We start from the raw sequence: 72,089 nt of genomic DNA on the forward strand, positions 1-72,089 counted from the left end.
TGACACGGTAAGATTACCACAATGTATGGGAGACAAGGAGATTTATACCTTCCCACGTCGGACAATGTTATAAACAAACTGCGGTTTGCATGACACGGTAAGATTACCACAATGTATGGGAGACAAGGAGATTTATACTTTCAACGTCTGACAATGTTATTAACATACCGCACTTAGCATGACACGGTAAGATTACCACAATGCATGGGAGACAAGGAGATTTATACCTTCCCACGTCGGACAATGTTATAAACAAACTGCGGTTTGCATGACACGGTAAGATTACCACAATGTATGGGAGACAAGGAGATTTATACTTTCAACGTCTGACAATGTTATTAACATACCGCACTTAGCATGACACGGTAAGATTACCACAATGCATGGGAGACAAGGAGATTTATACCTTCCCACGTCGGACAATGTTATAAACAAACTGCGGTTTGCATGACACGGTAAGATTACCACAATGTATGGGAGACAAGGAGATTTATACTTTCAACGTCTGACAATGTTATTAACATACCGCACTTAGCATGACACGGTAAGATTACCACAATGCATGGGAGACAAGGAGATTTATACCTTCCCACGTCGGACAATGTTATAAACAAACTGCGGTTTGCATGACACGGTAAGATTACCACAATGTATGGGAGACAAGGAGATTTATACTTTCAACGTCTGACAATGTTATTAACATACCGCACTTAGCATGACACGGTAAGATTACCACAATGCATGGGAGACAAGGAGATTTATACCTTCCCACGTCTGACAATGTTATAAACATACCGTGATCAGCATGACACGGTAAGATTACCACAATGTATGGGAGACAAGGCGATTCATACCCTCCCCATGTCTGACATTGTTACTAACATACAGAGGTTAGCATGTCAATATAATGTACGTTTCACACTTACAATTATTGCTCTGTATTTTGTAATCCCCCTGTTTTCCTGACTCTCCACATCGGGTATACAACCGTCTAGGTACTCACCTTAGACTCAGGCTAAATGCAAATCTGAAAATGAAACCCAGGATCGGTAAGAACCGGAGTGAAATCAATATATTAGTTTCATGCGACACAGCTCGAATTACGGCTGACCTTTTGGCTACAGGACGTCATCTACAGCGTTTTACAATACACTTCGATATTCAGCTCATAAATAGTACAATGATATCATATACTTGTAAATGATATGTGTATGAACAGAAGAAAGGTTTATGAACCGGCGTGTATTAAAACATTGCTGTAAAGATCCTTGGTACACTTTTGTGGATATGTGCATTTAAAAATCGATTTGAGGAATGTGTGACAAAGTGTCTGTCTCCTGTAATTAATAATTTAGTGGCAGAAATTTCATGTATCAGTGGAGATTTCGAAAGATAACCATATACAGATACACATTCAGTAAAAGTCTGTGAATGGTGGATTTCTGATTAGATACGAGCCCTAAGACCAGGGCCCCGTTCTGCGCAGCGACCTTAATGGTACGACGCTCATTAATCTATGATAAAGTATGGGAGCTACGACAGTCATAAAACTTGGATTGCATTGTGGAATGGTCAGGAAGTTCTATTCAGCTTGTTTCGAGGATTCGCAAACCTCACTCAACTAAATATTGAAATAATATCTTTTGCCTTCTCCTTCCGTCAGTATTACTAGTTTAATTACTGAAAACAATAGTCAAATTAGCTTTAATTTTGTATAAACCGCCCGAAAATACGATAAACTTTACTTTACATATTCTTTTTGTGCTTTTATTTCGGCCACGGACTGAAAGAAAAATTAGGTAAACTAAGTAACGGAACAGCAGGCTTTCTTTCCTATTTTAATAAACGCGGTCTCAAACGCATTTTAACAATCCGGATAACAACAGTGTGTTATGTTGTAAGATGAGAGGCGAGGTGAAATTGGGTTTAACGTCGGGTCCAAGATCATTGCACTTATATAGCGACGTGCATGTACGTGTGTGTGTTTGTGTGGCTGCTTGTGCTAGTCCGGACTGATGCCGAGTTATAGTGCCAGCTCACTGTGATACCATGCCGCAGTTAAACATGTATACCACACGCAGACACAGTTTACTGACTCCGATCCGACCAGTCCTTGTTGTAGCCCCAAAAGGCCGAGCGCAAGACAGGGTAACAATAAGTGCCATCTTTTAACGTCTTTTGGTATGAAGCGGTCGGGGATCGAACAATGGACCTTCCGTTTTCCGGGCGGACGCTCTACCACTAGACCACGGGGGCGGTCGGTAACATGTTAATGGTTGATCAGAATGTGTACTGTATTGTTAGAATATGTTGATCACAAGGGTTGATTAAAATGTGTCATCTCGTCATATTAGAAACAGCTGATTACAATGTGTAATCTCGTCATATTAGAAACGGTTGATTACAATGTGTCATCTCGTCATATAAGAAAGGGTTGATTAAAATGTGTCATCTCGTCATATTAGAAACGGTTGATTACAATGTGTAATCTCGTCATATTAGAAACGGTTGATTACAATGTGTAATCTCGTCATAGTAGAAACGGTTTATTACAATGTGTGATCTTGTAAAATGAGAATTTGTTTATCACAATGTGTAATCTTGTAATCTGATAATTGGTTGACCGCAATGTGTAATATTACCGTAATGTGAGAATTGGTTGATCACATTGTGTACACATCTTGTAATGTGGGAATTGGTTGACCGCAATGTGTAATATTACTATAATGTGAGAATTGGTTTATCACATTGTGTACACGTCTTGTAATGTGGGAATTGGTTGACCGCAATGTGTAATATTACTGTAATGTGAGAATTGGTTGATCACATTGTGTACACATTATATAATGTGAGAATTGGTTGATCACATTGTGTAATCTCGTAATATGATAATTGGTTGGTCACAATGTGTAATCTCGTAATATGATAATTGGTTGACCGCAATGTGTAATATTACTGTAATGTGAGAATTGGTTGATCACATTTTGTACACGACTTGTAATGTGGGAATTTGTTGACCGCAATGTGTAATATTACTATAATGTGAGAATTGGTTTATCACATTGTGTACACGTCTTGTAATGTGGGAATTGGTTGACCGCAATGTGTAATATTACTGTAATGTGAGAATTGGTTGATCACATTGTGTACACATTATATAATGTGAGAATTGGTTGATCACATTGTGTAATCTCGTAATATGATAATTGGTTGGTCACAATGTGTAATCTCGTAATATGATAATTGGTTGACCGCAATGTGTAATATTACTGTAATGTGAGAATTGGTTGATCACATTGTGTACACGTCTTGTAATGTGGGAATTGGTTGACCACAATGTGTAATATTACTGTAATATGAGATATTGGTTGACCGCAATGTGAACACTTTTAGTAATGTGAGAATTAGTTGATCACAACGTGTAATGTATTGTTAAAAGAAGTTGATCACAATGTGTATTCTCGTCATATTAGAAACGGTTGATTACAAAGTGTAATCTTGTAATGAGACTTGGTTGATCATAATGTGCAATCTTGCCAGGCCATGTGGATCAATGCTCATCCTACATAACCCACTGGTATGCCTGGCCAAAACCCAACATTTTACAGGCTGTAATGGTGCAGTTGAAGTCACTGAAACAACATTCAGTCACTTTATTTGATCAACATCTCACTCATTCCTCACGACCCATGAGGATCCGGGGTAGAATTGGTTTTCAGGAACCCATGCTTGCAATAAATGGCGACTATGCTTGCCGTAAATGGTGACTAACGGGATCGGGTGGTCAGGCTCGCCAACTTGGTTGATGCATGTCATTGTATCCCAATTGCGTGGATCAATGCTCATGATATCAATCACTGGACTGTCTGTCCAGACCCAATTATTTACAGACCGCCTTCATAAAGCTGGAATATTGCTTAGTGCGACGTTAAACAACACACAAACATTCCTTACTCAATTCTCTGCACTTGTACACAACAGACATAATTCTCAATTATCAAATGTTTATCATGTCACTAGATATTATGGTTCGTCGCTTGATCATCTGGTTTGTTTACAGGATGCTGTCGCATTGCAGGAGTACAGCTTCGTGCCCTCAGGCAACAAACACCTTTTCGTGCAAATTGTGCAAATGGTGGATGCTTCCGTTGAGCTCGACATGCTTACACTTTTTGTGAACACCTGGTGTCATCACTTTTCGGTGGTCCATTGGTGTAATTTACACTACTATTTCGCGTTTTATGCCCAGATGAATCTGTTTCGGAAGACAATCGAGACTGTTCTCTTGCGTCGATGTTTTGTATTTACCTCACCTCTTACATTATTATACTAAGTATAAAATCAAAAATGAAGGAAATTTGAAATATTCCTGTTTATTCAATACATACATTCATGGCACAAATATTGAAACACAAGATATCACAAGCAATAAAATCCATAATGACCAGGGTGAAAAACTAGTCATATGTACTACTCAAAAGAAGTTAAAGAACACCTGATTTTTTTCAGACAAAATAAAATCTGTCACGGCAGGTGGCTATGCCAACACACAGCTTTCCAATCATGGGTGTTCTTTAACTTGTATTACGTAGTACATAAAACCTTCTACAACAGAACTCAGTATTATTACACATTGGTAACTTAACACCTGTGTTCTCCTTGCACCAGTTCTGTAAATGACCAACCCCTCAACATTTAGAAGGGGGGCCTGGGATATTTATTGGAGACAATATTTTTTCAGTGCGTGCTTAAAGACATAGTCCTTTTTTTATGAAAGGAGGAGCCATACAATCTTTTTGTACCCACAACACATTAAATTGACCACGTGATCATGATAGTCGCCTTTTATGACAAGCACGATTTGCTGAAGACCAATTCTAACCTGGATCTTCACGGGTTTTTGTTTGTAAAACTGAGGGCACATTTTTCATGCATTTTCAGGAACAGACTTCATTTCAAACCAATCCCAGAACCTACCAGAATATCATATGGTGAGGCCTAAACTTCACCTAAAGCTCACTTTTTGCAAACACCTGGTATCATCACTATTTGATAGTGATTCATAAACACATGCTTCCCTATTATACTTGTAATACATGTCCCCAATGTGTTTTTAGGTGATCACTTGACTTGCCGCTGCATGTGTTTGGGATGGGTGCCACTGGCGGGGCACCTGGTATCATCACTATTTGATAGTGATTCATAAACACATGCTTCCCTATCATACTTGTATTACATGTTCCCGTGTCTTTTTAGGTGAACACTTGACTTGCCTCTGCATGTGTTTGGGATAGGTGCCACTGCCTCTACTGTTAGTAGAGATTTCTTATGATTATGCAAATGCTTTTGTCAGTTTTCAAAGTGAAAATAGTGAACATTGCTTGAACTCTTCTTGTCAGAATACCAAACTGTATTCAATGAAACCATTGGTTTCACTCAGTTTTTACAAGTTGGTTCAGCAGTAGTATGGACATGATGTAGGTGGGATTTCATGAGGTAACGCATTTAGGGATTAAACATTGACACTATACACATAATATCCTAATGGATGGAAAATATCATTTTGAAAAATATTTTGGCATATTTTCTCTAAAAGTATTAAAAGCCTGAGCATATTGTACATTGACCACTCTTCCGAGACTTTGCATTTAAGGATGTGGTGCAATACAGTGCATTATGTGTTTTCCTTGAGTGAGTGAGTTGGTTTTAACGCCACTTTAACAGTATTCCAGTTATATCAAACACGGTGTGTCAGCTTAATGTGAGAGGAAAGTGATGCAGGTCTCAGACGTTTACCACTTTGGTGAAACCCATGAGCACGGGCAGGGTGCTGACAAACCTGAAAACGTAATCTGGATGAACCGGAATTCAACCTACAATCAAACTTTTCTGGCGTGCCAAAAAGATGCAATTATGCACAGCGAATTGTGGCGCCATAGAGACATGGACACCTGTAACCCGTTTTCTTTAAAACAAACATTGAAACATCAAAGAAATATTTGATATAAACTTGAACTCCAAATCTTCCCTACTAATATTCATCTTCAGCAAAAATATACAGCATTGGTTTCTCGGGAATTAATCTAAATATCAAACAAGGGACAGAGAGCCCTTTCTGCATGTTGCATTAATGGGTATATGGTGTCACAATCATAACTTATGGGTCAAAAATAGAGAAAATCACTCTCAAGTTAGTTATTCTCAACTGATGAAGCAACATCCATAAAACTTAAAGTAAATATTACAAAAACACTTCAGTTTTTATGTTTAAAACTGAATATTTGATTAAGTTTGATTCCAAATATTTGAATACACTTAAGTTTGCAAGGTAATCTGGCATTGTTATTGCATGTTTGCTAACATCCATAAGCTAACACGACAACATATAGGTCTAAATACAAGGATTTCTTGTGATCTGTCATAATCCTATTACACATTATTGGAGTGAGTGAGTGAGTTGGGTTTAACGCCGCTTTTAACAGTATTCCAGTTATATCATGGCGTGTCAGCTTAATGTGGGAGGAAAGCCCGAAGTGGTGCAGGTCTCTGATGTTTACCACTTCGGTGAAACCCACGAGCCAGGTATGGTGCTGACAAACCTAGAAACACAATTGGGGCGAACCAGGACTCGAAACCACAATCATAGGTTTCTGGCTAGCCCAAGGGACGCAACTCTGCACAGCAAATCGCGGTGCCTTAGACGACTGGGCCACCTGTGACCCCACACATTATTGGAGAATGGCACAAGATGGATCATATCAAACAGTAGTTTAAATGACTCTTTCAGATCATTATAAACAACATGGAATAAAAATAAACGTACATATAAAAAGTGCAATCTATAGTGGAGCATCTTACATAACAATACTGATATCCTATAGTGATAACCTTATCTACCTGAAAATTCTTTAGGCCATATGGATCATGAGATTTTCATTCACATGTCTACTGTCCGATTTCAAGATCCATGCCTCAACTTATTTATGCAACAATTACAATCACTTATTATAACTTTTGGTCACTGCAAGATGGTAGTCTTGCAATTATAATTAAAAACATGATCATATTTCATTTCCAAGTCATTTTGGGAGTTCATTAGGATAAAAGTCTTGGCCTCATGTCTTCTAGAGTGAGTATGGTTTTACGCCGCTTTTAGCAATATTCCAGCACTACCACGGCGGGGGACACCAGAAATGGGCTCCACACATTGTACCCATGTCGGGAATCGAACCCGGGTCTTTGGTCTTGTAGAACATACATGAGTATAATAACATCCAAATATGTATTAAACAATAACAGGTACTGATATTACATTTCTGAAAACAGTTTTACTCAATGACTAAATTGTTTCCATATAAATGCTGAATTGGTCTTGCAGATTTCATTTATTTAAACAAAGAACCGTTTAATCAGATCTGATGACCAATAAGTTCAATAATTGCACAACTGTAAGGCTAAAAAAAATAATAGTCTTGGTTCTCAGGCACTGACCACATCATCATAAAGATCATTGCATGGTTCTTTTCATTTCCTTTTTCAAATTTTTTGGCATTGTCTTTAAGTATCAGGATTTTTTGATTTTTTTGAAAATGGAAATAAAACAAAACTTGCGGCAGACTTTTTCATGATAATGCGGGTGGTGCCTGTGAACCAAGACTATTATTTTTTTTAGCCTAAGCAAACAATGATTCATAAAACAGTGCAATATCATACTGGGAGAGATACTATTGCTTTAATATCAGGACAAGGGTTCCATGGCGTCCCTGCCAGCATGGGTCTAAACCCATGACCAGAACATTCTGTAAGCAACGCCATGCAATCAAAACGCACACTTTCAAACTGTGAAAATGACAACAAAAGGGTTGTCATCATCGAATCTAACATCTTCCTGAGGCAAGTGAGTTAACTGACTATAAACGTCCAGTTTCCACCCTTGCCAAACTAGGCTGGTATTATGGAGTTACAATTTGGCTGGATTAACTAGTCTATGCATAGTCCAATCAAAATCGTGCAACTTAATTGAAATCCGGTTCGTAAACTGTCATGCAGATTTCGGTCAATTGCAGGATTTGCAAAGCATGTGCACTGCCATCTCGTTGTCAACAGATATTTTCAAAATCTTTTCATGTTTTTAATCAAGGTGCTCACGTGATTTGATGCATTTCATGATGTAAGACCCGTTTTATCACAATGTAGATCTTGATTATCGATCAGATCGTCCTTACTTGGCGCCACCATTTTGTTTGAAGCAAATGCGAGTGACACGAGAGGTGGAATCTGATTGGTCCATAGGAGAGGCTTAGAAGGGACATAACTGGTAATTGCCACTGGTGGCGCTACAATCGAGCTAGGAATTCGAGCCAAGTTCGGCAAGGGTGGAAACTGGACTTTTAAAGTCAGTTAACTCTCTTGCCTCGGGAAGATGCGAATCTAAATGCTTAAGAAATTGTCCCCTTTCTTTGATTCAAACATGGTCTTCTGATTAGCAATGAACATTTTAAGTTATCTTACTTCACATCACATCACTGTGCCTGGTAAGTTTCAAACAACATCAACTGGGTGTATAATTTTAACTGCAGCAGCTTCCTAGGGTGAGTGTGATCACAAGATTACTTCAAGGGTCCAACACAGACACAAGACAGGTGACGAACTGTGTCATGGACTCAAGGATATTAACAAAACAGGTCCTTTAATCAAGTCAGAAATCTCTTGTCATCCTTCAAAAGGATTTTAGATGGATGTCATATGGATGCATCTGGATTCATCTGCTATATGGCTCAGCGATATGATGGTGGTCTGTATTTAACCGAGTCTGGACCAGACAATCCAGAGTCACTGACATCATGATTCATATGGATTCATCTGCTATATGGCTCATAAGATTCTGATACTAAAATTTGTTGTTTAATACCGGACTCAGTAATATTTCAGCTATATGATGGTGGTCTGTATTTAATGGAGTCTGGACCAGACAATTCAGTCATTGACATCATGAGCATCGATCTGTCCTCTAATGACAGGCATCAACCATGTCAGCTAGCCTGACCACGTGATCATGATAGTCGCCTTTTATGACAAGCACGGCTTGCTGAAGACCAATTCTAACCTGGATCTTCACGCGTTATTGTTTGTAAAACTGAGGGCACATTTTTCATGCTATTTCAGAACAGACTTTGTTTAAAAATCGATACCGTTAGTCCCCTCTTACGAGTATAATTGCCTCTTATTAGTTGCTAATCATTAAGACGTCTTCCTTTTTATCAGCCCATTTAAGAGCGAAAAACATTTCATCTCCAAAACGCCATAACATTAGTCAAAATAATAATAACATGAACCGTGAAAATATTCATTCCAATTTGGGAATTTTTACTGACTTTGGATTCAGATTGGGGACGAATATGGATCTCTGAGCAGGCATATATATATATATATTCCTGAAAACTGCTTGTCCAGCATAAATCAACACGTTTCTGTATCATCAGAGCACTGTAATATAATACCAGGCATGTCCTAACAATATATTATAAATTTTCTGTCAATCAACAAGAAATGTATGAATAAGCCATCCGATTCCCCAAGGACATCTGAAATAACATGGGTCAATAAATTCTCGCAAAGCAGCCTGAGAAAAATCACCAGCTGAAATAAAGACATACCTTAAAAGCAGCCTTATTTTTTGGACTGCTACAAAGAGGTGTAGTGAACCATGCTCCAGCGTATCATCCTCACATCCCAGATCTGAGACTTATCCACATCAGCAACCATGCATCTCCATCTCTCAACTCACCACACAAACTATTTACATCTACCGTACACAATCTCACATCCCACTCTCAAACAGAAAATAATTTCAAACTCCCTTCCGTCAAATCCGTTCATAAAACAGCATATAAGCCTCCGAACCCAACACCTGTTCCCTCGATGCCCTCTGGACATTTGCGTCGGATGTATATAACCATTTATCACTGCTTTTGCCCGCCTGTCCTGACAACGGACTGCGTCTATATGTGACAAAATGTCCTGACACCTCGTCTCCGAGATGTGCGACAACACTGGAGAGTCTGTAGGTGAACTCGGTCTGTTTGGGTAGGTCTGGTCCGTTGTGGTTGACGTCTCCGTGGGTGTTAGGTAGACTTAATGGACACGGTGGTTGCAGGAACAGCCCGTTCTTTGTCGTGTGACTGTCGTAGTTGAGAGCACGTAATAAATTGACGGGAGCTGATTGCGAAACGAAACGTCCATTATTGCTACCAAACCTGAAAGGAACAAGAACATTGATATTATTAAGCATTAAGTACGTCAACATTTGTTCCTCATGACTTATTAGATTAAACCTTAAAAGATAATACATGCTCCACAACGAAGCCTGGAACATGCGCTCGCAACTTAATGACTTTGTAAATTGGACAACGTTATTATTGAGTGGGAAGTGTCTTGTGAGTGAGTGAGTGAGTTGGGTTTAACGCCGCTTTTAACATTATTCCAGTTATATCGCAGCGTGTCAGCTTAATGTTGGAGGAAAAACCGAAGTGATGCAGGTCTCAGACGTTTACCACTTCGGTGAAACCCACGAGCACGGGTATGGTGCTGACAAACCTAGAAACATAATCTGGGTGAACCGGTATTCGAACCCACAATCATAGGTTTCTGGCGTGTCCAGGGGACGCAACTCTGCACAGCGAATCGCGGCGCCTTAGACGACTCGTGCCCCCAAGTGTCTTGTGAGTTGTTCCCCATAGATATAGCTGGACACCGCAGATTAATGCAAAGGCCACACAATCACACCCAAATGTGGGAGCAATACGACAATCGGTATTGGGAGAAAACATGCATATAATCGATGTGAAAATTGTGAGAATTCCAATCTTAACCCCCTTGTACCCAATATGGAGTTGTCCGACATTCCCGAGGTCGGATTGTACTCGGGGAGTCACGATTATTTAAATACAAGTAAATATTTCTAAAGCGTGTACAATTTACTGACATCCGCAAAGAGGCTGTACAATGTAGATATCTCATATAAGAAATAACGGCTTGTGATCGTTGTTTATCGTACAATAAAACACTGCAGAAGAATAAACCACTCGGGGCTGCGTTCCTCATGGTTTATTCTCCCTGTGTTTTATTGTACGATAAACAATGCCCACTCGTCATTTATTTCTTAAATAAAGCACATTTTAGTTAAACTCTCAGACACAATATGGCAAAAATTAATTAAGTGGAGTAAAATTGAACACAGTTTTAAGTGACTAGTGCGTTCAACTCGTACCACGTATGAGTCTCATCAGCCCGGGGATCAATCAGCTATGGCCTGATGATTCTCGTAGGGGGTACCGATTAAAACTGTGTTCAATTTTACTCCACTTATTAATTTTGTCTATTTTTACTAGTCCAGACTTATGCCAGTTTCATTGTACTAGCTAACTGAGGTGAAATGGGGTTTTACGACTTTCAAGATCATAGCACTTGTGTGTATAGTGTCTGCCTGTACTAGTCCAAAGTAATGCCGATTTTATAGTTCTAGCCAACAGAGCCAGGATACATCAAAGTCCAGTTTCCACCCTTGCAGAACCAGGCTGGGATTATAGAGTTATATTTTTGCTGGAATAACGAGTCTATGCATAGTCCAATCAAAATCGCGATACAAAATCGACATCCGGTCCGTAAACAACCTGGATTTCAACGTGCAGATTTCGGTCGACTGCAGGATTTGCAAAGGATGTGTACCGTCAACTGGGCATCGACAAATATTTTCCAAATCTTTTCATGTGTTTGATCAAGGTGCTCACATGATTTGATGCACTTTGTGAGGTAAGGCACGTTTTTATTACAATATAGATCTTGATCATCGATCAGATCATCTTGACTGGGCGCTGCCATTTTGTTTGAAGAAAATGCAACTGATTTGAGAGATGGAATCTCATTGGTCAATAGTAGGGGCATAACAGGGACATAACTCATAATCGCCACTGTTTACGCTACGACCGAGCCCAGAAATTCCAGCCTAATTCGGCAAGGTTGGAAACTGGACTTTAATAGTCAGTTAACTCCTTTGCCTTGGGACGATGTCCCAAGGCAGACGCTCTACCCACTAGACCACAGAGGCCTCCACAGAATATCTGAACATCAAAATACCTTAGGAGGTCAAGGGTTGCGTCCTTTCCACCGAATAGTCCATTCTTATTGTCACTGTCCTTCCTGTTGCCCTTCATGTAGACATAGCTGTCCATGTGAAGAACTTCCGGGAAGGAGATGAAGTCGTAGCGCTTGACCGGCAGGCTGTTGTTGAGCCACTGTGTGCGCTGGATGTGGATACACAGACATTGGGGCACCTGAAACATCACGCAGGAATAGGAAGGCCAGGCTTCAAAATTGCCAGGTGAGGTGAGGTGAAATGGGGTTTAACGTCGCGTCCAAGATTATTGCACTTATATAGCGACGTGCATGTACGTGTGTGTGTGTGTGTGTGGCTGCTTGTACTAGTCCGGAGTGATGCTGATTTATAGTGCTAGCACACTGAGATACCATGCCGCAGTTTAACATGAATACCCCACTCAGACACAGTATACTGACTCCGAGCCGACCAGACCTTGTTTTAGCTCCTTAATGCCGAGCGCCAGACAGGGTAACAACATGTACCATCTTTTAACGTCTTTTGGTAAAACGCGGCCGGGGATTGAACCCCGGACCTTCCGCTCTCTGGGCGGACGCTCTACCACTAGACCACGGAGGCAGTCTCAAAATTGCGACCTAAATTTCAATTTGTCTACTGTCAATTGCGTGGATCAATGCTCATGATATTAATCACTGGATTGTCTGGTCAAGACTCAATTATTTTACAGACCGCCGTCAAATAGCTGGAATATTGCTGAGTGCAGCGTTAACCAACAAACAAACAACAAACAAACAAACCTATTTTATCCCAAATTTGAATTCTGGAAAATTCTTAGTTTTCTATATACTGTACCTTGGTATACCATTATGACAATGATATGAATAACAAATTTAAACTAAGTACATTATTAAAACAGACGTCTCAAACAGAGTTTCAAAAACTTGTATGTTCTAGTCTTTAGAGCAGACTGGAATATAATGTGCACCCGCATTTCTTGTGTACAAGTTTCAGGAAAAATTGCTATCTTGTATAGATCTAGTATGTCATCAACAACTTCATCGTATCGCTTGTTATAACTACGGAAAAAAACCAGGCGATGTTACGAAAGCGCGATTATGAAATGAATGACCGCCGTGTTGTGACAGCAACTACATGTGTGTGACAGTGTCGCCTCAAATTGGATTGCCCACTAATTAAGAATATAAACTTCGCTTGTGGTTCTCTTTTATTGCATGCATGCGCTTCTAAGATCAAAGGATGTATAGTGTGAAAAGTTAACTAGTTGAACAATCGTATTTCCGGGACTTGCCGCGGATGTTTTCAAACAGATTATTAGAACTCCATTCAGCGATAAACGGTTGATTATGCAATGAGAAGCGTTATGTGCAAATGAACAACATACAACAATACAATTATGTCTGTGTAAAACTCTCAGTAATAAAAGTGTACATAAATTTTGGGAGCCATGCGTTACCGCGCGTAGTAACCGAGGTAGCGCTTTATCGAAGAGCACAATAGCGAGGGATCACTGTAGGAGATAACAAACTTGGTCAATGAAAAAGTGAACTTTGCACCAAAACATCACCAGACAAGATGATTTACAATTTCAGTTGTATTTACTGTAATTCCAATTCAGGGATTGAACAGCTGTTTATGCAACCCTGGTGCCCAATATCAACCTCTGAGAAAATTAATGTCTCAAAGTCCACTGAAAGTTGAAAAATGAATAGATGCAAGTAAAATTCTCATCTCTTCGTACCCCTCTCCTCCCAGCAACAAAAGTGAGCAAGTGTGGTTTTTCGCCATTTTTAGCAATATTCCAGCAATGTCACAGCGGGGGGCACCAGAAATGGGCTTCACATGTTGTGCCCATGTAGGGAATCAAACCTGGGTCTTCAGCGTGACGAGCAAACGCTTTAGCCATTAGGCTACCCGACCGCCCCCATGTCAACAAACTCATGGCAGCCATGTTAAATTCTACAACATTTTTACCTTTCCTATAGTCAATTTCTTCTTAAAACATGATTTCGGGGACATGGAAGGATCTTTGGTGCCGGCTAGTTTGGCACATCCTGGACACTGGACGTCCTTGACCATCTCGGGACAGATGTAATGATGAAGTAGCATGTCCAGACTAAGTGGGCCCTGTAAGACAAACAGACAAAGTACCTACAGTAGAGTGAGTGAGTGAGTGAGTGAGTTGTGTTTAACGCCGCTTTTAACAGTATTCCAGTTATATCACGGTGTGTCAACTTAATGTGGGAGGAAAGCCCGAAGTGATGCTGGTCTCAGACGTTTACCACTTCAGTGAAACCCACGAGCACGGTATGGTGCTGACAAAAATAGAAACATAATTGGGGCGATTGTTTCAAATGACATAGTCAGTTGCCGCCAGATTCCAACATTAATTCTCTGAGAACGGAAGGCACAGTTGAAAAAATGATAGTTAGAAATGAACCCTAAGACATGAAAGTTGTGGAACCGAGGCGAGCGCGAAAAAACAGTCGAGGGAGCCTGCACGTTTGCTGTTTCATTCCTTCTCGGCCTTCGGTCCCAAAGAGTTGTTTGGACAATGAATATGCCCGAATTTCGCTAAATGTCCTGTGCATGACGATATATACAAGTGAGCAGAGAGGGAATTCCCTCGACTGTAATTTAGGATTCCCCGACATTCAGTAGTAATAAAAGTAGTCCGCTTCTGCATCTCAACTCACCCAGAAGTTGGCTGGTATGCTGAGAGACAGACTATTGAAGAGGTCATACTTGACGGGGCATCGATGGCCACAATCTCTGCACTGCAGCTGACTGGCCAGGAGCCCGCGGAAGGGATGTTCCATTTTCTGGTGAGGGAGAACAGGTAGGAGGCCCCGGCTACGGGTCATGGCAAGTCCCTGGGGTTGGTATTTATTGCAAGGGTTCTGAAAAAGATATTTTGACAACACATTTTAGACAAGAAAACAGTGTTATCACTATCCCAGATTCCCTTGCAATGGGAAACATTAGAATTTGGTTGGTTCACACAGTAGTGAATAACATGGAAGTTAATGTTAACTATTAAAAAATGAGGAGTCCTTCAAAGCTTTACTGCGGCTTATGTCAGGAAAACTTCTCTCAGGTAGGTATGCAAAGTTTCATTCCTGTAACCATGGTAACTTGGGTAGTTTCTTAGTTACCTTGTCCCTATTGCAGCCACAATACATTAAGTAAAGTAACAGTATGCACAAAATCCTTAACATGATGCAAGGGGAGTAACTCTGGAAAATAATTTGCTCACTCAGTCTTGACAGGTATCTTTGAGAAAAGCATGCAAACTTTCATTTATGTAACTTAAGTAGTTTCTGAAATAACTTGTCCCCATATCACGTAGTAAACACCAAGTTGACAAGCATGGTGCAAAAAGCCATGACTCTGTAGAAATGAATTTATGATTTTTTGAGATCCTGACAAGTGAGATTGGTGTAAAATTTCATTTCTCTTCTGGAAATGAGTCCACATTGAGAAGTGGACAGATGGACGCAGAACTCTGTCTTCTGACCTGAATGGCCTGTACATCAAAGAGAGACACAACCCTGACCTGAGTGGCCTGTACATCAAAGAGAGACACAGCCCTGACCTGAATGGCCTGTACATCAAAGAGAGACACAACCCTGACCTGAATGGCCTGTACATCAAAGAGAGACACAACCCTGACCTGAGTGGCCTGTACATCAAAGAGAGACACAGCCCTGACCTGAATGGCCTGTACATCAAAGAGAGACACAACCCTGACCTGAATGGCCTGTACATCAAAGAGAGACACAACCCTGACCTGAATGGCCTGTACATCAAAGAGAGACACAACCCTGACCTGAATGGCCTGTACATCAAAGAGAGACACAGCCCTGACCTGAATGGCCTGTACATCAAAGAGAGACACAGCCCTGACCTGAATGGCCTGTACATCAAAGAGAGACACAACCCTGATCTGAATGGCCTGTACATCAGAGAAAGACACAACCCTGACCTGAATGGCCTGTACATCAAAGAGAGACACAACCCTGATCTGAATGGCCTGTACATCGGAGAGTGACACTACACTGACCTGAATGGCCTGTACATCAAAGAGAGACACAACTCTGGGGTACTGGGATGTCTCTTCATCCAGCGTCTCCGTCAACACCTGGAACAGCTCGTGGGCATCCTGGTGAAGAAGACAGGCATGTAAAATGCATTATCGTATCATGTTACTGTAATCTTTGTTCGTTTGTTCATTTGTTGTTTAAGGCCGCACTCAGCCAAATTCCAGCTATATGACAGCTGTCTGTAAATAATCGGGTCTGAACCAGACAATCCAGAGATTGACATCTTGAGCACCGATCCAGGCATCAACCAAATCAGCGAGCCTGACCACCCGATCCCGTTAGTCGCCTCTTATGACAGGCATAGTTGCCTTTTTCAGCAAAAATGGGGTGATGAAGACCTATTGTATCCCGGATCTTCACGGGTCATTACTGTAATCACTGACAACAAATCGAAACATATTAACCATATCGGTGACAATGTGGGTGAGTGAAGGAATGTTGTTTAAGACTGCAGCAATAGCATCGTCGCCTGTACTCTGTGCTTGACAAACCAGTGACTGATAGCATGAGTGATGACCCATGGCCCCAGTTCATGATACAACACAATCAGCCATCTGCCCAATATGCCAGTTGTTCGACAAACACTGCGGCACGACCATGGAGCTCTATCTTATCTTCCTAAAATTACTTCTTACAGGTGTCATCATGGAAGAGACAACTTAATTTTTTGCTTTGATTGTGATAATACAGCAGTATCACGACAACTCCCCACCCCCTCCCCCGCGGGCAACTACCCCTGGAAACTTTCCATCATGATAATATAAAACAACTCCAGATAAGATGCATTTGTGTAAAATACGGCATGAGTGAGTTGGGTTTACTCAGCTTTTAACAGTATTCCAGTTCTATCACGGCGTGTCAGCTTAATGTGGGTGGAAAGCCCGAAGTGATGCAGGTCTCAGACGTTTACCACTTCGATGAAACCCACGAGCACGGGTATGGTGCTGACAAACCTAGAAACATAATCGGGGCAAACCGGGATTCGAAGCCACAATCATAGGTTTCTGGCGTGCCCAAGGGATACAACTCTGCACAGCGAATCGTGGCGCCTTAGACGACTGGGCCACCCGTGCCCCTCTTGTAAAATACAGAAAATAAATCATGATTGCCCAATTAATTTTGAGCTGCTTGCTTACAAAGGCATTAATAAACAAAGCAAATGTATATCGACACTGTGTAATTACTCAGTGAATCCTTTTCAATCTGTGTACTTGTATGCATGGTATTTCTTTCCTGGGACCAGATGATGTAGAGTGTTGGTCTTACGCTGGAGTTTCAGAGATCTCTAAATCTAAGTTTGTTTGTTTGCTGTTTAACATGTTTAAGGCCGCACTCTGCAATATTCCAGCCATTTGACGTCTGTAAATAATTGAGTATGGACCAGGCAGTCCAGTGATTGACACAGAGCTCCAGATAAGCTGCGTATCTGCCTAAAATACGCATCAGCAATTGAGAAATACCCGGTAAAATAAAATCCATGCGTATCAAATACACAACAAACATTACAGATACACTACAAAAATAAAACTTGTGCATATCATCAAAATATTGTGAAGTAACCCTGCATATTCGATAAGCAAATCAGCAACTTATTTTGAAATTCCGTCAACCTTGCCAAACTCCACGATGACAGTTACATCATGATCATTTGCCATCACACTTTCTTGTGGAAGTATCGTGGTATTTTTGAGTCCTATAAAGCTCTCAAAACCCACACGACACCAGTTTGCAGGGACTAGATAAATAGTGTTTTTAAATATTTAACTTAAATACCCACATGTGTAAAACTAGTGAGTAACAGAAATTTGAATACCCAGATAGAATTACTGATACCCAATGATTTTAAAATGCATGGGTAAAATACCCACAACACCAAAAGCTTATCTAGAGCTCTGTGACATCATGTGCATTGATCTAAACAATTGGGATCTGATAACATGCATCAATGAAGACATCGTGCCTGACCACCCAATCCCATTAGTCGCCTCTTACAACAAGAAAGCGTTGCTGAAGACCTACTCCAACCCAGATCTTCACTGGGGTTGCAAATACAAAGCAAAATTATCATGAATTTGAGTAAAATATCAATCCATCTCGAGATACATAGTCTACAAAATGAATCACACTTGAAAATCATTCACCTGTTCCTCTGGAGATATAACCCATCTTCTGAGTCGCAGAGCCGTAATTACCTCCCCTGGGCTGTAGGGATCAGTGCCATCTAGTGTGTTGTCATTGACAACTGAGAAAGAAGAAACATTGTTACCATGGTTACAATATTTGGATTCATAAACAGACAAATGTTAAAGTACGCTGGTATGCATCAAATACCGACTGCTTCATGTTTCATTCACGACCTTCAAGGCGTTCAAACGAGTTCATGATGTTGTGGCTTTGCGATGTTTTGGGGTTTGGTTTGTTGTTTAACGCCGCACTCAGCAATATATGACGGCGGTCTGTAAATAATCGAGTCTAGACCAGACAATACAGTGATTGACATCATGACCATCAATCAACGCAGTTGGGATCGATGACATGCATCAACCAAGTTAGCGAGCCTGACCACCCGATCCCGTTAGTCACCTCATACAACAAGCATTGTCGCCTTTTACGGCAAGAATGGGTAGCTGATGACCTATTCTACCAGGATCTTCACAGGTCGACTTTGTGATGTATTATTATCAACCAAGTAAACAAGAATGAGAACATCCTCGTTTATCCAGTGTATCATAGCTCCATTCCATTATCATGATTATGGATCCATTCACCCCCTCGTTTGGTTTGAAGTTTGTTTGAATGACAGAACCAACAAAGTAGACATACAGTTATGATGGCAACAAGCGGTAAAATCACCAGTACTTGGCCTTTGCGTGCTAGCTTAAACAATTCCTAAATACTTAGGGTGTGCGGTATTACCACACTGGTGTATTGTGGCGCAAATCTTCAGCCATATGTATTGCGATACGTTTGTAAATGTAGCAATATATTGGGAATTATTAATAAGTATATTTGTGTGTTCCTAATACCGTATTTTCTTGAGTATAGTGCGCACTTTTTTTCGAAAAAACACAGCTGTGTAGAAGGGGGTGCGCATTATACACGAATTATGAGTTTGGATGTTTTTTCCCCCATGGAAAGACATTACCATGAACACGAAACACCAGGAATACCATGTCAACAAATCCATACTGAAGTACGCAAAATAATTATGTAATTACACTGTCTGGCTATAAAAAGTGTTCTTTGTATATCTGGACTTATGTTTGTAACTTATTTCATTGATTTTATTCAAAATTCCTTATAATCTGATAATATTGTTTTTATTAATTTCGGCGAAATTGTGTGTGAAGCGATCGGAAGATCGCACAACTCACCGTTATAAACAGCAACCACGGTCAGAATACCGCTTTTGACGCCTTGAAACAAACTTTAGTTGACAGAGAATGGATACATATATCATAAATGACATACTTTGACTCGTTAAAAGTCATATTTGTTTTTGTTTGACGATTCTATGTCAACATGAAATTATCGCTATCACGTGATCATGTGCGCGTGAGCCTTGACGGTGACTGGTCAGACATGTTCCATGTAAAAAATAATACCCGGTAGATATGGAGATGGAAAATAGTATCTTTCTGATACAACTTGTCTCTGACGATCTTTTTATTAATTAGCGTGTACATATCGCTACTATCAAGCTCCTCACAGCGATAGCCCATTCTCAGAGTTCTCTATACCGAGAGTATAACAAATGTGTCACGCGCTGATAAGGAGCTTGCTACCATGTGACTGTATTATCTCCCTTGATCGTTGCTGGGATACAGAAATGGCAGATCATTTCGACATCATCCCAAATAAAGGACACTGACTGATGGTATCTGACTTTAATACAGAGTATAACTCTATTTAACTCATGAAAATATAAATTGGCAATATATGGCAATACGTATCTCATTACAGGTTAGAGTATGGCAATATATTGCAATACAAAATCCAGGTCAATACACAGCCCTACTAAATACTACCAGCAAACTTCTGGTAGCATGCTAAGGACAGCCCTCCCCTGTCTTAGTTTGTTTGTTCGTTTGTTGTTTAACGCCGCACTCAGCAATATTCCAGCTATATGATGGCGGTCTGTAAATAATCGAGTCTGGACCAGACAATACAGTGATTGACATCATGAGCATCGATCCACGCAATAGGGATCGATGACATGTATCAACCAAGTCAGCGAGCCTGACCACCTGATCCCATTAGTCGCCTTTTACGACAAGCGTAGTCACCTTTTACGACAAGTATGGGTTGCTAAAGATCTATTTCTACCCTGGAATCTTCACGGGTCCCTGTCTTAGTACTATGAATAGTCAGGAAAGGAAAAGATCCCACTAAAAGTTCAATTATGACACTGAAACTATTCACTGATTATATTGAGAGATCGCTTCGATGTGTCCTTGATTTTGAATGTAGATCTAAGTCATTTGTTTGTTTTGTTTAACACACACTCAGCAACATTCCAGCTGTATGATGGCAATCCGTAAAACGTCAAGTCAGGACCAGATAATCCAGTTTGATCTACACAATTAGGATACGATGACATGCAATTAACCAAGACAGTAAGCCTGACCACCTGATCACGTTAGTTGCTTCTTACGACTTTCATGGTTTTGCTGAAGACCTATTCCAACCCAGATCTTCACGGGGCAGCTCTATGCTAAACTCGAGTTCAGAAGTTTCCTTCTGATTGGCTGTTCAAGAGCAAGTGGAATTCAATGCTAACAAATGGAACTGATGACATCACTTCCAAAGCGATCGCTGTGCAGAGTTGCGTCCCTTGGGCACGCCAGAAACCTATGATTGTGGGTTCGAATCCCGGTTCGCCCCGATTATGTTTCTAGGTTTGTCAGCACCATACCCGTGCTTGTGGGTTTCTCCGAAGTAACTGGATTACTGTTAAAGCGACGTTAAACCCAACTCACTCACTCACTCACTCACTCACTCACTCCAAAGCGAAGCAATGGTGTAGAATGGGTATTTATTAGGGCTGTTACGATTCCAAAAATAAACTGAAATCGTTATTCGTGGTCACTAGAATCGAATATTTACGAATAAGCAGTCATGAGGATCTACATACCCTGTACCTAAAAATATCCATAAGAACATATTATATGCAGAGATTTCTTTAAAGACAACACTCATATATATAATTTGACAGTATCTGGGTCACCGGTCATTGTGGTATTTGAGCAGATACTAGTACCTGGATAAATGCAGTACATATAAATGTGTAATATATTAATAATTATCCAACCAGGTCAAATGATTTATGTTGTACGTACTTTTACACCGAATATAATAAATTATACATCAACTGCTGACTTGTTATTGTATTCGTGAATAGATATTCGCATTTGTTACCCTACATAGTGATATGAATCATATTCGCCTCATAGTGTATTCCTTGCAGCCCTAGTATTTATTATATTGAAAATTAACACACAGGATAAACGAGGTGGTATGAGAATGATAGGGATCTGTGAAGTATAATATCTTAGGACTTAGTACAGTCAAGTCTCGTTAATCCAACACTCGTTAATCCAACACTTAGCTTTATCCGACACAAATGATGGGAACGGATTGATTCAGTGCTATTTAGTCCCATATATCCGACATTCTTGCACTCCGACTCCGACACACCTAATTTGCAACGAATTACCAAAATCACTCATTAATCAGTCTCGTTAATCCGACACAGTGGTCAGCGTACTCCGTGGTCATCTGCCCGCGAGTACACAACCCCGTGTTTTGACACGCACTGGCTGCAGAGATTAACTTAACAGTTAACAGGAAAAGCTATTCAAACCTGTATGTACAAAGCTATACAAATGTAGTTTACAAATTGAAGCCAGATAAATGTGCATGAACCCAGTTTTAAATACGAACAGGTATATAAAACATGGTCGACTCACCATGGTCGACTGGTATGTAAACAAGAAAGCATGGATGACTTCATTAATATTCAAAGCCTGGCTACTGATCTTGGATCGGCAAATGCGATTGGAGCACACCACGGGGTATTGCTGTTGGACAACGCCCCATCCCATGCTACTGTCGACACAACTAATGTGAAATGAACTGGAAAACCAATGAAGTACCATTTAAGACTTTCAGTATTGATGCAGCAAGTAAGTCTCGGACGCTGCCAGCTTCCGAGTTCCGGGACAGGAAGTTGTGCAGCCAGCAAAGCACTGTGGGACATGCCCCCCAGGACTGAAGAACGGCATTGAGGAAGCAGGTGTTGCCAAGGTTCTCGAGACCACGACAGTAATCTGAAACAGAGTGTGATGGTTGGTTTAACGCTGCTTTGATCGTTAACACATGTCGATGTGGGAGGATAGTCTGAATTGATGCAGCTCTAAGACATCTACCGATTTGAAGCTCACAAGCCCAGGTATTGGGATGACAAATGAAGAATCATCCTCGCGGCGTGTCAGCTTTATGTGGGAGGAAAGCCTGAAGTGATGCAGGTCTCAGACGTTTATCATTTCGGTGAAACCCACGAGCACGGGTATGGTGCTGACAAACCTAGAAACATAATCGGGGCGAACCGGGTCGGGTGGGTACTGATTAGGACCCGGGTACCCACAGGACTAACCGGACCTGTGGTGAGTCACGTGATATATTGTTTAATGATAAAAAATATCTGGAACTCTATGGTTACACTACAAGTTAATCATGTTCGCATTTCCTTCTGACTATGGACCCATTCCTTCTGATTTTTCATATGGTTGAATAAAGATATAACTTAATTCAACTTCAGTGTATGTATGACCAGATTGTTTAATACATGTATCTAAATATGTTTTGAAAGGGCTATGTTAAAAATGTTCCCAATCGGACATTTTGATTACCTACAGTGGGTACCCGGGTAGTAAATTTGGACCCAGCCCTACTTTGGGGTTACACATGTGCACTTTAAGACATCAATCGGTGGGTATGTTACCCAATTTCTTTGCGCCATGTTCATCCTCTGGATCAAAGTTATCTTGAATATGACAATATATTTCTGACGCAACAACATGTTAGCTGCACGTACGCCCAGAACTGATTACTGAAATAGACATGACAAATAGATTTCAAGGACAGTATCGTCATGACGAATAACGTTTCATCGAATATTCGCCGTTGACATATAAAATGAACCATACAGCTATCACATCAACAATGTGACGTTAATTTCATCAATCTAATACAAACAAAACATGTTTCTGTCACCTGGTAGCCTGGATCTAGGAACAAAACATATTTTCAAGAAAATTCACCTTTCCTCTTGGGTTTCCTTCTCTCTCCTGGACCCCAGAAAATGTAAACACTCGCTAAAACAGCGGCAGCCGCTCCGCCTATTATTGCAACTTGTTTAGAAAACATAACACAGTCAACAGTAAAGATTTACGCCTAGCAAACGGCAAAATTGAAACGTAAACAACAATCAGCCATCACACCATCGTTCCACCATTTTGGACTAGTCCAAATCGGGGTTGGCTAGGTTGCAAAATATTACATCATATCTTGTAAATCTTCAGAAAATCCGTGTTATTTAAATAAAATATCCTTTTTCACATTAATTTCACTACCCAGCGTACTTTAAACATTCCATTAACGCTTTTTCATTTGTACAACATAATAATTAGTAATCATGCGACCCCTATTCCCTGTTTGTAGTGGTAATTTCCTCTTCCAGGAAGTGCTTGTTATAAATATTGCCGATAGGGGGCGTTATTTACAGTATGGCTGTCAAAAATGACAACCGAAGAAGCTACACTCAGTCCTAAGGTAAATCGTGGTCATTCCGATGTGCCTTTACAGTAAACTTTGATCGAGATATGTTTAGTTCATGTCAACTGGGATGCCAGCCCTGGAATTAGTAGGCAGTCATTCTCTAAAGTCGACAAGAGATGAATTTCAAACGGAAAAAGGCAACTGTCAAAATCCACGAGCAGCTTAGTATTTTATAGTGTGTAATGATAATTGCCAATGAATGTGTGTTGCCGAAGTCATATAATTATTGCTGCCACGCCATGGTCTGTCTTAGTATAATCAGTGATTACATGAGTACCTATTATCTAGTATCTTCTGACTTTCAGAGTGTTACGCGTTTATGATTTCTAAGCAGTTTTTTTATGCTGACAAAACGTTATCAAGCAGAGTAAGAACTATTTTTAGATACTTTGCTTTCGTCTACATAAATTCTTACTAAATATTTATGAACAAAGAAAACAGATTGTGTATAAATGTTGGTTTCAGTCCTTATAAGTCTATTATACAGTTTTCAAAATTAAGCATGACAGTCTGGCTTGAGTCCTTGTCATAATTCTTATGTTAAAAATTTAAGATATAAGTTTAAATACTTTAAAATATAAGATTCAAATAATATCACAACATCCCCAAGGACCATATTTAACACTTGCTCTGCACCCACTCTCAGTATTTAAAATTGACATTATGACAACTTTATTATGGTTAATGGTTAAGCCTTGAAATGTGCTCAGAAGAGGTTAGTGTATACATTTTGTTAATAATCCAGTTTTCATAATACAGACAACGGCAATATCAGATGACTATGATGTCAACTGGCATGACAAACTCGGAACTGGAATAAATGGCCCTGTCAGGTGAGAAAACATGTTTTTTGATAAAATAACATTCAAACAAAGAAGTTATACTTGAATGTTGTAGAACACATCAATAACCAGTTGAAAACCTTAATTTTGTACACACATTACTTTTTCTTTATCAATTTTAAAGCGGAACTGGACAATCTGTAGCAATGCAGATCCGCACAAAGTATATTTTGGTGGACTTGTACACAAATATCGGATAATCCGTTAGATGTTATCGATGACACAATTTTCATATAGATAATCATTAATATTTCATCACATCAATGATAATTCCGATGTTTTTAGATGGCCCAGCTGTTTACAGATGGAATATTGCTAATTGCATTTGTGTTCACTCACTTTATTTGTACTACTGAACTGATATTTTTGTATCTTTTCATAATTTGCAGGTCTTGTAGGCACAAGGTATCTGGTGTGAAATATGCTCTGAAAAGTATCTTGGATTCATCAAAAGCCCGTCGTGAAGTTCACATCCATTCATTGTGTAGAAGTCATCCCAACATTGTCGGACTGCAGGATGTATATGCAAACAAAGTTCGTTTTTCTGGGGACAAAGAGTCTAAGTAAGTCAGTCAGTTCATTTTCAGCATCTGGAGGCATTTGATCTTTGTACAGCGCAAAAGTCACGCTTTGGGCTAAGTTAAGCATGTTGGCTGCAGAGAGTTGGTGGATGGGTGATCATGTGTAGGAGCTTGACTCCTGGGAGTTTCTAGTGTTTTGGTCCTAAACACATGTTACATCTATTGTGTCCTTTGGCAATTTTTTGTGTAAAATATTCCTCTGTCATGAGCAGTGACTGGGTACCAGGTAGGATAAGATGCAGTAGCTACTTCTGTTGAATCTTTTGAGGTTAATGGCTCAGCCTCTTTGTATTGACTAGCCACATCCACTACGGTTAAAGCGTATTTATACGTTTTGCGTCTTACGTTATCATTGGGAAGAAACAAGAGGTCAGCCTAATGAACTTCATTCGTTGTGAAAATATCAAACTTCTTCCTCGGGATATAACGCGGTGCTGGTAAGTATATTTGCCACATCGCTTGTTTCTTTAACCAATGCTTGGCCACATCTTAAGATACCTTAACCGCGGTGGCTAATTTTTGTATTGCTCCTATACCTTTCCAATATCCTCGTGTGCTATAGTAAATTATATCCATTATTAATTAATATGGATGTTTCTTTTAATACGTATCATGACGATCGTTGAATCGCATCAGCGTTTACACATAAAAAATTCAATCTGTAGTAGCATTATAGGTACATAAATCTGGCTCCAGTGGGGTTACAGCAGAATCACCATTACCTCCAATTGTGTCCTCTGGCAATTTGTTGTTCAAAATATTCCCCTGTCATGCAGCAGTGACTGGGTACCCAGTAGGATAAGATGCTGTTGTGTCCTTTGGCAATTTGTTGTTCAAAATATTCCTCTGTCATGAGCAGTGACTGGGTACCCGGTAGGATAAGATGCAGTTGTGTCCTTTGGCAATTTGTTGTTCAAAATATTCCTCTGTCATGAGCAGTGACTGGATACCCGGTAGGATAAGATGCTGTTGTGTCCTTTGGCAATTTGTTGTTCAAAATATTTCTCTGTCATGAGCAGTGACTGGGTACCCAGTAGGATAAGATGCTGTTGTGACAGTAAACCTTCTAGAGGCTCATAAGGTGGATTTAGCTGCGAAAGAAATCGTGTGTACACTGATCCAGTGGATAAAAATAAATGTAGTGCTGTGAGCATGCAAATTATTAATAATAATAATAATAATAATAATAGTATTATTATTATTATTATTATTATGATTGGAAATTAATGTCTACTGGTGAACACAGATGTGTAGAATTTGAAGAATTTGAGAGGCTTTTATGAAAAGTGGGAACCATGCATGTTAGAGACCATTGCAAGTAGTGTAGACAATCATCAGTGGCATGCTCCTTATTTTCAGGGCCCAGTTGCTGCTGGTGCTGGAGCTGATGGATGGAGGGGAGCTGTTTGATCGCATCATCGAGGAGCAGTGTCTCACTGAGCGAGAATGTGCTGGCTATCTCAAACAGGTAGTTACTGTCACAAAGCCAGTATTCTGCTGTCAGTCATTGCCTTATTAAACTGACTTTTTTGGGGGGTGTTCAGGACCAAAATTCAGGTTGGTAGGTCAAAATAGAATTTGTTTTTAATTTCTAATTTCCAATATTTATTTTTATTTTCTCAAAATGTTAAGCATAAAGGGAAAAACAACAGGCATTTTGAATAAATTGTTATATTGATTGCGACCGTAAATGAGTTTTTTAACATTTAACTTATTTCTGGTCGGTGGACTAAAACACCCATTGCTTTTCATTTTTCAATTCGTCCCCGAATTTATAAACCATGTTTTCATCTTACACAGTAGAATTTATTAATGATCATTTACATGTTCGGTCTTTAAACTGAGAGAAACAAATTAGAATATATGTTTCAGTGTCCTGTACATTTTGTTTAAATATTGAAAGCAGTTTTCTGATGTGTTCTGAGGTCTCTGTTACCTTCTAATGATGTTGTTATTAATAATAAAACTTAACATGCTAAGCTGTTTAAATAAATGTTTAAATAATTAATAGGAAGTTGTCATACCATCAGTGTCACACTAGCAATGTTTCCCTGTATTTTCTACAGATAGCCGAGGCTGTCTATCATTGCCATAGCCTGAACATAGCACACAGAGACCTGAAGCCAGAGAATCTACTTCTAACCAATGCTACAAAGGTTTGAGAATCTCACATCCAGAGCTCCAGATAAGCTTTTGGTTTTGTGGGTATTTTACCCATGCATTTTAAAATCATTGGGTATCAGTAATTCTATCTGGGTATTCAAATTTCTGTTACCCACTAGTTTTTACACATGTGGGTATTTAAGTTAAATATTTAAAAACTCTTCATCTAGTCCCTGCAAACTGTTGTCGTGTGGGTTCGAGAGCTTTATAGGACTCAAAAATACCGCGATACTTCCACAAGAAAGTGTGATGGCAAATGATCATGATGTAACTGTCATCGTGGAGTTTGGCAAGGTTGACGGAATGTCCATATATAATTTCAAAATAAGTTTGATTTGCTAATCGAATACGAAGGGTTACTTCACAATATTTTGATGATACGCACTAGTTTTATTTTTGTAGTGTATCTGTAATGTTCGTTGTGTATTTGATACGCTTGAATTTTATTTCACTGCATATTTCTGCATTTCTGATGCGTATTTTATGCAGATACGCAGCTTATCTGGAGCTCTGCACATCAGTCATTCAGTGTGAAACATTATCATTAATCTACTATAGCCTATGAGTGAGTGAGTATGGTTTTACCCTGCTTTTAGCAATATTTCAGCAATATCACGGCGGGGGACACCAGAAATGGGCTTCACCCATTTACCCATTTGGGGAATCGAACCCAGGCCTTCATTGTGACAGGCCAAAGCTTTATCCACAAGGCTACCCCACCTCCCCCTTTAGCCTATGAAAACTGGGAGTCATACGAATTGCTGCTTTATTATTTAGTGCACAGTTTAGAAACTCATGCACTGACTGATAGAATATTGTTGTGTCCAGCTTGACGTTCCAGTAGTATGGTTTAGGGTATGTTGGTTGAAACTGGGTCCAATAGCAACGATCAGTGCATTATTTGAAACCATGAACAATGAAAACATTTCCGTGTCAGGAAACTGTTTTAACAGTATGAGGTCTCACTGAAGATGAATTATCTCCCTTTGTCCAAGTTTTCATGGAGTTGCATTGATTGAGTGTGATTAGAATCACTGATCCAGAGTAAGTGATCTTAGAAAAGTCAAGTGTAGGTTGATGGATGATTTTAGGGAACTTCTTTTTTCGAGTACTATTTCTATGTTGATGGCCACTTTTTTATGATGTTTGGATTGATATTCAATTTTAAGATTTTGTCATATTAAACCATACAAATGCAAGCGGAGAAACATTTTTCTGCTCATTTTGAGTGCATAGTATTCGCATATTGTGTCTCCTTTCAGGAAGCCACTGTGAAGCTCTCTGACTTTGGTTTTGCCAAGTTTGATGATGGTGATCTCAAGACCCCGCACTTCACACCCTACTATGTCGCACCCCAGGTGAGGACCCCATTGATCTGAGCCTTCTCAGCAAAACAACCGCCCAGGGCTTTGTCACAGAGACTTCATCTTCCTGAGGCAAGGGAGTTAACTGTCTTTAAAAGTCCAGTTTCCACCCTTGCCGAACTAGGCTGGAATTCCTGGGCTCGATCGTAGCGCCACCAGTGGTTATTACAAGTTATGTCCCTTCTAAACCTCTACTATGAACCAATCAGATTCCACCTCTCGTATCACTGCATTTGATTTAAACAAAATGGCGGCTCCTAGTTAAGACGATCTGATCGATAATCAAGATCTCTGTTGTGATAAAACAGGTCTTACATTGCAAAGTGCATTAAATCACGGGAGCACCTTGATTAAAAACATGAAAAGGTCTGGAAAATATCTGTTTACAACAAGTTGGCGGTGCACATTCTTTGCAAATCCTGCAATCGGCCGAAATCTGCACAAGTTACAACCGGATTTCGATTTTGTTGCGCGATTTTGATTGGACTGTGCATAGACTCGTTAGTCCAGCCAAAATGTAACTCCATAATACCAGTCTAGTTTGGCAAGGGTGGAAACTGGATTTTTATAGTCAGTTAACTCTCTTGCCTTGGGAAGATGTAGAGATCTGTGTCCAGTCAGATAGTTACAATTAACAGAGAGAGGTTGGTTGGTTGTTTTACGCCGCACTCAGCAATATCCCAGCTAGAGGACGGCGGTCTGTAAATAATCGAGTCTGGGCCAGACAATCCAGTGATTGATATCATGAGCATCGATCCACGCAATTGGGATCAATGACATGCATCAAACCAAGTCAGGGAGCCTTACCACCCGATCCCGTTAGTAGCCTCTTACAAGCATAGTGGCAAGCATGGGTTGCTTAAGACCTATTCTACCCCGGATCTTCACGGGTGTAACAGAGAGGAGATACAGAGAACAGATGGAACAGGGTAGTGTAAGATAGCAGGAATTGGAAGATATGTGAGGCTTGGAAAATGTTTGCCTCTGAATGCCAATCACAATGGTAGGTTCAGAATAAGCTCCTGTTCTCTGTAGGACACACTTTGAAAGGATATTTGTTGATCTGTTAACATGATTAATGTGTTTTGAACAAATACGCACATAACACAGGATGGCTTAATTAACAGCTTGATTAATACAAAAAAACAAGGATTCTGAATGAATTCTATTGAAAGGAGGATGGATGCCTGTATCATGTGAAACCCAAACAATGAAATCATTACTGTCATGAAGTTTGTGATTAAGGGTTTGTAGCTGAATTATCTCCCTTTGTCCAGATAATCTGTGTCTGAGTGGGGTATCCATGTTAAACTGTGGCATGGTATCTCAGTTGACTAACACTATAAAACCGGCATGGAACTCACTTAATTTGCCTTTATCTTCCAGGTTTTAGAAGCACAGAATCATCTTAAAAACAAGACCAGCACACCAAAAAGTTATACATATGACAAGGTGAGTTCTTAGCATTAAGCCACTTTGAGATACAATTTAATTAAATGATTTCCTACTATTCTGATCCTCTCTCTCCCACCCACACACTATAATATGTTTGTCGTGGTTTTCTCAACTATATTATAAAAGCCAGAAACAATGCATGCATAGTCAGAAAGAAATGCAAACATAAGTGATTTTTTTTTTACCCACAGAGCTGTGACATGTGGAGTATGGGCGTCATCCTGTACATCATGCTGTGTGGCTACCCTCCCTTCTACTCCGAGACGCCCAGTCGCTCCATCACCACTGAGATGAAGAGGAAGATCCTCAATGGGGATTACGAGTTTCCTGAACAAGATTGGGAGAGGATTTCAGAGTCGGCGAAGGACATCATCCGTGGGTGAGGAAAAGAGAATAAAAAAGATTAAATTTATGTTCATAAAAATAATTATTATTCTTCTTGTGTGTTAATTTGATAATAATGTTTATAATAATAATTAATGTTTGTCATGAAAAGAGCTGTCACTGAGCGGGTGAGGTATGCTTTCACATAAAGGGACACTAACTGGGCCGAAGTATGGGCGTGTGAGGGTAAGAGGGTGGGTTGGCCAAGTCGACTGAGGCTCCACAAATCGCTGTGCAGAGTTGCATTGCTTTGGTACACCAGTCTTACTATGATCATGGGTTCGAATCCCGGTTCACCCGGTTCGCCCTGAGTATGTTTCTAGGTTTGTCAGCACCATACACGTGCTTGACGGGCTCACCGAAGTAGTAAATGTCGGAGACCCGCATCACTGTGGGCTTTCCTCCCACATCAAGCTGACATGCTGTGGTGCTGTGATTACTGGAATACTGTTAAGAGGCGTTACACCTCACTCACTCACTCACTCACTCACTCAATCAATCAATCAATCAATCAATCAATCAATCAATCAATCAATCAATCAATCAATCAATCAATCAATCAATCAATCAATCAATCAACCAACCAATCAATCAATCAACCAATCAATCAACCAATCAATCAATCACCTAAGAATGAGTATCAGACTACATCTATATGAAGAATTGAAATTAGTCCTAGATGAACAAACATGTTAGCTATATATATACTGAAAATCTTGAAATTAACGCGAGCGTGAATTAAATGCAAAAAATGTGAGTTTTTTTTGCTTGCATTAATTAGCTTTGCAATTATGTCTCCAAATGACTATCAACGCTAAGACGGCCTGCAGTCTTTGGACAGCAGAAATATTAATTTGAATATAAACACAAACACAGTTTATTGAGAAGTAGGTGTAACAAGTATATAATAATGTCATTCAAAGAAAAGGAATTACATAATAGGCACACGGTGAGTTATCACTGCTGGGGTCAAGAGTTCTACCAACTCGTGTCAAGCTTGTTGACACCTTCTCCGCATACCAATCAGTGAACTGTTGTAGGTTAAATTATTTTATTGCCTTTGAACTTCCTTAATGCCAGTCAACAGAGTAAACATATAAACTGTGTGTTGTTTTTAGGAAAACACTGTTTATTTTTCTTTTCGGAAGTGCTCTACTCAGAGCTAATAAGCGGTGCTATTTGCTGTAAAGATATATATCATTCCACTGGGCAAGGGATGGTGGGGGGGTCACATTGATACTGGCTAGGTGTCAGCAGTCGTATTAATTTGGAGACGCATTAACTTCCAGATTTACAGTACATGATAAATGGTTACTTCAGTGACTCTACACATAGGAATATTTCATGACAAGTGTCTGGCTAATGATAATCACTTGTATCATAATACACTTGCATTGAGGATTGTCAGTCAAGTTAAACCTTCCGCCCAATTTCAGCCTTCTCCATGTGGATCCCTCCCAGCGTATGACCATCTCAGACCTCCTCCATCACCCCTGGTTACATGATGCCTCGGACAATAAGCTGCACTCTCCAGCCGTCATCGCCAGCAAGGTGTGTCTCTAGCTATACGATCTTCAGACTCCCATTCAAAAAAGTGATTTCGGGGCGATCAGGTAGCCTAGTGGTTAAAGCGTTCGCTCGTCATGCTGAAGACCCGGGTTCAATTCCCGACATGGGTACAATGTGTGAAGCCCATTTCTCCTGTCCCCTGCCGTGATATTGCTGGAATATTGCTGAAAGCGGCGTAAAAAACATACTCACTCACTCACAAAGTGATTTCAGCACTGGTTTTGACGCAAGTCTGTTTTAATGAATGATAGTTCAGATGGACTTACCACTAAGATCAATTTAAGGAATGAGGTCCAGGGCCCTGTTCCTCAAAGCGATCTTACTGCTAAGGTGATCGTAAGTCCCATACTTTAACACAGGCTTACGATCATCGTAGCGCTAAGATCGCTTTGAGAAATGGTGCCCAGGATTATTAGGAGTTTCAACTGTTCTGATCTGGTTTCTTGTTCGTTTGTATGTTTGTTTGCTTTTAGTTTAACACTGAATGCTGCCAAATTTGAACTATATGATGTCAGCCTGTAAATAATCAAGTCTTGACCACACAAACCGGTGATTGGTATTATGTGCCAGGATATTCCGAAAGACAAATGATGGCAAGTAGACATGTTTGGGCACTTATGATGTTTCTGATCCCCAGGAGAGTTTTGAAGACGTTAAGATAGCCCATGCAGAGCACCTGACGAAGATGAGGATGTCAGAGAACCAGCTGACACTGAAACCACTCGTTCAAGCTGATAATCCTATCATCAGGAAGCGAAAGAGAAGGTATTGAATGACTTTCATCGTTGTTGTTGTTGCTGTTACTGTTGGTGGTGGTGGTGGTGGTGGTGGTGGTGGTGATGGTGGTGGTGCTTGCTAGGCTGGCGCTTTTGACCGCTTGCCCACTCTGCCCCAATTGTCTATGTGTAGTTTAAACCAGGTGAGGAATATACAGCGAGACCTTGTTAGAAGGGCCCTTTAGCCTCAGACACCGTTTAATGAAGCGATCTCATCTCTAAGCATGGTAAGGTGATCGTAACTTTAACATAGGTTTACGATCATCACAGGGCAATGATTGCTTTGTGAAATGGGGCCGAGATATCCCCCTCCTTGATGATCTTGCAGCTAGCATCTGCACAGCACCAACTGTACCAATGATTTCCTAATCTGGATGTTCCTTTGGAGCAAGAGTTTGGTGTATGTCTTAAAGTACAATACAAATAAGCCAAATTGTTTATGTCCTTTGTATTTATGTTTGATTTTATTTGAGAAATATATCCCTTGTCAAATGTAGTGAACGTCTGCACAGAGGGTGAAAGGTCAGTTGTATTCCCGGCCACGTCATACAAGAATATCCCTTGTCAAATGTAGTGAACGTCTGCACAGAGGGTGAAAGGTCAGTTGTATTCCCGGCCACGTCATACAAGAAGCTCGAAATTAGTATACTGTGTCTGAGTGGGGTATCAATGTTAAACTGCAGTATGGTATCTCAGTGGGCTAGCACTGTTAAACCACAATTAGGCCGGACTTGTACAAGCGGACACACACACACACATGCATGACGAATGTGTTTGTTGTATATCTAAAGTTTATTGTTGTAAATTTGTCACCAGAAATACGTCCGGGACTGACGTAGAGATGGAAGAGGAAGGGAAGCGACTCTCGGTAGACATCACAAGCAACAGCGTCAGGTGGGTGCACCAATACCCAAAACCATCTTCATCATGGTGGTCGTAAATCATCTTTTTTTTATATTATTAGAGACCTTTCCAGAAACCTCAAAAGGAAAGTTGTTCCCAGAAGAAGAAGTAGTTACACATTCTGTGTGTTGTGTGGGGCTGTTACGATTCACTCGCGTATTCGATGAATCGAACCATATACCTTCATGAATTGAATTTGTTATTCGTGGCCACTGGAATCAAATATTTATGAATATGCTATCATGTATATTTACATACCCTGTACCTAAAAATATCCATAACAACATATTATATGCATAGATTTCTTTCAATGACAACACTCTAATAATATTTAATTTGATAGTATTGTTTTCACTGGTCGTTGTCGCATTTGAGCAAACACTAGTACCTGGATAAGTGCAGTATATAAATGTGATGTTATTGTTTCACTGAATATAATAAATAATACATAAATTGCTGACTTGTTATTGTAATTGTGAATTAATATTCGTATTTGTTACCCTATATTTGTGATATGAATCGTATTCGCCTCATAGTGTATTCGTTGCAGCCCTAGTAAACAGTGTTTTTTAACTCGTCAGTTATTTATCAAAGCGAGATATGCAAAATGGAATATAAACAAGCCAGCAGTAGCGTAACTTGTGTCAGTTTGTCAAGGCCCCTAATGGTGCTGTCAACCAAAACATGAGGCTATATTTTAAGCGTCATTGTTGCAATGTATTGCTTGTTTGCTTCACACAAAAATATCACTGAAATGTTTCAACCTAAGCAATAACATGACATTTACGTATATTTTTAGTAAACTCAAGTTTTACACTGACACGATGTTTTTCCCCAATGCTGATTACCGTGAGCACGTAACACTGGAAGTAACTTGTTATTGTATTCGTGAATAAATATTCGTATTTGTTACCCTATATTCATGATACGTATCATACAGGCCTCATAGTGTATTCGTTGCAGTCCAAGTGTTGTGCTAACAGTAAAGTTTTCCATTTACAATTTTTCGTTGTTACAAGCTTCCTGATCCAGGAAATATTTGATGCTCTTACATGAGAGTAATCATCAATCATTCCCAGTTTCCCCGGCAACTGGTTTGCATAATGATTCCCTTTTGATTCTTTCTTATTTGTTTCTCCATACAAAATTTTGGGTCTTTCAGAAAATCTCCGGAGGGGTTAGGAAGTGTCAGAAAGCCAATCTTTCTTTTTGTATAGACCCCCTCCGTGGTCTTGTGGTAGAGCGTCTGCCCGGAGAGCGGAAGGTCCTGGGTACGATCCCCGACCGCGTCATACCAAAAGACGTTAAAAGATGGTACTTGTTGTTACCCTGACTGGCGCTCGGCATTAAGGGGCTCAAACAAGGACTGGTCGTCTCGGAGTCAGTATACTGTGTCTGAGTGGGGTATTCATGTTAAATGGTATCTCAGCGTGCTAGCACTATAAATCGGTATCAGTCCGGACTAGTAGAAGCAGCCACACACACACACACACACACACACACACACACGTGTGTGCACAACGCTATATAAGTGCAATAATCTTGGACGCGACGTTAAGCCCCATTTCACCTCACCTTTTTGTACATGGTCATGTAACAAGGGACTGGTAATTTATTATTGGAAGGGGAGTAGTGGGATTGGTCCTAGAACTGTATCATATTTTGCCACAGAAGTAGTATAGGATCGTCATGATACTAAACTAAATTGTAATGAAAATATTCTCTATTATTTTTACTCATACGCATACCATTATTTTGAACAAAGTGATATTCAACATTTTTACTAAGTTCTTCGTTCATTCATTCGACCAGACTATATACTCTTTTTTGAAATTGGAAAGAAACAATTGATGACCCAACAACCCCAGTTTTACGTAACATGTTTCCACCCCCAATGTAACATCTTTCAGGACACTCGACCCCACCCCCACGTAATCCCCCTATAATAAATGATCAGTCTCTCGTGCCCCTGCCCCCTCTAACAGTTGTATTGAATTTGGCATCCTCAACTTCCGAAGCCCCAGTGCCTGCACCCCCCCTCCCTCCCCCAATAAATATCAGTCCCTAAGTACAACAATTTGGAAAGTAACTTTCTGTCTGACATGATTCTGTTTGCAATGTATCTAGATATTTATACCACAGATTCTGAAATTATCTTTATGCTATCAATATTTGTATTTTTTTCTCAATAATCTTGAATATGTTTGTATTCCAGATAACACCTTGTTGAGAGGCCAACTAGAAAGTTCTTTAGAAGCTAATTAAAAGGCAGCAAGTTTAGAGACAAATTATGATGCATACTCCATAGGCACCACAGGGAAGACAGCCACTGGACCAAGACGATGTCCTGACTTGGCTGCAGTTCTCCTATGTTATAGATACTCTATAGGCACCACAGGGAAGACAGCCACTGGACCAAGACAATGTCCTGACTTGGCTGCAGTTCTCCTATGTTATAGATACTCTATAGGCACCACAGGGAAGACAGCCACTGGACCAAGACGATGTCCTGACTTGGCTGCAGTTCTCCTATGTTATAGTTATTGCATGGACCCAGGGTAGCCATACAGTATCTTCTTGTAGTGTCAGGGCCCACAAATGAGCTCCCTCGTGGGATTCCAGATTAGAAGAGGTCCTGAAGATCCATGTTAGAATTGTTCCGTAGCATCTCATGCTTGTTGTAGAGGTGACTGATGTGAACGGGGGGTCAGGCTTGCTGACTTGTTGCTGCATCATATCCCAATTGACTAGATCGATGCTCATGATGTCAGTCACTGGATTGTCTGTTCCAAACTTGATTTTTATATTTACAAAAAATCATCATATAGCTAGAATATTGCTGAGGGCGGCATTAAACAACGAACAAATATGATCTGCAAACAGTTAAGCAGCAAACAAGCAAATAAATTATCGTAGTCGGCTGCTAAGTATAGTCTCAGGCCCAGTGGGGGCGGTCGGGTAGCCGAGTGGTTAAAGCGTTCGCTCGTCACGCCGAAGACCCGGGTTCGATTCCCGACATGGGTACAATGTGTGAAGCCCATTTCTGGTGTCCCCCCGCTGTGATATTGCTGGAATATTGCTAAAAGTGGCGTAAAACCATACTCACTCACTCACTCAGGCCTGGGCCTGACTCACACAAAGTAGAGCCTGGCAGACAATATGGATTGTATTCGAGGAAATTAATACCATGATGTTACACGACACCGACTGAATGGTAGGATTATACTGTGTCATAATTGGGGGCACAGGTGGCCAAGTCGTCTAAGGCGCCGCGATTCAACAGAGTTGTGTCCCTTGGGCACGCCAGAAACCTATGATTGTGTGTTCGAATCCCGTTTCGCCCCGATTATGTTTCTAGGTTTGTCAGCACCATACCCGTGCTCGTGGGTTTCACCAAAGTGGTAAACGTCTGAGACCTGCATCACTTCGGGCTGTCCTCCCACATTAAGCTGACACGCCACGATATAACTGGAATACTGTTAAAAGCGGCGTTAAACCCAACTCACTCACTCAATCACTGTGTGATAATTTTTCTTGTTAGAAAACATGGCCTTATCATTAATATCATACAGTTATATATTCCTTAATTTCTTGTTTCGCAGTGTTAATTTCAATTGCCATCCAGCCACAAGGAATAAACTTGTGCCAAATTGCTAAAATGGCTGTTTTACTTGACATATTCAGAAGAAAGGTTTTCTCTGACAACTATTGATAATTGGCATCGTAAATTATCTTAAATCGTCTTTGATCACTGTAAATCATTGTAAATCATAGCAATTTAATTGTAAATAGGACTGTCTTTGCAGTTACTGCTTAATCTTAACAGTCATGCTTGATTTAGAACCCGAAACCTATGATCCTGGGTGCCAATCACAGTGTGTTTGCAGGTCTGTCAGCACCTTACCCATGCCCGTGGGTTTCACCAAAGTGGTATACGTCTGAGACCTGCATCACTTTGGGCTGTCCTCCAACATTAAGCTGACATGCCGCAATATAACTGGAATACTGTTCAAAGCAGTGTTAAACCCAACTCACTCACTCACACACTCACTCACTCACTCCAATACAGGTCAGATGTCAAGGAGACCTCAGGAGACCTCAGGAGACATCCGTAAGGAAGCTGTTAATGTGTGTTGGAATACCACCATCTTCCAGAGGCAAGAGAGTTAACTGACTATAAAAGTCCAGTTTCCACCCTTGCCTAACTAGGATGGTATTGTGGAGTTACATTTTGGCTGGACTAACGAGTCTATGCATAGTCCAATCAAAATCGCGCAACAAAATCAAAATCCGGTTCGTAAACCATCATGCAGATTTCGATTGATTGCAGGATTTACAAAGCATGTGCACCGCCAACTCGTCAACAGATATTTTTCAAATCTTTTCATGTTTTTAATCAAGGTGCTCGCGTGATTTGATGCACTTCGCGATGCAAGACCCGTTTTAATACAATATAGATCTTGATTATCGATCAGATCGACTTGAACTGACACGCCATTTTGTTTTAAGCAAATGCAAGTTACGAGAGGTGGAATCTGATTGGTCAACAGGAGAGGCATAGAAGGGACATAATTCGTAAAAGCCACTGGTGGCGCTACGATCGAGCCCAGGAATTCAAGCCTAGTTCAGCAAGGGTGGAAACTGGACTTTTACAGTCAGTTGACTCCCTTTGCCTCAGGAAGATGGACTACCACCAACTGAAGTGATGAAATGGTTGTTGTGGATGTTTTGTGAAGGTTTAAAATGGTGGAAGAATCATGATTGCTCTGTTAAAAAATTGACATAATCAAGTAGTCAGTGTTTGGCATCAGTAATACTCTTTAGATGGTCTGTTGTGCTGTGCATTTGGAGAATCTCAGGTTAATGTCATGTGCAAATGTATGTATTGTAATGTATACACGTGTCCATTCAGGATCTACTGTGCTGAAACACTCTGAAAATGCATTTTCCAATTTTTTAATATTTGGCAAAATTAAGTTCTGTGGATTTTGGCATGAGACAACCAAACACAACAATGTCATTTGGTCACACAGTCATCATATTTTGCTATGTGATTAAATATTGACTGCTATAATTGATTTCTTGTCCTTTGAGTTAAAATTGGAAAATGTGTTTTCTTTGTGTATAGATAGCCATTGTATGTGTGCTGTGAGATATTTTGTGCTACAATAACAATATTCAAAATCTATTGGTCATTATTTAGTTTTATATAGTTCTGCATTTGCCGTAGTCGCAATATTAAGTGCCCTGTTCCAATTAGTGAAAATTATTTAACCTAGGTATGATTTAAATAAGTCCCCCTTTGTCAATTTATTAAGAAGTAACTTTGAAATAGGAATGTTGGGATAATTGGGCATGAATTTTTCTAAACAAATACATCTGTTTCAAATATGATGCAAATGATTTCATTTTGAAAATCGGACTTCTACCAATGTCATAGCTCCTTCCAGATGAGGGGGCACGGGTGGCCCAGTCGTCTAAGGTGCCGCGATTCACTGTGCAGAGTTGCATCCCTTTGGCACGCCAGAAACCTATGATTGTGGGTTCGAATCCCGGTTCACCCCAATTATGTTTCTAGGTTTGTCAGCACGACACCTGTGCTCGTGGGTTTCACCGAAGTGGTAAACGTCTTAGACCTGCATCACTTCGGGCTTTCCTCCCACATTAAGCTGACACGCCGTGATATAACTGGAATAATGTTAAAAGTGCATAAACCCAACTCACTCACTCCTTCCAGATTAGGCAGGGGCACTGATGGCTTGTGGTGTAAGATGCCCCAATTTCTCCCTTAGCTTGCCAGTCAGAATCTGCTTGTTGTCAGTATGTATATGAGATTAGACCTGATACTGATGTTTGGTTCATCAGCATCTTGCCAATGGTTTCACCAAATGTTCACAACCTTAAAACTTCCACCCAAGTCAAAAGTGACAAGATATCATTATGACTGAAACACTGTGGAACTGTTGGGGCCAAAGTGGCATTGGTACCAACTCACTCTGTGAAGTCTCTGTGACACATGGCATTGTCATATAGCTTCCACTTTCACTCTGGTACTAGACAGGACATTTTATCTCAATGAGCAATGAATTACATACCGTATTCGACGTAATAAGCGCCCAGGGCGCTCTCAAAATTAGAAATAGGAAGCTCTTATTAGAATATAGTTTTGGTGAAAGATTCGAAAGATCGTAAATTTTATGGTTTCTGCTGACAGCCTGAAATGATACAAAAGAAAAGTCTGCGTATTATACACGACAGATACATTTTTCAAGGATTTTATAGCCCGTAATTAGGGGTGCATATAACACAAATAAATTTACACGAATTGTGTACATTGATCAGTCGGAAGAGTGCTAATTGGGTTTGCTCACTAGCCAATATATTGGCAAATATTGCCGTGGGCGCTTATTAGGGCGGGGCGCTTTTTACGTTGAATACGGTACTTTCAAACATATTGTGCACTATTAATTTTAAAAAACATTAGGGTTGAGAATGGTAATATATAAAAGTGACAAAGCCCTTTTCATATTCATCAGAAATCCCTTCTAAAAGCAGAGTCGATTGTACGATTCCGATTATATCAGTAGCATGTGTTTATGAATCACTATCAAATAGTGATGATAGAGTTGACGAAAATGTCCTGTTCCACCAGTGACACATCACAAACACATGCAAAGGAAAGTCAATTGATCACCTGAAAAAGACACAGGAACATATGGTCACGTCAAAACAGGGAATTGCATCGGACATCATTTTTGTGCATGATATAACTGGAACACAATGTTTCAGAGATTGTTTCGTCACATGAAACCTTTATGAGGATTGTAGCTACATTGTAATAGCTTTTTATGGCATGTGTTTGTACCATTATTTAGCACTGTAACTTTCAGGAAAATATGCAAAACAGAATGCATTTTGTATTGACCATACTACAAAGGATATGTTATGTTGACTTGCATAGAATTGTTATGCATAATATAATATGGATATAATATGATATGATTTACAATATTTGAGAATATTTTAATTCCTTTTTTTTTCATTTTTATCATTTTTCACGAGCATGATTTCTTTATGTTCGATTGTTTATGTTTATTGAACTTGATGTTTTCATTGTAGTAACTGTGATAGAGAGTAGTGATAGTGTTATGTTATACAAAGATCGGGAAATACTGTGTGTAATCTTATGACAGCTACTTGTACAACAGGAAGATTTTGTTTAACTGTTGTAGAAAATGCATGGCTTCAAAATACAAATATATAGACTTCACTTTTATTGTCTTTGTTATTCATCACTGGGGTATTCTGAGAAGTTGGTGTCTAGGTTTGTCAGCACTGGATGAATGCTTGTGGGTTTCCCTGAAGTCGTAAACGTCTGAGACCTGCTTCGCTTTCCTCCTACATTAAGGACCGCCTCCATGGTCTAATGGTAGAGCGTCAGCCCATAGAGCAGAAGTTCCGGGGTTCGATCCCCGGCTGCGTCATACCAAAAGACGTTAAAAGATGGTACTTGTTGTTACCCTGTCTGGCACTCCGCATTAAGGGGCTAAAACAAGGACTGGTCGGCTCGGAGTCAGTATACTGTGTCTGAGTGGGGTATTCATGTTAAACTGCGGCATGGTATCTCAGTGAGCTAGCACTATAAATCGGCATCAGTCCGGACTAGTACAAGCAGCCACACAACCACACACACGTACATGCACGTCGCTGTATAAGTGCAATAATCTTGGATGCGACGTTAAACAAAATTTTACCTCACCTCCTACACTAAGCTGACAGGTCCTGATATGACTTGAATAATGTTCAAAGCAGCACTAAACCAACTCACTCACTCACTTTAATAAGGATCCAGTGGTTATAATGTGTGACCTTGTAGACTGTGTGCCAACATAACCAGCTGGTTTGTTTGTTTGTTTGTTAGTTGTTTAACGCCACACTCAGCAATATTCAAGCTATATGACGGTGGTCTGTAAAATAATCGAGTCTGGACCAGACAATCCAGTGATTAATATCATGAGCATCGATCCACGCATTTGGGATCGATGCCATACATCAACCAAGTCAGCGAGCCTGACCACCCCATCCCGTTAGCCTTTTACGACAAGCATAGTTACCTTTTACGGCAAGCTTGGGTTGCTGAAGACCTATTCTACCCCATCTTCACGGGTCTAACCAGCTGGTGTGGATAGTTGCTCATGCTATCACTCACTGGGTTGCTTAGTCCTGATTGCTTTGTGGGGACACTGGGTTACATTACGTCCCCAACAACCTATTCTTGTATATGGATCAGGGGGTCAGGCTCAGAGACACTGCACAAAGTGTGTTCTTCTCATACCCTGATGGTGTGGATTATTGCTGATAATATCGATCACTGTATTGTCTTGTCGAGACACATTTTTTTTCAGGCTGCCGTCACACAGCTGTAATAATGCTGATTGCTGCTTTAAACAACAAACAAACAAAGATGATTAAGTGGTGAGGGTCGTTGACATGGTGTCATCTTAACTACTGCTTGAGACGTTGCTCAGAATATCAATCACTGGTTTGCTCAGAATATCAATCACTGGTTTGTCTGGTCTGTGCATGATTATTTACTGGGCAACCCCATGGTATGCTTTGTCTCTGCCATGTGAAATGCTATAAACACATTAAAGATCCTTCTATCCGAGCATCACTTCATCCCTTACATGTGCAACACACATGACTAACTGAAGCTCCTACTCCCTGGGGGCGGTCGGGTAGCCTTGTGGTTAAAGCGTTCGCTTGTCACGCCAAACACCCGGGTTTGATTCCCGACATGGGTACAATGTGTGAAGCCCATTTCTGGTGCCCCCCGCCGCGATATTGCTGGAATATTGCTAAAAGCGGCGTAAAACCATACTCACTCACTCACTAACTCTCTGCGCTTCAGCTATGCAGTTCAACCATGAAGATCCAGGTTAGAATAGGTCTTCAGCAACCTAAGCTTGTCGTAAGAGGCGACTAACGGAATGGGTGGTCAGGCTCGCTGACTTGGTTGATGCATGTCATCGATCTCAATTGCGTGGATCGATGCTCATGATGTCAATCACGGAATTATGTGCTCCAGACTCAATTCTCTACAGACCGCCGTCATACAGCTGGAATATTGCAGAGTGCGGTGTTAAACAACAAACTTTAGTACCAGAATATTATTATGAGCCATATAGCGGCGTTAAAAAAAAAATATAAAAAAAAATACTTACGGTGAAACAAACCATGATTAAGGAAACACTAGGTGTTGACATAAGTAAGTCAAATTATACTACTTTTCCCGATCTTTCAGAACAGACGCCCACTGGGGTTTCCGACTGAAAAAATATCAATGTCTGATGTATTATTTCTTTCCCAACACCTACCTCTATTGTGAGCCTCCAGAGCCGATACTGTCTGTCTTCACGATTTATCTACCGATGAAAAGCCAAGACGTTTATGAATTATTTCACAAGTTCCACTCGCCTGTCGTCGTTCTCTTAACAGAAAGCCCTCTTTCTACTTACACATCTTATCAACTGGATTGATGTACATTACAATGGCGAACAGGGTATACAAGGACCATTCTGAGAGACACTTAAGAGCGTTGTGCCAAACTTAAGTGTTATGTCCATGTAAAGAAGGACATTCTTTACAAAAATCGTTTCGGACGGAAGGTGCTGAAGACTTTTTATTATAAACTATTGACCCTAATAGATCTCAACGGTTTTGACGCCATTTTGCACTACATGCTTAAAATTTGTGTTAGTTATTTTCTTTGGTTATAACGATAATGGCATCGTTTTGATTCATATCAATCTCGTTCAGTAGTGAGGAAAAATCGAAAAAGAGGATAGAAATAGTCGAAATAATTAAAAGCTAAAATATATAAAAATACGTTCATCCATATCCAATTTTCTTTAAAACGAATCTAAATATGTATCTTGTATGAACTGATCAAAATACCAACTAGGGGATGTTATTATCTGCGTTTATGTTCTTGAAATGTCATGTTATTTTTTACTTCCTCTTTTTTATGGTATAAATGTCAACTGATTCAAAATAGTGCATAAGCTTTTAAGAAAATATATTAACCTAATGGGTCCCAATGCTCAAGCAAAATGCCATATCAAGTAATGACAGGAATAAATATATTTTAAAAAATACGATATGATTAATGTGAGTGTGTTGCCAAGCAGCTTCCATGGTGCATGATGTAATATCAAGTTATGACAGGAAATATGCATCTTTGAAAAAAAAGTAATACACTTTGACTAATATGAGTAATACTATATGTTGTCAGCATCCATGGTGCAATCAAAGTATCTCCCTTTCGTCTCATAGGAAGAATCACATTTTAAAGGATTGTGTGTCATCTCTCAATAATGGCAAATAATACAGCACACATTTGATGTTTCTTTCATCCAACTCACACGAGGCATAAGATAATAATTATTCAAATTTCTTCAATGTCCCCGATGACTCCACACGAAGCCTCTTCTTGCCTACTTTGATCATGGCGTTAACATTGTAGTTTACAATGGCATTGTAGCTCACCTGGATATTTAGTCTACCTATCTCTCCATCAATCTTATACATTTAGAACCATAGTCGTTTATATATATGCTCATTCTAGTCAAATATTTAAGAATTGATTTTCACGTTGTGTGAGTTCATTGCAGTATGAACCTTGATAGAGTGAGGGCCATTCTGTATGAACGTCGGAGCTTTTGGATCCTCACTTCGTTTTACCTTGAAAGATATAAGGTGGAGTGAAATGGGGTTTAACGTCGCGTCCCAGATTATTGCACTTATATAGCGACGTGCATGTACGTGTGTGTGTGTGTGGCTGCTTGTACTAGTCCGGACTGATGCCGATTTATAGTGCTAGCTCACTGAGATAACATACCGCAGTTTAACATGAATACCCCACTCAGACACAGTATACTGACTCCGAGCCGACCAGTCCTTGTTTTAGCCCCTTAATGCCGAGCGCCAGACAGGGTAACAACAAGTACCATCTTTTAACGTCTTTTGGCATGACGCGGTCGGGGATCGAACCCCGGACCCTCCGCTCTCCGGGCGGACGCTCTACCACTAGACCACGGAGGCGGGCTATACAAAAAGAAAGATTCGCTTTCTGACACTTCCTAACCCCTCTGGAGATTTTCTGAAAGACCCAAACATATTATTTTTAAAATTGTCAGGCTCCGACTTTGTGAATTGTGTGGATCGATGCTCATGATATCGACCACTGGATTGTCCTGTCCAGGCTCGATTATTTAAGGACCGCCAGGTGGAATATTGCTGAGTGCGGCGTTAAACAACAAATAAACAAACAAACAAATCACACAGGACGTCAAAGCGGCCGACACGATCAACATGATGAGATAGATTTCCAAAGTTAATTAGCCTGTGGCAGTTACATGTGTCGGTCACCACTGATCAATTGGCCGATCATTAAAAGGGGACTATGAAGATCATTGTAGACTGTAACTGTCAGTCTCGACGCGGATCGAGTCGATGATACTACGATACTTTGGATTTGTTGCTTCGTTATATTCACTAGGATGGGTTGGTTGGTTAGTTTGTTGTTTAACGCCGCACTCACCAATATTCCAGCTATATGACGTCGGTCTGTAGATAATCGAGTCTGGACCAGACAATCCAGTGATTAATATCATGAACATCGATCCACGCAATTGGGATCGATGACATGCATCAACCAAGTCAGCGAGCCTGACCACCCGATCCCGTTAGTCGCCTATTACGACAAGCATAGTCACCTTTTACGGCAAGCATGGGTTGCTGAAGACCTATTCTACCCCGGAATCTTCACGGATCCACTAGGATGGGTCATAGCGAGGATATTCGTGACCGATCATGCAGTCAAAACTCTCTGACGATTTTCATTTCATGCCAAAACGTTGAGTTTAAGATTAAAGCGTCTAAATTAGAAAAAAAACGTTTCTGTATTTATTCGTGCTAGGGAATTCCCACGGGTTCCCCAAGGAATGTGAAAGTAGTCTGTCAGTGTTTACGTCATTTCAAGAACACGGTCTCGTGAAAAAAACAAATGAACATCACATTGTGTCGTTCATACACTTATGAACGTCAATGTCGTCGTCATATGACCGACCTTACGTCCAATTTGGGCGGTCGGGTAGCCTAGTGGTTAAAGCGTTCGCTCGTCACGCCGAAGACCCGGGATCGATTCTCGACATGGGTACAATGTGTGAAGCCCATTTCTGGTGTCCCCCGCCGTGATATTGCTGGAATATTGCTAAAAGCGGCGTAAAACCATACTCACTCACTCACTCACTCACTCACTCACTCACTTACGTCCAATTGAAAAACCGTATATCGTATAAATGTCACATAAAAAATTAACAGTTTGTTTCAATTTATTATATATTTAAATGAGGCATGGGGGGGGGGGGGGGGGTCACGCGGAGGACGGTGGCTCCATAATAAGGCTGACTGTGGCGCTTCAAATCGTTCACCGAGGCAGGCCGTAACTACATGCGCTCAAAACCCTTCTCGTCCACTCATAAATAGGGCCTAGACTCGGGTCAAAAGACAGCCCCAGCAGATTTGAGTCAACTAATTTCCCTTCTGCAAAATTAGTTCACAATACAAATAACAATTATAAAAATAAATACTTCAATAACAATGACAAGGCTAGAAGCCGTTCTTGGAAACGTTTTCAGAAGATACCAACACACCAAACCTTTCAACACCAGACATTTGCTGAGTGGTCCTCGTGTGAGCAATTGACGTCATTCTAACATGCCATTTACGATGGAAAGCTCAAATTTGACATCCATTAATTTGACAAATTGCCCATTTTGTCATTAGACGTTTCCCGAAGAAGTAGCGAAGATTGAATTTTCTCATTAGTGCTTATTACAACTACCCTCATTCGAATGCTTCTCTGGCAGACAAAGATTCCAAACTATGTTGCAAACATCTTAAGGGGATAAAATCGGAATGCCTGTATACGTTTTGGAGGTTGTAATAGCGACCTTTCCTGAAGACGTCTCTATGGGACTGACCATTTGATATTCCGGGGGCCTGTGCGCGTTCCTTGAAGATTGGAGGTTATAACAACAACCATTCCAGAAGATGTCTCTTATCAGGAATAGCATTTAATTCTATATAGTTTCTTTCAGCTTTCGTAATCCTTTTATTATTCAATAGCGCCATGTTATTTTCATTAAGTCTACTAACCTTTACAATAGAGAAACGTAGAGAAATATGAACAATATATGAGAAAGAACTTGCATTGCCCTCAGAATAGGTGTAATGGTTGATAGAGATAAGAAAAATATGTAAGAATTCCAAACAGCATAACCTGTTTGAAACATTAAATTTTAAAATGTACATGGGAATTACATGTATAGTCTTATTGACATTGTGGCACTGTGGTCATGCTAAATGTATACCTTCATTTAATTGTGATCTTTTGAAATTATATTGAATATTGAAGGACACAGGTATTGAGGACGACTGAACGAGTTCCTAAGTGTTAGAAACTACCAAATTCAAGTCTTATTTTCATTAGTATTAGGTTAACCATATTACCTGCGGTTCCGATCAAGCACAACTGAACTGATGTTAAGAAGAACAACACACATAAAAATTTAAAGGATAAAACAAGATAAAAGAACGCTCGACGAATGCACAGAAGTTTACATTTCTTCTCAAAATAGTGAGTTATTCACAGCCGAGGTCAATGAAGAATTCATGAGTGTTCGAAGGATAGTAATGTTCCGGCTTCAGAACTAAATCAAACAACCTTTATCATATTGCGAAACAAATAAACCTGTAATAAGACAACTGTGGATGTGATAGCCCCCAAAATGTCATTACGTGGACCATTTACATCAATAAATGGAGGCTTATTCTGTCTCCTGTCTCATAAAAGTATCCAATTAACCAATTTAATTTGAGCTCGGAGGAGGTTGAGTTGTTGGTCTGCGCATTGGGTTCTTCATGTTTGTGGAGAAAGTTACGTTCTAGAAAGCAATTTGCTTTCTTTCTGTTGCACCGTGATCCTAATGTCGAATTGCATTTTCGTCTTTGATGGTTTTCGTACACACTGATGCCGATGCAAACCAATTTGGAAACATTCAGTCTATGTCAATGGTATTGTGTGTGTCTCAGATAGTTATTTCTTGCAGAAACCGCTATAATTCGGTCCCTGGTGGACTTGTAACAAAAAGTGTTTCATTGCACGTTCTTTTTGTCGATAGACATATTAAACGGCTACGATGTACAGCAACGATAGCTTTCTTGACGTTTTGATGCATTTATTCTTTTTTCCACAATTGGATAACCTTTAGGTGAAATTTATTTTTTCACTAACCAGCAGCTCTGGTTGACGTTCTCAAAGGTTATGGGTGCATTACAGTTTTTATTAGATGTTCTTTGCAATTGCTATACTTTCCCATGAAATGAGTCCCCTTTTCTAAAGACGTCACATGTTTCTAAGAAATCACTTTGTGGGATATGTACTACATAATCATCAACAATTCTTTTTCAAACATATGAACCATCAATCTTTCGACATCAATCCTATATATTTTGTTCTCGTTCCACGTGCATAACTCGCACATGTAGAACATGGTATTTCGGAGAGAATAATACAACGCACGGATGACACATGGTGCTTCAGAGAGGCTGGTATAACGCACGCATGTCACATGGTGTTTGAGGGAGGATGATACAACGCACGCATGACACCTGGTGCTTCAGAGAGGATGGTACAACCCACGCATAACGCAAGGTGCTTCAGAGAGGATGGTACAACCCACGCATGACACCTGGTGCTTCAGAGAGGATGGTACAACCCACGCATAACGCAAGGTGTTTCAGGGAGGATGGTACAACCCATGCATGACACCTGGTGCTTCAGAGAGGATGGTACAGCCCACGCAAGACAACTGGTGCTTCAGAGAGGATGGTACAACACACGCATGACACCTGGTGCTTCAGAGAGGATGGTACAACCCACGCATAACGCAAGGTGTTTCAGAGAGGATGGTACAACACACGCATAACGTAAGGTGTTTCAGAGAGGATGGTACAACCCATGCCTGACACATGCTGCTTCAGGGAGGATGGTACAACACACGCATAACGCAAGGTGCTTCAGAGAGGATGGTACAACCCACGCATAACGCAAGGTGCTTCAGAGAGGATGGTACAACCCATGCATAACGCAAGGTGTTTCAGGGAGGATGGTACAACCCACGCATAACGCAAGGTGCTTCAGAGAGGATGGTACAACCCACGCATGACAACTGGTGCTTCAGAGAGGATGGTACAACCCACGCATAACGCAAGGTGTTTCAGAGAGGATGGTACAACCCACGCATAACGCAAGGCGTTTCAGAGAGGATGGTACAACCCACGCATAACGCAAGGTGCTTCAGAGAGGATGGTACAACCCACGCATAACGCAAGGTGTTTCAGAGAGGATGGTACAACCCATGCATAACGCAAGGTGTTTCAGAGAGGATGGTACAACCCACGCATAACGCAAGGTGTTTCATGGAGGATGGTACAACCCATGCATAACGCAAGGTGTTTCAGAGAGGATGGTACAACCCATGCATAACGCAAGGTGTTTCAGGGAGGATGGTACAACCCATGCATAACGCAAGGTGTTTCAGAGAGGATGGTACAACCCACGCATAACGCAAGGTGTTTCAGAGAGGATGGTACAACCCACGCATAACGCAAGGTGCTTCAGAGAGGATGGTACAACCCACGCAAAACGCAAGGTGCTTCAGAGAGGATGGTACAACCCACGCATAACGCAAGGTGTTTCAGGGAGGATGGTACAACCCATGCATAACGCAAGGTGCTTCAGAGAGGATGGTACAACACACGCATGCAGCGTTGCGACGTGATCATGACTGCTCCTAATCACCAACTGTAAAGATTACCCATTAGCCCATCAGTAAACGGCTTAAACTGACACATATTGACACGAAGGATATGTGGACGCCCCTTCCTTAAACGTGTGTGCCATTGCATGGTAGTTATAGAATAGTGTCTTCTCCACTGAAGAATCCACAGATATCGCTACCATAGGATATCTTCACCTCCTGTCATTTATAGCTAACCAGACTGAAAGTCACGTGCGCGTTGTCTCTCTTCAAGTTGTCCGTCAGGTTTTCCTGTAGGGGGTGATTTTAGAAATTAATATTTTCTATATCTCCTCTGAAACTACAAGACATGTGGAGCTACACCTTTTCGGGAGTGATCCCAGCTACAGTAAAATACGTTTATAACGAACACGCTTATAACGAACTGACGGATATTACGAACTTAAGTTTTGGTCCCTGCCACTTGCTGTATGGATGTTGTATATATGCTTATAACGAACTACGGTTATAACGAACTAAAATTAGTGGTCCATTTTAGTTCGTTATAACCGTAGTTTACTGTATGTTGTTTTTACATTATAAGTTATGACTGATATGAGAGAAAAACATATGATATGTTGTCAGCATCCATAGAGCTCGCAAAGTGTCACATTTCGTCCCCTAGGAAGAACACGTTTTAACGGATTGTGTTTCATCAAACAGAATAGCCCTCAATAGAGGTGTGTCTTTTTATCCAACTCACACGAGGCATAAAATACAATGTATTTCATTTTAAATTTGCTCAATGTCTTCTTCACTGCTTTTATCGTGCCGTTAAAATTGGAGTTTATTTCGGCACTGTAGCTCATCTGAATATGTAGTCTCCCCCTCCCTCCCTCTCTCTTTCTCTCTCGCACTCCCCTTAAGCCTCCTTCCTCTCTACTCTCGCTCCCCGTTTCTTTCTCTCTCGCTTGAATTTTGAAATGGTGTGCCATCAAAGAAATGTAGGAAAACCTAAACAACAATTGTCCACAACCTTATGTATTTAGAATGATAGTCGTTTATATATACATAGAGGATTCATCACGAGTGTTTTTTAATATGGGAAATATCAACCGAGTCTTAGTTAATCGGTATTTGCCGAGCCTTTGGCGACGAGGTTGATATTTCCCATATTAAAAAACACGAGTGATGAATTCTATTTATCATTTTCACATTTTTGCTTCCAAATTAAGGAATAATTGCATTAAACATTAACATCAGCAACTTGTCGAAATCTTACGTATAGATCGTGCGTAGTGATACATGTTTTCCATAGCCATGTAAACCAAAATAAACAATTCGCTGAGAAAAAAAGTTCCTCGGATTATTTTAAACAAAATACTTGAACAGGCTTTTGCAGAATAATTGAAACTTTAATAACGGTAACAACAACGATTCTGTGTAATCTGATTATATCTCTGGTGTAACTTCACTTATAATATATAGTTTCAAATCAAACCGCTCGCTCTTCCGGTTATCTAATTTGCATATCTAATTTGCATACTTATGTCATTGGGGTATGACATACATGTTTTTATGTCATAAGCTTATGTCATGGATAAATGCTTAAGTTAAATGATAAAAATATATATGTTGTTCATAATACATACATACAATTACAGCAACGACATTTACATAACAGTTTGTCCATTGTACACAGAGCACGAATTATTAGGTTTTGGACAAATGATCAGTAAACTGTTAATCAAGGTTCTACTTTAAAGTTGTATTTACGGGCGAGTTGTGTGGTGTATGTCAAAGCTGCATTCACAACATTCTCAAACCACGTTGAAATATCACCTTGGGCATAAATAATACCAATAGTAATATGTTGAATAATCTACTCGAAAATTGTCGTAACAGTTTCTAATGAACTATCTGGCCTCGTTGTATAAACTATTCGCCTTTAAAACAATGTGTTTAAAACATGTTGTATATGTCCGGGAACAACTTACAAACCTTAATGAATAAAAACAAACATCAGATTACAGGCCATTTCTTCTTCAACTATCGTTCGTCTACAAATGGAAAAACATCTCAAATACTTCAAAAACAGTGACAAGCCGAAAAGCCGTTCTTGGAAACGTTATCAAAAGATACCAACACACCAAACCTTTCAACACCAGACATGTGGTCCGTGGTCCTCGTGTGAGCAATTGACGTCTTTCTAACATGCCATTGACGATGAAAAGCTCAAATTTGACATCCATTAATTTGACAAATTGCCCATCTTGTCATTAGACGTTTCCCGAAGAAGTAGCGAAGATTGAATTTTCTCATTAGTGCTTATTACAACTACCCTCATTCGAATGCTTCTCTGGTTGACAGAGCTTCCAAACTATGTTGCAAACATCTTAAGGGGATAAAATCGGAATGCGTTTCGGAGGTTATAATAGCAACCTTTCTAAAGGTAATCTTTTTGGAACAGACCATTTTATATTCCGGGGGTCTGTGATATACTCTAAAGAATGCATTGTCTGAGAAAATCCTTGGAAATATTGATAGAATCGGATATAGAGAAACATTATATGAACTATGTGTATGTATGCAATAAGTGACACGGGACACATCTGTTCATTATTGAACGTGTTCCGAAGTGAGTGAGTGAGTGAGTGAGTTGGGTTTAACGCCGCTTTTAACAGTATTCCAGTTATATCGCGGCGAGTCAGCTTAATGTCGGAGGAAAGCCCGAAGTGATGCAGGTCTCAAGACGTTTACCACTTCGGTGAAACCCACGATCACGGGTATGGTGCTGACAAACCTAGAAACATAATCGGGGAGAACCGGGATTCGAACCCACAATCATAGGTTTCTGTCGTGTCCAAGGGACGCAACTCTGCACAGCGAATCGCGGCGCCTTAGACGACTGGGCCACCCGTGCCCCCTGTTCCGAAGTGATGTTAACTACCAAATCTAAGCCAAATCTTCATTTCGATTAGGTGAAACATATTACACTCGATTACACGGACATAATAAAAGATTGATTGATTGCAAGAACAAGAACACACGTAAGGATTGAACAAGATTAAAGCCTCAGTAATTAGAGCTTGCACCGAAACGCTCTATGAATGCATAAAAGTTTACATTTCTACTCAAAATAGTGAGTTATTCCACAGCCGAGGTCAATGAAGAATTCGTGAGTACTCGAAGAATAAAAGTGTTCCATTCGCGGAACTAAATCAAACAACATTTACCATACTGCGAAACAAATAGAGTTGTAAAAAGACAACCGTGGATGAAAAAGCCTAGGAAAGTCATTACGTGGACCATTTACATCAATAAATGGAGGTTTATCCTGTCTCCTGCCTCGTTACACTCCTAAAAGGATCCAATTAACCAATTTAAATTCTGCTCAGAGGAGGTTTAGTTGTTGGTCTGCGAAGAGGTGTCTGTGGAGAAAGTTGCGTTCCAGAAAGCAATTTGCTTTCTTGCAAATTACCCTAATGTCGAATCTCATTTTCGTCTTTGATGGTTTTCTTTCATACTGATGCCGATGCAAACTAATTTGGAAACATTCAGTCCACGTCAGTGTTTTGTGTGTGTCTAAGATCGCGAATTCTTGCGGAAACTGTTACATTTCGGTTCCTGGAGGACTTGTAACAAAAAGTGTTTCATTGCTCGTTCTTTTTGTTGATAGACATATGAAATGGCTATGATATACAGCAGCTGTTATAATTCGGTTCCCTTTTCTAAAGATGTCACGTGTATTTAAGAAGACACTTCGTGGGATATGTACTATATTATTTTCAACAATAATCCGTTATGCGAATAAGGTTAACTATCCATTTTTCGACATCATTCAAATGTATTTTGCTCTCGTTTTATTTATTTCAGCCATTCCACGTGCACAGCTCGCACTTTGAGCATTTTTGGCCCTACTGTCCTACTGTCGTGAAAGGCGATTAAGTTGGGATCGGGAGTTTGAGACAAAATGAAGCTTTAAAGCTCACTGAACAAATTCGGCTGTGTTATCACTCGATGACAGTACTACAAAGACTTTACGTTCAATTGCAATGGTCGATGTGGTCAAGCTGTATCAGCAGCACTCGCGTGGCACATGGTGTTTCAGAGAGGATGGTCCAAGTCATGAATAACACATGGTGCTTCAGGGAGGATGGTACAACACACGCATGGCACATGGTGCTTCAGAGAAGATGGTACAACACACGCCTGACACATGCTGCTTCAGAGAGGGTGGTACAACACACGCATGGCACATAGTGTTTCAGAGAGGATGGTACAACACACGCATGGCACATGATGTTTCAGAGAGGATGGTGCAACGCACGCCTGACACATGCTGCTTCAGAGAAGATGGTACAACACACGCCTGACACATGCTGCTTCAGAGAAGTTGGTACAACACACGCCTGACACATGCTGCTTCAGGGAGGGTGGTACAACACACACATAACACATGCTGCTTCGGGGAGGATGGTACAACACACACGACAGATGGTGTTTCAGAGAGGAAAGAACAACGCACGCATGGCACATGATGTTTCAGAGAGGATGGTACAACGCATGCATGTCGCAAGATGTTTCAGAGAGGATAGTACAACACACGCCATGCAGTGTTGGAAAAACCATATGACACACGATATGACACAAGTTATTCCTTTTTCGATATACTCAGCACGACATTTGATATACAGCAAGTAACTTTTGTGTCCATAACAACTGCATATAGAATTCAATGAATATAGAATTACACTGCCAATATGTCTTCATAATGCAGGTGTACTGAAGTGTTAAATGACTGTGAACAATAAAAAAATAATTTGTGTGTTTGAATTTGACACTTGCAAAATCTTGTTCCTACTTTACAATGTATTTCTCATCCTTTCATTGTTGTTTTTTTCATCAGGAGGACTGGCTCAAATAATGTCGGTGCGAGGAAAGCAATGTTAAGCGCATTAGCTTGTCTCACATGAATTTTCAAGTATCAAACACCCGTCTGATATTAAAGGTTAAAACTGTCACATATTGATTTCAGAGACGATCCCGAGTTTATGAACTTGAAACATCTAAATATTCGAGAATGTTTGCACCTGATGCAAAATATCAAGTGTGGTATTTAAACTTAATTCAAAGAGTATTACGCCTTGAGTCGATTTACCAAGGATTGTGGAAATCACAACAGCTTTAAAGAATTAAAACTTATTATGTTATAATGAATCTGTTCTGTCAGAAAACACCTTTATCTTTTTACATAATGTAAAGGTCACCGGAGGGAATGAATTAATCCCATTCCATTATTCCCTTTGGATCGACAAAACAACATCAAGTTATAGCAGCTAAATGATGTGAATTAGGTCATATATTATCCTCGCCTGTCATTAATTAAGTATGATTTTATAATGTGTTCGTTAAGTCTGAAAATACCTTTGTATTTACACATGTATTAAAGGGAACGTGTCCACGCAGCAATCACTTTCTTTTTATTTTAAACAAAACGCAATTTTAGAATTAGTTAGTATTAGTGTTTGAAAATATACCCTCATTTTTCTCACAGTGAAAGTAGGAAGCTCACAGTAAGTGTGAAAATGTCATGCCGTCATGAGGCCTTCGGTTTCCGAGCTAAATAGGCCTGAGTTATTCCCCATAGATTATGACATAACAAGCTCCTTCCCAGCGCGTGACACTTTCGTTACACTCTCGGTAACATAGTATAGAGAGCTCCGCGAAAAGGATATCGCTGTGAGGAGCTTGATGACGTAATTCGTGCCAATTTAACTGGTCCCTGTTTTGTCACACCGCAAAAGATATTAAGTACCAGCTTATGGTGATACGTCTGCACAATTAGGCCTACCAGTAACAACGTGGTAAGAATAACACTTTGATGTGCGTATACCTAAATTACCTATATGCTCATTATTACATTTTCAGAAGCGGAAACGTATTATAATCCCCCACCCCCCCCCCCCCCCCCCACCCCACCCCACCACCACCCATCCCCACCTTTTTTTGTATACCTTTTAACTCCGAAGTATTGCTGCTTTGTTTGTTTGTTAATGCAAAAATCAGTAATATTCAAAATAAGTTTAATTGCTGTACTCGTATATATATATATATATATATATATATATATATATATATATATATATATATATATATATATACCCTCCCACATACACATTGTGCAAATCACCCCCTATCATACAATGTCATGATCGTATACTCCTTTGTATTTTACTCCTGAATATCAGAACTTTTCTCTGTAATGTATGAACATGCATACGACAGATACCTTACTTTTATTAACTATCGCAAAAAGCATAACACAAATATCGTAAGATTTTATACACGCTATACGAATCTTTACGAATTAATACAATATATCCCCATCCGTGCGTGCCCAATGGACGCAACTCTGTACAGCGAATTGCGGCGCATAAGATTTGTTTAAAGCCGCAATCAGCAATATTCCAGCTATATGGCGGCGGTCTGTAAATATTCGAGTCTTGACCAGGCAATCCAGTGATTGACATCATGAGCATCGATCCACTCAATTTGGTTCGATGACATGCACCGACCAAGTCAGCGAGCCTGACCACCCTATCCCGTTAGTCGCCTCTTACGACAAGTATAGTCGCCTTTTATGGCAAGCATGGGTTGCTGAAGACCTATTCTACCCCGGATCTTCGAGGGTCCACCCAATTGGGATACGATGACATGTATCAACCAAGTCAGCAAGCCTGACCACCCGATCCCGTTATAGTAACCTCTTACGAAAGCATAGTCGCCTTTTACGGCAATTCACGGGTTGTGCCCATGTGGAGAATCGAACCCGGGCATTCGGCGTGACGACCAAACGCTTTAACCACCACAAGTCAATTCTAAGGGACCGACTATATGAATTTCGTTGATGGGTATCTTTGATATCTTATCTTGAAAATCAATAAATTTGCTCTTTTCGGCATAAATAAATAACATTTCAAACATGTTTGGGGTCATGTGGTTGCAAGTTTATTTCCTACCCTAGTCTTCATCGAACCAATATATTTTTGCACAAAATTATTCAGCCACAGATTACATTTCACAAACTGTTGCAGGAATGAGTGATGGTTAAAAAGACATAATCAAACTTAACAACAGTTCTTTCAATAACTTCCATTACATAAAAAAACTCGGTATACTGTCCTTTGACGCTCAGTTAATACGTTTTTGCTCGTGTGGTACTTTATACATATTGTTCATAATCCTTTGATAATTTTTTTTCATAATTATCATTATATTTATGATGCATTAAAATGTTAAGGCGCTTGGCAACTCATGGTCAATCGTCCACTGTATTACATATCCATTCTATTATGAATACCGCTAAAAATTGCCATTTATTATTACTTAATCATTTGCGAAATTTGGAACAAAATCCAAGCTATATTACGGAGAGGGGCGTCAAAATCGGCTCTACATGGTGAATCTCGCTAGACAAACACCACCGCCATCGGCTTTGTCGGTTAAGATTATTTATATAAACAAATGTCAAATCAGGTTAGAAGTGTTGTATATTTCATGCAGGTGTTCACCAGGATAGTCACGTGATGTCATGGCTACGAGTTTAGCCAATCGGGAAACACTTCCGTTGCATGAGTTTTTCATGCGCGTAAACCAGACTCCATTGATCGAAGCAGACGACGCTTACTTTATCAAATGCACCGGTGCATGTTAAATTAAATTCAACAAGTTGTTTAGAATTCATTTAAAATCGAGATTACATTTGGCTTAGACCCCTATTTCTCATGTTTAAATTATTCACGCGCTACTTTGAACGCTGCGTTTAAACCTTTGGTATGTCATGTGCATTATGAAGACTTTTCACGAAGACTTTTCAGCTTGATTTCCTGCCCTGTCCACACAAAACAGCATCAGAGCATCAGGCCGGTAAGAGCGTTTGTGTGTGTGTGTGTGTGTACGTGTGTGTGTGTGTGTGTACGTGTGTGTGGAGTGGGGTGGGGGAGATTGTCCCATGTCGTCATTGAATGAAGCATATTATTTAATGTAAGAATACAGCATGTACATAAAACATATTGATTCTAAATTCTGTTTATGTTCTTACACATATGTCGTTGGTGTTTTCAACTTGACCAATTACACAATTATAATTATATTTCAACCGCATTACGACGGGAAGACCAAGGCTGGGTTTCACACATTTTACCCAATTTGGGTACTAGACCCGGATTTGCGTCACAAGAGCGAATATCTCCATACAACACCAGTGATGTAAACAAGAGAAAACAGTTTCATTGTCGTCATAACGGCTTCCTCAACACAATTATGCAGTGTTTATATACCATTTTTAAACTCCAACCATCCATATTATTTATCAGTATTTTTAAAATAATGAATGAATGAATGTGGTTATTACGCCGCTTTCAGCAATGTTCCATTAATATCACGGCGGGGGACACCAGAAATGGGCTTTACACATTATACCCACACGAACCCGCGCGTGAATTTTGTCTAACGCCTCCACACATTGGCCAACAACATATGCATACATACAGAGTATTTGCTGTGAAATGACCGTTTAACCACTCATTTCAGCTCTATCTTGTCCAGCTCCGCTATGAAAGGTGTGGTAATATCAATACATGCTGTTTTCTTTGTGAAACCTGCAAATTGTTGGTTTAATATCCTAAAACTTAGTATTAATTGCAATAAAAGAGAGTTTAGCTCCGTCGAAACAGCAGTCTTGAGCTTACTCTGACGAGGATAGTTGTTTGTTGATCCGCTGTAAGCAACCGCAGACTTAGTACCAGTGTCTAAATAGGGAGGGGTGAGCTTAGATGTAACTTTTCCCTTCGGAATTTAAATCAACAAATCTTCACAAGGTGAGCCTTTGCTAAACCTCTGCACCCATTGACCCATATTTACCCCCTGCACCCATATTTGCTGTATATTATAATGACATATGAAATTGCTGAGAATACTGTCGATGCATTTAATTGCCTGAAGAGTAAAGCTAGATTGTATTTATATTTTGATGTATAGAGATCGAACAGAAGTTTGTCACTGATCGTGATATAAAGAGCAGTTGTCAATGCCATCAGTTGTTTTGCAGTTTGGACATTGATCACTGTGGTGTTTAGTTGCAGAGTTTAGATCTGCAAATGTGCCATTTAGTAATACTTTTAGTGTGAAGGGATTTATGTCCATATAGATTTACAATTTGGAATATAAATTTTGAAATTAGATGCTTTTTTATATTAATGTTTTAATCCTCTTGCTAAGTTTAAGACTTTTAGAGTTGGCGGGGGTAGATAATAGTTCAGATAATATAAGTAATGTGCACGTGTTGAGGAAGTTTCCAGTTCTTGCCCTCAGGGCTACCTTTAGGGATTATTTAAGAATGGACTTTCACTTTGTGTGAGTTCACTGAAGTATGAACCGTCATAGAGTTTGGTCCAAACTGAATGAACGTCGGGGCTCGACTGGTGCCAGCAATGGCGACTGGTATGGTGGCTGCATGGAGTATGTTCACATGTTGTTTTAGGTGAACAATTAACTTGCCTTGACATGTGTTTGTGACGGTAGCCACCGGTGGTGCAGGATACGCTCACCTTTTCGCGAACACCTGGTATCATCACTATTCTCGAGTGATTCATAAACACATGCTTATGGCATAGTCGGAATCATACAATCGAGATTACTATTGTATGTGGTAAGGGTATTTACTTGAAGAAGAATGGGGGCAGGACTTTGTTGGGTTATGGTATTGTCGGAGACTTTAGTGGTGGAGGTTGAAAGCTGTTGGCGAGTCGGACGTTGTGCTGATGTTGATGTGGGGATGTTACTGTCGCTGATAGTACTTGCTACGGCCGATTATACCATGAAATAATGTGAATGAATGCATCATAATGAGTGCGTCTTTTTTAATGTTTTGGCTTCAGCTCAGATGCGTGAAACCCTATCATGATCAGTTCGTCTCGTGTGTTTTAGCTTCAGTTGTGACATCCCACTTCCTACAATAACAAGTTAGTCTTTTAACGTATTAGTTCCATTTAAGACGCGCCACTTCCTATTAAAATGAGTTATAATTTTAATGTTTTAGCTCAAGTTGAGATCCATCTAGTATAGATATCTTTGACGATGCAGATACAGACATTATCGTTTTCAATTTACTGGTTATTGAAATCAATTGGTCTTTTAATGTGTCAGTATCAGTTGAGGCTCCCCATTTTTTATTAAGATGAGAGTATCTTTTTTTATCTCCAGCTACGACGCATTACTTCTATAATAATGAGCTAGATTTATTGCGAAACAATCGTAGCCCTAAAATTATCGTAACGTTATCGTAAGGAAATCGTAGGCTATCGTAGCCTATTTTCGAAACTATCGTAGCCCTAGGTTATCGTAAGATTGTCATAAATCTAAGATAGCCCCATACCTGTCATACGTTTATGTTATCTTCATCCAAGATGACGGCATACTTTGCCATAGATATTTTTCAAACAAATAATCTGCTTTACGTTCAAAGATTGACACTTCATTTTGTTAAACTGTGTGTTTCAAATTGACACTTCAAAAAAAACACCAAGAACGCATCGAAGATATCACGTTAGAAATGTTCTTAATCGCGACAGCGATCCACATAACTATGGAGTCGATAGCTTACAATATATTTCTATCCGAGTCCATGTTGAAGAAGTGTGAAACAACATACTTTTTCGATAATTTGGGACGGATTAAAACGGAAGGTGTCGGCAGGCTCTATAGTAATGACTGTGACCTTATTGATAATCTTATTGATTTAACAAGGAAATATATGTGATCATATAAAAAAAATGCATCATCTAAATACAAATGGCTTGATATTGTATTTGAGTCCTTTGTTTATTCGTAAAATAGATTCTACATGTAAATAACCAAAAAAACTTACATTGTCATTGTAACTCGTTCGTGGGTGCGCTGCTTCCTGAACAATTTTTGTTCTGAGTGTTTCGAGGTTTAATGCCAGTGATTTCTCTATAAACTTGACTTTTGACAAAAGCACAAAAAACAAGCAGTATTGTGAAACTGACCCAGCATACATCAAGTGACATCAGACCTGCACACGCATCTTAAATGCTGAACGCCTGCTATGCGATCATAGGTCTCGTATTGTCATTTAGAATAACGTCCCTTAATTACTTTCGTCCTTGACCTTGTAAGCGATGTGTTTACATAAAGCTCTGCCCGCTCGCGAGAGGATCATTAGAAGGGAAAATAGTGAAGTAACTTTTTTTGAACATTATATCAATTCTAATAACTATAATGTGGTAACACTTCACTTATTGATTATAACATTTATCGACCCGGGTTCGATTCCCGACATGGGTTAAATGTGTGAGGCCCATTTCTAGTGTCCCCCGCTGTGATATTGCTGGAATATTACTAAAAGCGGCGTAAAACCATACTCACTCACTAACAAAAGGCATAGCACATGAATGTTATTTGTGTTCGGGTAGTCATGGTATCATGTATCATAAAAACAAACCGTCAACACATTGGACATATGTAGCATTGAACGGACTGTCACTCAAAAATTGTGTCACTTCTCTATGTTCGTGTTATTGTCAGCATCTTGGACATACCCGTGACATCACTGGAAAACACCCCGCTTTTTCTCTGACACAAATGAGTTCTCTGATAGGGATCGGAACTTTATACGATCTGCGTCATATTTGAGATATTTAATACTTCAGGTGCAGCGGTAGCTTCGTTGGTGAATGAAAGTAATGGAATTATTTGTCATATATTCTTGGTATTGAACTTCGAAAATATAACTAACACAATCTTTAATATTAATGATTTTCAGTTATTATGTCTTTCCTTTTTTCTTTTGGCCTAGCTAAGCTACAGCTTTGTGGGAACATACACGATTTATAAAAATTCTATTTTTTACTAAGGATGCAAAACAAAGTAATGATTACTAAATACGTATGTCACTGATCGAAGTATTTGATAATTTATATAATGCACAGTGAAAAAAACAAAATGAAATCACAGTTAGTCTACAGTGAAATCATTTTGTCATTCAGAAAATGGATTATGAATTTACCAATATATTGCGTGTAGATCTAATTATATTTACCGTTTACGTTATAAACTGAACCATGCGAGATTCTAATAAATGAGGCTAAAAAAATAAAAAAAAGGTTGTTTAATATTGGGTCCATTTTAACAACTTTCTCACTGTAAGACATTCCATTCCCTTAATGAACTAAATGCACATTATTTTCTTGGAATATCAAACCTTTAAAGAGACATGAAAAGCACATTCGTCAACATACCAAAATTAGAAAACGGCCCTACTGTCAGTGTTAGTCTATAGCTAGTGATAAACGGTCTCATTCACTCGTCGGTCGCCGTAGTAATCTTCCCATTTGTGATGTACTAGTAAACTTTCTAGTTCTGTCAAAGAGAATATATAATTATTTGGAAACTGAAACCACGTGAATCCATTATACGGCCACAACATTAGATCAGCTGTCACAACACGCGAGGTCAAATCACGCGCACCTGTCAAGACGACAAAATCACAGCGGCGGGAAATCACCGACCGTCTATTTAGCCTATACAAATAAAATTTAAGATTGTAACGTAATTAAACGAAAAAAAATAAAGCGTTTCCTCGCTGCTGACTTTTCAGATAACATATCAAATAAGAGTTGAAGACTTGCAATAGATTATCATACGTTAATTGAGAGTACCGTCTACATCAATAATTTGTAAATTTAATATTATTGGATCTAATATCCATGGCAGAATGGTGAAAATACGAGCAGTCGTCCTATGATAATATATACAACTTTCTGAGGAGATTTATACCATAACTCACGGAAAATACTATTTCAGCAAACCAATCATAGCGCCATTATCACAGTTCCAATGAAAGGAAAAGCAAATCAAAATCGAACTTTACAGCACATCGTATCCATAAGCGGTTAACCCAAATGCACAAACAAGTATTGCTGTCATCATTTTAGAACCCATGAAGATTCGGGGTAGAATAGGTCTTCAGCAACCCATTCTTGCCGTAAAAGGCGACTATGCTTGTCGTAAAAGGCGACTAACGGGATCGGGTGGTCAGGCTGCTGACTTGGTTGATGCATGTCATCGTATCCCAATTGTGTGGATCGATGCTCATGATGCCAATCACTTGATTGTCTGGTCCAGGCACGATTATTTACGTCATATAGCTGGAATATTGCTGTGTGCGGCGTTAAACAACAAAGAAACAAACATCATTTTAGAAGTTATGTCGATGTTTTCAATTGTTTTATGTTTGTATCGCGAGTACCGTCGACAGAAACGAGGGCCGAGCTACCACATGTGGAACCGACCTTGACACAGTGTGTTTACAATATAGCGTCGACTAACGTTAGATGTCGTGACCAAACTGTTGAAATTATTTGTCCAAACGGGCGAGCATGTAGGGCAATTGGTAGACAAGAAATCGCGGCACTGATCATGATATGATGCGAACGTGCCCTGTCGATCACTTCGGGCTTGTACATTTAATGATTACGTTTTGATCATGGACTTGCTGCCCATAAATATACACTATACGACCGTAATATTAAGTATCATAGCCATTATTCTACATCTTAGGTTCGTGTGTTTTCTGTAAATCAGCATCATAAACAGAAAGACAATCTGCACTGTGGTTTCGTCTCTAGCGCCGGGCTAAATCGCCATGACACAGTGTCGATAACTTTCGTTGCGGACTAAACGTTGGTAGTCTCACGCCAATAGCTGTACAGTGGGGAACAGTACATCTTTCTGGCCAGTTTGATATATTTCTTTTTCAAATTATCTGTCTGATATAATAATAGTGAATGTGACAATGGTGCATAATAAAAAAAATGTTCGCATAAAGTTCAACATGGCAGAAAAAGGACGAGAAGCGTGGTAACCACTTTACTAATCTCGCCATATTTCGCAATCCGTAGGACTATAAAATATGAGTTACACGATGTTAAAGCTGAGACGATTAGGGTGGTGATGGTTATAATTGTGATTGTGCGCACTGAGTCTTTGACATCTTAATTTACAGTTGAAAAGGGACATTTTCACGGGACAATATATGGACCCGTGGCACTAAGAGGTTGTGAAAAGTGGGTGAGGACGCCCTTCGAAGATATTAACGGTGAGCATGTCGATTTCCGTTCAGTGTTGCCGTCAGATAACCAACCGCTCGATGATCAAATTCTGTTGTGGTTAGTATCGGAGAGTTCAGGCTAGGCTATATTTAAACCATTTCAACCACAAGCACCAAACTATCACAGCGTAAGTGCGTGGACAACGGCTCTTCACATCTTCATGGGAATATACGTAACCCATCATACGGAACGGGTACAGTAGCGACTGTCCTATGTCGAAACTATCCGGGGATCGGCGATCAGGTATGGTGGTGACTCCTGGGCGTTTTATGACTACCATTTTCGTGACCCGACCCGGTCTTGGGGAGTTACGGACGGGAACCGGTGGCTGGGTTTCATGCTACCAGGTAACAGGTAAGCAGGTAAATCCCGTCAGGCCTTCCCCAACAAAACTTACAACAACCAGGACAGCTTCGTATGTTGGGATTTCAACCGGTCTAGGTGCATGCGGCCGGCTTGTGTATTCCCTCACAAGTGTTCTAGGTGCCATGCTACGCTCTAAATCTATGTGTCTAATATTGAACACTGGACGCGTCCATACGTTCTGCAACGGAATGCGAATATTTCCGGTAGTACTATTGCTGAACGCCTGTGATCTGTTGTAGAACGCGCGTCTTCTCTTCTGGGAGAAGTCCATGCACATTAGCAGAGACAATGTGCTGAATATTGTAAGATAAATTTAAATTCGACCATATATTTGTGTTTTCGGAATATTTATTTTAGAGTGAGTGAGTGAATATGGTTTTATGCCGCTTTTAGCAATATTCCAGCAACATCACGACGGGGGGACATCAGAAACGGGCTTCACTCATTGCACCCAAGTCGGGAGTCGAACCCGGGTCTTCGACCGGGCGGGCGAACGCTATAACCATTGGGGTTCTGTTATTTCTAACTAGCATTCAAAGCTGCCCCTGTCCTATGAACAACATCCGTTATGTGAGAAAAGTGACGTGACGTAACATTTGTTTGGCGCTATAATTTCCTATCATCTGAGGGGTATCTGTGGTAAGTATCAATCTAGGAATACTTTTGTCTCATATTTTAATACTTACCTAAAAGTGTGTAATATTTCGACGATAAAATTATATGCTGATCACATACGAAGTAAAACCTGCCCCACACGAAACGCATAGCAGACGACATATTCATCGCCATTTTAACCGTCATTTCTGTCATTGTTCCAAAGGCATTATTCTCAATTTGTGAGATGAAATCCTAATCCATTTTGCACTTGTGACTATTGAAAGTTTCCGAAATGATGTTCAAGTAAAATGAACATCTATTTCAGGTTCTATATAAATCAAGACTTAAGTTCATCAGAACGTGCGAAGCGGGCTGTATGCAACAAATCTCTGAAAATCTAAATTTGGGACCCGAGGACATGAGCAGCATGCATCGAAAATACATCGAAATCAGCAGAGTAGTGTAAGTATGTAATGAACAAAAAGAACTAAACCTACACAGAACATGCTTTGGGCTATTTTATGTGAAATAGTTTAGAGAAACAGTCTCACGTTGTTTTTTGTTTCTATTACAGGGTGCTTTGCTGATAACACAGCACACGTCTACGCAAAGGAAGAAAAGAAACAAGGTTTTGCAGATCAATTAAGAAGGTACTTGTGTATATTTTGCTCTAGTCTTTATCCAATTAAGTTACTTTGTCAGTCAAATGATATTTTTGGCAAATCATTTTGCAACCTATATAATAATGAAACAAACTTGATTGTCACAGTTATCTTGCCTTTACTATCGAACATTTGTTAGAATAATGTATAATGTAATATGTACAAGTTTGATAAACATATAACTATGACAAAATTTATGTTTGGGGTTGTAGGATGTTGTGGAAGTTTCCTGAAGCATGCAATGGTCATTTCGCTGTTACGAACATCGTCCTTGAGGAGATGTACCCACTAGAAACATCTGCGAAGTATATGCGCTTCATGAAAACTTGAAACTTAAGTTATCTTAAGTATGGATCGGCTGCTTCACAATGCCACACGACAGCTCGTAACACACATATTTATGTGACTTGAATATCCACATGATCATGACAAATAAAGATAATAATTATTTATGGTTACAGTTCTGAGTTTCGTCCGTGTGGTTATATGTCAGAGAATGTGCATGGGTATGTGGCTATGATTTGAATTTTACCTCTTGAAACCCATAGGTATTCCACACCCACGATGATTTGTCATTTCAGTACTGTGGATGCAGTGTTTGAGAACCTGTAGAGGTCTGAATCTCGGTCTAGAACAATTTCCATGCGCTCTTAAAGCGTTCCATCGGCAGAACACGTTGAAACGTTTTGTTTGTAGAACACTCCTGTTCTGGGTCGAGAACATCAACATTAAGACTTTTTTCATAACACATGGACGCATTCTAAAAGTGTTACATCCATGTGTTCTGTCTAGTGTAAGTAGAGCACTTAGGTTTAGAGTGTACAGGACATTTTGCCCGTACCTGCAGTTCCTTTCATCGAAGACAGTCAGCAGACAGCCAAGTAAGCGGCAACAGAGGAAACAATGCAACGTAAGGAAAGAACGCTAGCAGACCTTCATTACTCTTTTTCTCACCCAAAACTGACTAACGGGATCGGTTGGTCACGCTTTCTGACTTGTTTGATGCATGTCATAGTATCCCAATTGCATGGATCGATGCTCATGATGTCAATATATGGATTGTCTGGTCCAGGCTCAATTATTTACAGACCGCCGTCATATAGCTGGAATATTGCTGAATGCGGTGTTAAACAACATATAAACAAACAAACAAACAAACACTCCAGTTGTGAGCACCACTTCATATAATGAGTTGGTCTCTAATGTTTCAGCTCCAGTTGTGACGCGCCACTTCCTATAATGAGTTGGTCTCTAATGTTTCAGCTCCAATTGTGATGCGCCACTTTATATAATGAGTTGGTCTCTAATGTTTCAGCTCCAATTGTGATGCGCCACTTTTATATAATGAGTTGGTCTCTAATGTTTCAGCTCCAGTTGTGATGCGCCACTTCCTATAATGAGTTGTTCTCTAAGGTTTTTAGCTCCAGTTGTGATGCGCCACTTCCTATAATGAGTTGGTCTCTAATGTTTCAGTTCCAGTTGTGATGCGCCACTTTATATAATGAGTTGTTCTCTAATGTTTCAGCTCCAGTTGTGATGCGCCACTTTATATAATGAGTTGTTCTCTAATGTTTCAGCTCCAGTTGTGATGCGCCACTTTATATAATGAGTTGTTCTCTGTTTCAGCTCCAGTTGTGATGCGCCACTTTATATAATGAGTTGGTCTCTAATGTTTCAGCTGCGGTTGTGATGCGCCACTTCATATGAGTTGTTCTCTAATGTTTCAGCTCCAGTTGTAATGCGCCACTTCCTACATGTATGAGCTGGTTTTTATGATTTATGTCCAGTTGAGACACATCACTTAGACGAAGCTGATTATTTTTCCAGACAATATTTTTTTCAATATTATTGAGTAAACTCGGTGCTACTTCAACTCCATATAGTTTCTATAGTCACGGTGACTTTGACTGAATGTCAGCATGTCCTTCTACAATTGTAGGTTATACCTAGACGACCAAGGTGCCTGGACATGGGTTACACATTGCAACTGTCCGTGGTCATGTGGGCTCCATTCTGAGAAAGCCATGCTATGCTGGACTTTCCCTGTGAAGAATGTGGTCAGTAGATATAGGGGTGTATTTTGCTGGTCCGAATGTTCCGAGTAGTAGGGAAAGTATAACCTTCCGCATTCATGGTGAAGTGTAAGAATGAGTTGCGGGTGCTGTCCACACCCAATGATACCCCAGTTACCGTAGAAAGACAGTTGTAGTGTCAGCTGAGGTCGTCTGGAAGTCTGATCTCTAGAGTACATATACTGATAGATTTTAAAAAGCTCTCAGCTTCAGGTTAAAATGAAGAGATACACTGTCTCCGTGTGGCCATTAATTTAGCACAATAGTCAGTGCAAAGATTTGGAGTTATGGACCTTTTGGTGTGTTCCCTTTCCGGCAAGTAACTTTTGTAGAGGTTTATAACGATTCGTGCAGACGTGCAAAATCCTATTTTAATGAATTGGTCTTGCAATGTTGCAGATCGATTTGAGAAGCGCCACTTTCTGGTATAATAGTTGGTCTCTTATGTTTCAGCTCCGATTGTGACGCGCCACTTCATATAATGACTTGTTCTCATATGTTTCAGCTCACATTGTGACGCACCACTTCATATAATGATTTGGTCTCTAGTTTTTCAGCTCCAGTTGTGATGCGCCACTTTATATAATGAGTTGTTCTCATATGTTTCAGATCCAGTTGTGATGCGCCACTTTATATAATGAGATGGTCTCAAATGTTTCAGCTGCAGTTGTGACGCGCCACCTACACGTATGAGCTTGTTTTTTATGATTTATGTGTGTAATCATTCTGTATCATTCTGTAAGCCTTTTATATTTTAGGGGGATATTCTCTCCAAATAGGTACACTCAAGAAGTCCAAGTCAAAAGGACCCGTGAAGATTCCGGGGTAGAATAGGTCTTCAGCAACCCATGCTTGCCGTAAAAGGCGACTATGCTTGTCGTAAAAGGCGACTAACGGGATCGGGTGGTCAGGCTCGCTGACTTGGTTGATGCAGGTCATCGATCCCAATTGCGTGGATCGATGCTCATGATATCAATCACTGGATTGTCTGGTCCAGACTCGATTATTTACAGACCGCCGTCATTTAGCTGGAATATTGCTGAGTGCGGCGTAAAACAACAAACCAACCAACCAACCAAGTCAAAAGGGGCTGTTGGAGAGGGGTAGGGGAAGGCTCCCATGTGCCGTGTGCCACAAGAAAGTGCCAATCAGCGTGATGCCTGATGACAGTTAGGTTACATAGACTGGCGGCATGTCTCATATAGCTAGAATACTGCTGAGTACGGCGTTAAACAACAAACAAACAAATATTGAGAACACCACTACCCATGTGTAAAAAGCTTTGAAATTCCTCCAACATTTGAGAGAATTACCCCGTCGTATCGGCATCACGCATTCATGCAAGGGGCTTTTGATATTCAATGTGTACAGTGTAGTACAGTGGAATATCTGCTTTGGAATTCACTGCGTCATTGTTTTGACATCCAGGCGAAATGAACGTTTTACTTGTTGTGGGGCCGAAACTGAGTTTGATCTTTACAGAGGCCTGTATTAGGAATATTATTACAGAGGATAACAAATGTAAATAGAAACAAGTTTCAAAGAAGTATTATTATGAATCATAGTATATTCGGCGCAAATGATATCACTTTGTATTACAAATGCTGATTAGTCAAAGTCCTGTCTCGACAGATTCCACTGTGCACGGTAATACTTTATTGTGAAGGAAATATGTCCATAATAGCAGTAAGGTAGCCCAGTGTCTCAATCAAGTTGTGGCACGTCACGCCGAAACGTCTGAGTTCGATTCCTTACATCTCCCTAATGTTTCGTATGAAGCCCATTCGTATGAAGCCGCGAAGCGTATAATACCATACCCATGCATTTAGAGCACACACAGAACTCAAACAATGAGGTACATACTAACAAAGACATTTATTTTATAACAGAATAATAAACACATATAATATATCCATTGTAATTAAAAAGGTGTTTTAGGCACAATTGCATTAAGTAGCCACGGCACCAGCAAATATTAACACATTCGGGGTACTGTGACACGCAATCAACCAAGCCACCAAGTCCGACCACCCAATCCAAGTAAGTCGCCTCTTACGTAAAGCACAGGTTACTTGAGACGACGCTTACTTCGGACTCCCCATAGGTTTACATTTAAGGCCATTGAAACATTTTTGTTGGTTTTTCAAAGCCGCACTGAGCAATATTCCACCAATATAACGACGGGTCTGTTAATAATCGAGTCTGCACCAGACAATTCTGTTATTGAGCATCGCTCACGCAAATGGGATGCATCCCGTTAGTCGCCTGACTACAAGTATGGGTTGCTGAAGACCAGAACCAAAATTATATGAATGGATCACTGGAAAACAACAGAGGTAGACATGACATTGTAAAAGTTCAAATATACTACAACTCTGTTGTAGATGCCAAACAAGTATTTCCTGTTATCTAACATAGACATGGCACGGAATGTATGCTTAATCACGCTGCATGCATGTATGTTAGGTACAAGTATATCAACATGTTAGAAATGAATTGTATCAATTTACCTTTTTTTTCCCTCTGCATTGTCCAACTCTGATACTAACTGGCGTAAATCGTCAAAACAATATAAACCTATTATATTGTATTACCCATATGGGCAGGCTCGCTGACTTGGTTAATGCATGGTCCCCGTACCTGCAGTTCCTTTCGTCCAAGACAGTCAGCAGACAGCCAAGTAAGCGGCAGCAAAGGAAACAATGCAACGCCAGGTAAGAACGCTAGCTGACCTTCCAATTAATTTGGCTCAAGCATTACTCTTTTTCTCAGCCAAAACTGACTAACGGGATCGGTAGGTCAGGGTCGCTGACTTGGTTGATGCATGTCATCGTATCCCAATTGCGTGGATCGATGCTCATGATGTCAATCACTGGATTGTTTTTTCCAGACTCGATTATTTACAGACCGCCGTCATATAGCTGGAATATTGCTGAGTGCGGCGTTAAACAACAAACAAACAAAACCCATATGGGCGAAAATATGCAGTGTAATATCTTTTTTTATTTGCACAATGTGCAATTACTGATTCTCGAAGCTGATTGGTCAGTTCAGAAAAGATCACTTTTCATTGGACAACGGGACTATTTTTCTCTCATTCCAATAATTCACAAATCAACGCCATTTATTAAAATCTTTTACGTGCTATAATCTCACTGATTCGAGATAGTTAAGACAAGAAACAGTTTCATATCAACAACATGAATTCACATTATTATTTTCATGTATTTCACATGATATTCGTTTTACAGTTAAACCCAAAACTACGTCTGCGTCGTTGGTAAACAAACATCGATGAACATATGACACCTGTAAAAGTAAATTACCTCGTTAAAGCGGACGGAGATCTGACTGACATGAAGAGTTATTCGTATAATTCAAACTCTGAACACATATAATGTTTTTGTTGTCAAGACTGCATATGGCCAAATGAAGTTCCAAGATTCAGATTGCGAGTGTTGCCAGAAACTGTTTCTAGTGCACCAATATCAACACCACTAAGTCGGGAATTGCGTCTGTGATAGAGGACTTGCTGTTTGACGAATGTTTCGACCACCCGAATCCAAAAACCGGACTTAGTACAGACAGGTTTGCCTTTTGTGAACGACGATGACATCGATACGAATCTTAACTGCAACTGAAAATGAAAACACAATGAAAAATACTAAACTTGCCAAGTCGGCATGAACTTAGTTCATAAATTTATACGGGAAAGAAAAACACGAAAATTAAGACTACTTACACTTTTAACAATGGCATAATAATGTAACCAAACTCATTTTGCAACAACTTTTAGACATTCCGAAAGACAACATAAAGATCTATTATTTCGTAGAATGTTGTAACGTTGCGTGAAGAAATAAGAACGTTGTGACAGGTTTTTTTATACGTTTTCGTAACCGCGACGTCAGCACAGTGCGGCACTGCTCGGTATGCTGGCTGACTGACGTCCAGGCACCATGGGGGTAAATTACACAGACGGTTCAGAATTCGAACTGTCTACTTTGAAGGGGATCAAAGGTAGCATAAAGCGTTACCTTAGCGACATGATTACCAACATATGCTCGCGAAATCGATGCACATTGCTGAACTCGGAGAGGTTTTGAACAAAAATAATTAGAAATACAAGGAAAAGGATACTTATCCCAACAAGCTGATCATGTGTCCGATATTGAACTAAATAAACCGGTTTCCAGCTATATAATGGCGGTCTGTCAAT

At 40.0% G+C, this 72,089-nt stretch overlaps 2 protein-coding genes and 1 long non-coding RNA gene across 3 annotated transcripts; 1 reads left to right on the top strand and 2 right to left on the bottom strand.

Moving 5' to 3' along the window:
- Positions 1 to 4,353: 4,353 nt before the first annotated feature.
- Positions 4,354 to 6,562, bottom strand: LOC124145743. Its single transcript, XR_006862588.2, has 2 exons — positions 5,174 to 6,562; positions 4,354 to 5,033 (listed from the first exon to the last, which is right to left on the bottom strand). It is a non-coding gene; the product is annotated as an uncharacterized LOC124145743 (long non-coding RNA).
- A 2,909-nt stretch (positions 6,563 to 9,471) lies between these two features.
- LOC124145744 (ubiquitin carboxyl-terminal hydrolase 30-like) lies at positions 9,472 to 23,972 on the bottom strand. Its single transcript, XM_046515637.2, has 8 exons — positions 23,559 to 23,972; positions 22,392 to 22,565; positions 18,378 to 18,478; positions 16,197 to 16,295; positions 14,830 to 15,033; positions 14,108 to 14,260; positions 12,136 to 12,332; positions 9,472 to 10,256 (listed from the first exon to the last, which is right to left on the bottom strand). Exons 1-8 carry the CDS (start codon positions 23,662 to 23,664, stop codon positions 9,866 to 9,868), a joined length of 1,425 nt encoding a protein of 474 aa, XP_046371593.2. The 5' UTR covers positions 23,665 to 23,972; the 3' UTR covers positions 9,472 to 9,865.
- A 15-nt stretch (positions 23,973 to 23,987) lies between these two features.
- LOC124145745 (MAP kinase-activated protein kinase 5-like) lies at positions 23,988 to 37,483 on the top strand. Its single transcript, XM_046515638.2, has 12 exons — positions 23,988 to 24,069; positions 24,835 to 24,908; positions 25,307 to 25,480; positions 26,858 to 26,966; positions 27,565 to 27,654; positions 28,924 to 29,019; positions 30,412 to 30,477; positions 30,672 to 30,859; positions 32,301 to 32,415; positions 33,071 to 33,198; positions 34,026 to 34,103; positions 36,328 to 37,483. Exons 1-12 carry the CDS (start codon positions 24,037 to 24,039, stop codon positions 36,329 to 36,331), a joined length of 1,155 nt encoding a protein of 384 aa, XP_046371594.2. The 5' UTR covers positions 23,988 to 24,036; the 3' UTR covers positions 36,332 to 37,483.
- Positions 37,484 to 72,089: the final 34,606 nt, after the last annotated feature.

The sequence above is a fragment of the Haliotis rufescens genome, unplaced genomic scaffold (genome assembly GCF_023055435.1).
Source record: "Haliotis rufescens isolate VD_foot unplaced genomic scaffold, xgHalRufe1.0.p SCAF_21, whole genome shotgun sequence".
Lineage (NCBI taxonomy): Eukaryota > Metazoa > Mollusca > Gastropoda > Lepetellida > Haliotidae > Haliotis > Haliotis rufescens.

Excerpts from the sequence above, each read along its gene's own strand:
- LOC124145744 (XM_046515637.2), bottom strand. The coding sequence starts at position 23,664 with ATGTTTTCTAAACAAGTTGCAATAATAGGCGGAGCGGCTGCCGCTGTT. Across the intron at positions 18,479-22,391 it reads AATACTGAAAGTCTTAAATG|TTGTCAATGACAACACACTA; the intron begins GTACTTCATTGG and ends CTTCTTTCTCAG. Across the intron at positions 10,257-12,135 it reads GCAACCCTTGACCTCCTAAG|GTTTGGTAGCAATAATGGAC; the intron begins GTATTTTGATGT and ends TGTTCCTTTCAG.
- LOC124145745 (XM_046515638.2), top strand. The coding sequence starts at position 24,037 with ATGACAACCGAAGAAGCTACACTCAGTCCTAAG. Across the intron at positions 26,967-27,564 it reads GTGCTGGCTATCTCAAACAG|ATAGCCGAGGCTGTCTATCA; the intron begins GTAGTTACTGTC and ends TATTTTCTACAG. Across the intron at positions 27,655-28,923 it reads TTCTAACCAATGCTACAAAG|GAAGCCACTGTGAAGCTCTC; the intron begins GTTTGAGAATCT and ends GTCTCCTTTCAG.